We start from the raw sequence: 72,089 nt of genomic DNA, 5'->3' as shown, positions 1-72,089 counted from the left end.
ATTTTGACAGACATTATGTAGAATCTGTATATCAATTTAAGTGGATATTTCAACAATATTCATTCTTCCAATCCATGAACATGGGAGATGTGTGTGTGTATTACTGGAACATGGAATGTTTATTTGCTTCTGTAATTGTATCATCAATATTTTATAATTTTCAACATGAATGTCTTTTACCTTGGCTAAATTGCTTCCAAAGAGGCACCTGGATGGCTCAGTCAGTTAAGCGTCTGCCTTTGTTTGGCTCAGGTCAGGATCCCATGGTCTTAGGATTGAGTCCTGCATTGGGCTCCCTCCTCCACAGGGAGTCTGCTTCTCCCTCTGTCCACTCTCGCATTCATTCTTTCAAATTCTCTCTCTCTCTCTCTCAAATAAATAAAATAAAATGTTAAAATAAATAAATAAATAAAATGTTAAAAAAATAAATTTCTTCCAAAGTATTCTATTATATTAATACTATTGTACATGAAATTATTTCTTAATTTCCTTTTTTGATAGCTCATTATTAGTGTACAGAAATGTAATTGGTTTTTATATATTTGTTTTCTATGCCCAAAATGATATTTTTTAACTTGGTAAAGGTTTTTAATTTTAAACTCAAAAAGAGAAAACATCCACAATAGAAAAGATTAAACTTACCTGCTCTGAAGAAATATATTTAAAAAGATGAAAGGTTAAAAAAAAATCAAAACCCCAAATAATGATAGAAATAGATGCGTACTCTGTAAAAATCTGGACTGACTGTTGAATCATTCATATCCGTTCAGTATTCAGAGCATGGGGTAAAAGCAGAGTATAAAATCATTTAAACCCTAAGATTTTGCCATTTTACTTTACTCAACCAACTTTACTGAATTTGTTGATTATGTTTTAACAGTTTATTTGAGTTTTTAGGGTTTCCCAATGTAAGATCATGTCATCAAAAAACAGACAATGTGACCTCTTTTCCAGCTTTGATGACTTATATTTCTTTTTCCTGCATAATTGCTCTGGCTAAGATTTCCATTACCACATTAAATAGAACTGGTGAGACTGGGCACTTTTGTTCCTGACCTTAGAGAAAAAGTTTTCAGTTTTCCACCATTGATAAGTAAGATGTAAACTACTGGCCTTTATTATGTTGAGGTACATTCCTTCTTTACTTCGGTTGTAGAGCTTTTTTTTTTTTTTTTTTTTTTTTTTTCATGAAAAGGTGTTAAATTTTATCAAATTTTTTTTCTGTATCTATTAAGATGATAAAAGGATTTTTATAGTTCATTTTTTCGTGGCTATATCACATTTTCTGACTTGGGGATGTTGAACCATTCTTATCTTTTTTTTTAAAGATTTATTTATTTATTTATTTGAGAGAGAGAGAGAGAGAGAGCATGTAGGGGGTGGGGAGGGCAGAAGGAGGGAGAGAGAGGGGCACCTGCGTGGCACAGTGGGTTAAAGCTTTGCCTTTGGCTCAGGTCATGATCCCAGGGTTCTGGGATGGAGCCCCACGTTGGGCTCTCTGCTCACCAGGGAGCCTGCTTCCGCCTCTCTTTCTCTGCCTGCCTCTCTGCCTACTTGTGATCTCTGTCTGTCAAATAAATAAATTAAATCTTAAAAAAAAAAAAAGAAGAAGAAGAAGAAAGAAGAGGAGGGAGAGAGAATCTTAAGCAGACTCTCCACTGAGCATGGAGCCTGACGTGGGGCTTGAACTCAGGACTCTGAGATCATGACCTGAGCTGAAATCAAGAGGCAGACACTTAACTGACTGAACCACCCACACCCCAACGCTGAACGATTCTTTCATCCTAGGGATAAATTTTACTTAATCATAGTATATGTTCCTTTTACTGTAAAGTTGAATTTGGTTTGTTAATATTTTGCTGAGGACTTTGCAACTTTGTTCATCAGGAATACTGGCATATAACTTTCTTATAATATTCATGCCTAACTTTAGTATAAAGGTAATGCTGGCCTGGATAAATGAGTTTGGAAGTGTTCCCTCTTCAATTGTGGGGAAGAATCTGAGAAGAACTGGTTGATTCATCTTAAATGTTTGGTGGAATTCATCTGTGAATCCATTCAATCCTGGACTTCTATTTGGTGGGAGATTTTTGATTAATAATTCAATCTCCTTTACTGGTCTGTTCAGATTTTCTTTCTTTCTTTTTTTTTTTTTTATGATTCAGTCATGGTAGGTTGTATGTTTCTAAGAATTTATTCAGTTCTTCTAGGTTATCCAGTTTGTTGGTGTGTAACTGTTTACTCTTACAATGTTTTGTATTTCATGTTGTTAGTTACGATGTCTCCTTTTCCACTTTTTATTTTATTTATTTATTATCTGATTTATCTTCTCCTACTTTTTCTTATTCTAGATTAAGGTTTGTCAATTTGGTGCGGTTTTTTTTTTTTCCCCCAAATAAATCAACTCCATTTCCTTGATCATTTATATTGTTATTCTAGTCCTATTTCACTTATTTCTGGTATGATCTTCGATATTTCCTTCCTTCTGCTAAGTTTTGGCTTAGCTTATGTTTATTTTGCTAGTTCTTGAGGTGTATAGTTAGGTTGTTTGAGAATTTTCTTTTTTCTTAATGAAGGTATTTATCCATATACATTGCCCTCTTAAAACTGCTTTTGCTATATTCCATAAGTTTTGTTATGTTAGGTTTCCATTTCCATTTGCTCCAATAAATTTTTTGATTTTCCTTTCAATTTCTTCTTTGACCCACTGGTTGCTAACATATTGTTTAATATCTTCATATTTGAGAATTTTATATTTCTCCTATTACTGATTTCTACTTTCATACCACTGTGGTCAGAAAAAGTACTTGATATAATTTCAATCTTACTAAATTTATTAAGACTTGTTTTGTTACCTGACATATGTTCAACTTTGGAGGATATTCTATGAGCACTTGAGAATGTACATTCTGCACCTATCAGGTAGAATGTTCTGTATATGTATTAGGTCCATTTAAAGTGTAGTTCAAGTTAATATTTTCTGATTAATTTTCTGTGTGGATGAGCTATCCACTGTTGAAACTGAAGTATTGAAGTCTCCTAATTACTTTTTTCCCTACTATTACTTTGTGTCACTGTTTATCCCTTGTAAGCAGCATTAAATTGTAACTTCTTTTTTTAACTACCCAGCCACTGTATGCCTTTTGATTGGATAACTTAATTCATCTAAATTTAAAGAAATTATTTTTTAAAAATAAGTAATTATTAATGGTAAGGACTTAACATTGTCATTTTGTCAGTTGATTTTTGTCTGTTTTGTAGTTCTTTTCTTCCTCTCTGTCTTTTGGGATTTTATGATTTTCTATAGTGATATGCTCATACCCTGTCTCTTTAACTACTACGCATTAACTATACATTTTCATTTTGTTCTTATTATGAGTTTTATTACATAAAACATCTTGTAACTCTATTTTCATATACAAAACCCCACACTTACACTTCTCCCTTCTACATTTTATGATTTTGTTGTCACAATTTACATCTTTTTGTATGTGTATCCATTGGCAAATTATTGTGGCTATAGTTATTTTTAGTGTTTTAGTTTTAGTACTCTCATCTTTATCCTAGAGTTAAAAGAGGTTTATACAAAGTATTCTGAACTTGACTATATACTAGTGATTTCTATACTGTCATATCTTTTCATGTTACTACTTAGCATTCTTTTATGTCAGTTTGAATAACCCCCTCTTGTATTTCTTATAAAGTAGGTCTAGTTTGATGAACTGCATCAGCTTTTGTTTATCTGGAAAAGTGTTTATCTTGCCTTCATTTCTGAAGTATAACTTTGCTGGGTAATGCATTTATTTTTCTTTCAGCACCTTGAATATATCAACCCAGGTTCTGAGAAATCTGTTAATAGCTTTATGTGTGTTCCCTTATATGAGAAATGTTTTTACCTTTTTTCTCTTACTGCTTTCAAAATTCTTTGATTTTTGAGTTTGATTATAATGTATCTTAGTGAGGTCTTCTTTGGGTTCAACCTGTTTGAGGATTTTTAATAGACAAGTATCTGGACTTCTACATCTCTCCCAGAAACGGAACTGTTCAACCATTATTTCTTTCAATATGTTTTCTGCTCTTTTCTTTCAATCTTTTCCTTTCAGTTCTCCAACAATGCAAACATTAGCTCTTTTTATGGTGTTTAAGAAATCCTGCAAGTTTTCCTCATTCTTGTTCTTTTTCTTCTGTTTCTTCTCTAAATAATTTCAAATAATTTCTCTTTAAGTTTACAGACTCCTTCTTCATGATTGAGTTTGCTATAAAAAGCTCTTTATGGCATTTGTAATTTTATTCAGCTACAAAATTCCTGTTTGGTTCCTTTTTATGATTTTTATTAAGCTTCTTATTTTGTTCATGTATTTTTTCCTGATTTTACTGAGATATATGTTTTCTCCTATAGCTCTCTGAGCTTCCTTAAAATAATTACTTTCAATTCTCTGTCAATCAATTGATAGATTTCTACTTCTTTGAAATTGGTTGCTGTTTATTTGGTGGTGTCATGTCTCCTTGACTTATCATGTTCTTTGAACACTTTGCATTGTTCTCACATTTAAAAAAGGAACAAATCTCCTTCTCTGAGCTTTACTGCTGCTTCAGGAGACAGACTTCTTCACCAGTCAGCTCAGATATGGTTTCTGAAGCTCTCTCAGACCTTTTCTGTAGGCACACCTGCTCCAAACCTCTTGTTCCTATTTAGGAGGGGTTGCAGGAAGGTCGAGGTTAAGGTTGTATGCCATGTCTCCATTCTGCAAAGCCAAGCCTGGTGCTGAGAGCCTCCAGTTTGTTACCCTAGAATGTGCCCTGAAATACTCAAGTTTGTGTTGCATTCTCTTAATCTCAGAGTGGGTCTGGCATTCGGTATATGCTCATGAGCCATTTACAAAGACTCACACTCATTATCCATGAGATTGAATATGGGAAGGCAGCCACAGGTGTGTGGTTGAGGTGTATGCAGAGTTGAGTGTGCCCGTGGCCCAGCCGTAGGGTCCACAGGCACGGCATCCAAAGGCTTACTGATAGTGCCTAAAAAGTAGTTAGTAGGATCTCTGGCCTTTTGTTAAGTTCTGATCCTTGGTTGCTATAACTTCCCGTTTCCTTGCTCCCAGTATCCTCCTGTCTCTCTCAGTTATGCCAATCATCTCCATATTCTGGGTATGGTGAGAAAGATGTAGATTTTGTGAGCATCATTCCATACAGTATGAGAAAACAAGTACTCACTCACTATACTCTTGCTTACCCACATTTGAGAAATTATGGGCAGAGGGGGTTTCTCTTGGCACTGAACTGTGGCTGCCTTGGGGTAAAGATGAAATGCATAAAGTAAAACTGTATTCTCAGGGGCACCTGGGTGGCTCAGTGGGTTGGGCCTCTGCCTTCAGCTCAGGTCATGGTCTCGGGGTCCTGGGATCGAGCCCCGCATCGGGCTCTCTGCTCGGCGGGGAGCCTGCTTCCTCCTCTCTCTCTGCCTGCCTCTCTGCCTACTTGTGGTCTCTCTGTCAAGTAAATGGATAAAATCTTTAAAAAAAAAACAAAAAACCTGTATTCTCAGATTTTTTGTTCCAGTGGTATGCTGGAACTTCTCTGTTGGAATCCTCAACTCCCAAAAAGGTATTCTTGTCTATGAGTAGTTGTCAAAATCAATGTTCTGGGGAGGGACAAAAGCAGAAAATTCCTATTCTCCCATCTTGCTGAAGTCATTACCTTGTTACACTTCATTTTCCCTTTACCCCCCTTTTTCAGTCTTCTCTGCATTTAATTGACCATTTTTGTGTAAAATTAGCATATATCCTATCCTAGTTCATAAATACTTCTTTTTAGCATTTTTTAGTGGATGCCCTATTGTTTACAATACATATTTTTAACCAATCTAATTTTTCAAGTAACATAATACTACTCTAAATACTACAGTGTACTTTTTTTTTTAAAAAGATTTATTTATTCATTTATTTGACAGACAGAGATCACAAGTAGGCAGAGATAGAGGAGGAAGCAGGCTCCCTGTTGAGCAGAGAGTCTGATGCGGGGCTTGATCCCAGGACCCTGAGATCATGACCTGAGCCGAAGGCAGAGGCTTAACCCACTGAGCCACCCAGGCACCCCTGCAGTGTACCTTTTATGCAGAACCTTTTATTATAGTAGTTTTAGTCCCCCTCTTGTTCATATAATATTGCTATTACTCATTTCATATACCCATACGCAAGAATCATTTAATATGCTGTTCTTATTAATGCTAAAATAATTATATTTTAGATCAGTGAAAAATAACACAGAACATAATTATTTTCTTTTAGCTTTACTTCTTCTCTGATGCGTATCCCTCTTTTATTCGATCCAAGTTTCTGACCCATAAAATTTTTGCTCTGCCTGAAAAACTTCTTGTAACATTGTGAGTGAGGTCTGCTAGCAATGGATTCTTTTTGCATTGCATTCCAGTTTGGAATGTTTCTATTAACCCATCTTCAAATTCATTAACTCTTTACTCGCCTATGTGAGGTCTACTGATTGGTGGTATGGTACATCTAAAACATTTTTCTTTTCTGCTACAGAGTTTCTGGTTTATAGCATTTCCTTTAATTCTTCATAAGACTATCTATATTTTTTCTTATATTGACTATGTGTTTTTATATGTTCTCTACTTTTTCCATTAGAGCCCTGAACATATTAATCACAGCTTCTTAAATTCTCTGTCTGATAATTCCAGTATCTATGTCATGGTTCTCACACCTGGTTCTCACAACTGCTTTATATCTTCAGAGTGGTTTTTTTTTCCCCCCTTGGTTTTGTTGGGGGGGGATGTGTTTTGTTTTGTGGCAGGATTTCTTTTTTTGTTGAAAGAGGAACCTGCTATATGGGTAACAGGGACATAAGTAAAAAAGCCATTTTTCTAAAACTGTTTAAAGTGTAGAGTGTGATATTTTATATATATATATATATATATACACACACACACACACACACACACACACATATATGTGTATACACACACACACACACTTGATTGTGGTGATCATTTCAGTGTGTGAATATATATATATTTAATTCTCACACTAAAAGAATTGTAACTATGTGAAGTGATAAATGTGTTATTCACACACTGAAATGATCATCACAATGAAGTTAATAACACATTTATCACTTCACATAGTTACAATTCTTTTAGTGTGAGAATTTACATTAATCCAGGTAGAAGGTGGGCTATGTTTAATGTTTATTTTAGCATTATGTTCCAGAAACTTGAAATTCCTGTTGTGTCCTCATTCTTATCTCTGCTGTTGACATCAGGCTTCCCTTTGTGCTCTCCTCAGGAAAAGTATGCATCTTGCAGCTCTTCCACCGGCAATCCCCCATTATGACATTAGAAGTCTGTTGGTGTGGTAGTAAGTTGTGGGGGAAGAAAAGCATTCTATATTCACCTAATTAAATCTCGGTCTTTCATTGGGCCTCTGTCTTCAGATCTGACCTTCCCAGTGTCCAAACGTACTGCTTTTATTTTTCTCCCAGCCTTCTGTTCCCTTCAATGGCCCCAGCATTCCTGATTTATATTCTTGAAAACCTGACCCCTCTTACTAACTATATTTTTCTTTTTATCTCCCTTAGATGAGACAAGAAGACTGGAGAAAGTTGAATTGGGAAGGAATTTCCTTGTGATTAATAGTCAGAATTGAATTCTGGCAGAGTCTCATTTTCTAGAGAATAGGGACTTTCTTTTTTCTTTTTCTTTTTTTCTTTTTTCTTTTTAATGGAGAAGGTTCCTGATGTATGTTTTAATGGTTATTCTTCCTGACTACCATAACTACTATTTTGGAGACCCCTAAAGATTTCTGTAGATACCTGTCAAATTCTTAAAAAGCAACAGACAAGCTCCTTATCTGCTCAAGCATCAGCATCACAAAAAATTTAACAAATTAATATAAATTTATATAAGACTTTGAGTTCCTCAAGTTCAAAACTTTTACTTTATAATCATATGACAACCACCTAGACCTCGTGCTATATGAGTGTTTCTCTGGGCTATACTAATAAATGAGTTTCCAACTTCTTTTATGATGTTTAACAATCAAATGCCCTATATATGGTCATATACAGTAGAATGCAATAAAAAAAAAGCTAAAATATCAAAAAAGGTTTTAGGTGCTGAATTATGAAAAGGGTTCAATTCATACATTATTAATGTGAGCCATATTCTTTAAATGGAAATGCATGTCTACTAAGACTACAAAAACTATATAATAGTGGATAAAGTTCCAGGTACCTTTAACATTATCTCAAATCTAAATCATGTTGAATTTGATCTTCACTAGCACTGTTGTAGATTATTATTTATTAAACATGCAACCTATAACCTTTTGATTAATAAATACTTCTATGTTCTACTTTATAAAGTTAGATTATCTCTTCAATTTAATTGCCAGATGAAACACATCATTCATTAAAATTATATATTATAACCTTGAGGCAGAACACTTCATACTTTTAATACAGACCTAAAGAAATAATTAATAAACTCAACGTGCAATACAAATAATTGAAGATAATATAGTGGGCTAAACAGAATGTTTAATTCACTCAATATTAAATAATATACTGCTAAAATAACCTTTGGCTTATAGATTTTTTATATGGACTATAAAACAAAGTGCAGTAGTGCCATCTCCTGGAAGGTGTGGAACAGGAGATATAATTTAATATGAGCTCTTTATTTAATAAGTATTTCATATTAATCAAAACAATAAGGAAGGTAAGAAGAGATAAGCCTACAGATTTCTAATAATTATTTTAAGATTAAGTAAATTTGAGATTAAATATTTCATCCTTACAATATTGTGTCTTTATCCTTTAGAAAGTTATATCAACATATATCATTAATTCCTTTAATATTAAGAACATGTGCTGAGCTTACAAGCATGTAAGGTTTATCATCTCAGGTTATGAGACTAACTTCCTTTCTAAAGTTAGTTAGGACTCTCACTTTCTAGAAGCCTATCCCTCCTTTTTTAATCCTGTAGTAATTAAAAACTATTTTAAAATAACATTGGCCACCAAAATAATTAGTCATGTACTGAGAGTCTGTGGGTTTACTGAGAATGTTTCTCTGACCTTCAGATCATTCCCAAACCTGAGATTTCTCTTGTTAATTTATTTAAATAAAAAAAGCCTTTAATAGCTAGCATGGAAATATTTTTTGTATCCTATCAGAAAAGTCATTTATCAGTCCTTGAGCTCTCTGTGCTCAATGTTTAACCCAATTCTTCTTAATTTCTTACCAATGGAGTCATTATTCAGAAATGCATTTTATTTTTTTATTTGTCTTTAATGTCTTCTGTAATTTTTGCTATTCTGTGTTCAACTTTTCAATCTTTCACATTATCTTGAAAAATATATCAAACTACATACACAACAAAATTTTCTTTCACAAGTTAATATTTAGGTTTCACTGTCAGTTTTTTTTTGATGGTAGGTATATTATCCACATTACTCTTATGACATTGTTTTTTGATATTATATAAAGAACGTTAAAAAAAGTGTCATCAAACTTACGAAAAAAATCATGTTAATGATAAGATTTATTAACCCCTTATTATGATTTCATAGTTGACACCAAGGAAAACTACAAATACATAATATACAATTATAATAAACCAGAACAATATATAATCTGTTTTCATTATAAATATCTACCAAACAACCATAAAATATAACAAGTACACTATTATCATTAATTACTTGATATTTACTTGTTTCTGTGTTGAGAAGCTATGGCAATGATGGCTGAATAAGAATAAATGGGATTTACACTCTGCCCCAGGGAAACACAACAAATCAAAACCACAATAAGATGCCATCTCACACCAGTCAGAATGGCTAAAATTAATCTGGAAACAATAGACATTGGTGAGGATGTGGAGTGGTGGAATAGACAGATGGTAAGATGGGAGCATGTTTAATGAAACTCCAAATTCTTACTTAAATAAATCAGCAAAAAGACATTTTCTTTTCCCCCTGAATTCTCATGAACTGTTACATGTATCTAATTTTTGGAAATACTCAAATTCAGCCTTGTGTATTAGTTATGTCTGCACATGCTTTCTTTATTCTACCAAACTCTCCTAAAAACCATATAAAAACCTGGACCTTTTCTCATTTTTTTTTCCATTTCACATCAATTTCATGTCCATCATGGATGTTTAGTAAACATATGTTTCACAAACATATAATACAAATTTTAATACAGAAGTATTTTCATATATCTCAGTTTGGCCTCTCTCCCATCTTAGTGACATGAGGTTCTTACCACTCCACTTCCTCTATTTCTAAAACTTTCTGTCTTGTTTTATAGGAAAATTCAGTTTTGCTTTTAAAAGACATATGAATGCTAAAAAGTGAAGTTGTTCTTTCAGTGGAGAGAAATGAGATCATAACATGTCACCAGACCAGTGGATTACTAAGACAAATAAATTCGATAGTTGGAAAATATTTTAAATGTCAGTTTTGAAGCAACTGGTATATAACAGAATTTATTGTGAAACAGAAATCACACCAAAAGGAAAGTTCTTACCTGATCTAAATCATCCCTGAAACTTCACTATTGGTTGTCCTTACTATCTGCTTTGAAGGTCAAGACTGCATGCTGACCAAGAAGAGACAGTCTGAAAGGCAAGACAAGAACACATTCACCAAAATAAGCTTAAATGTGTTTTCATGATTATAAAACATCTTTGAAAAGGTCCATGTACTAATTGCAAGTATTCTTGAGCATGAAAAAGCCAGATATATATATCAGTGATATTTATAGATATAATTCTTGCATTGCACAAGCCAAATGACATATCCAATACACTAAGAATCTTTCTTTCCTCACCAGATATTATGAATAGGAATTATCAACCCCCTTTGGAAAATGTATTCTTCATGATCAACAATAAGGAACTTTCAGTCTACAAGAGGACTTTAAAAGGTCTTTTGAAGGCAAAGATAATGCCATTAAGACACTATGTTTTGAACTGTTATATTATAGGAACAAAACATGTTTATAATTATTTTACTAATAACTAATTTCTAAAATGGATTTCATTTCTACCATTCAAATAGCTCTCTGTTTAAATCTTTTAATGGAATGATTAAAAATCTGCTGAAAATCATTGAAATTTATTTTTTTATAACACAAGGGGGATTTTAATATCTTTGTTTAAGAACTTTTAAGTAGAATATGAGAAACACATCTATTTTCAATTATATAAAAACATTTTCGATAGGATTGCCATGTAATTTTTTTTTAAAAAAGTGACTGAAGGTTTGCATCAACAAGTACTTAAATTCAGAAGTTAAATAGTTAATTAAATTTTTATTATTAAATGTATATTCCAGATAATGGAATTAATATTAAATATGTATCATCAAAAAAGACACACATGAGGTTAGAGAACATTATTCCTATGAAAGAGATGAGAAAGCAAGATTTCTATAATCCCAACGTTTCAGAGCACTAATTTAGATTAGCCAAGTGAATAATTTTAAAAGACAAATTTCTTTTGGAATATTTTAATCAATCTTAATTTAATACAATAGTCATTTATACCTTATTATAAATAAGTTAAAACACAAATAATCTTGCCCTTTACTTGGTGCTGATGTTTATTACCTATTTATTACCTCTATATTTTTCCATTTATTATCTTTTTTCTTCTTATTTATTCTATCAAAATTTATATTCTTTCAAGGCAATGACTTCTGGTAGTTTTCAAGAATTTGTATTTGTTGGGACACATGGGTGGCTCAGTCAGTTAAGTGTCTGACTTCAGCTCAGTTCATGATCCCCTGGGATCAAGTCCTGGAATTGAGCCCTACATCGGGCTCTCTGCTCAGAGGGCTACTCCTGTCTCTCCCTCTGCCTGCGACTCCCCCTGCTTGTGCTCTCTCTCCCTCTCTCTCTCTCTCTGCCAAATAAATTAATAAAATCTTTTTTAAAAAGATTTAAAAATCTTTTTAAGATTTTTACCAGCAATAGTAAAAATCTATTTTTAGATTTTTACTAAAAATCTAAAAATACTTTTTTACTAAAAATACCAGCACATATATATTATGTGCTGGTATTATGACTAATTTTATGTGTCAACCTGAATGGCCACAGGTATTTCCCATAGAATACCCTGACTAATACACCTGGCTTGAAACGTATACGAACCCATACCTACAAAAAATTTTAAAGCCTTCAAATTCACCTATTGCAAGTGAGCCTCTCTCTTAACAAACAACAACATTACACGGGTCACTATACACTAGCTGTATTCAAGCTTAAAAGCAAATCAAATAGCCTGACATATCAGTTCAAAGCCTGATCTGACAACTTAATTATGTGATCTTAAATGAGTTATATCACCTTTGAGACAGTTTCTGTAATCTATAAAATGAGGATGTTAACCATTGCTTTGCATGGCTTTATTGAAGATTATATATTATTTATTTAAAGAACCTAAGATCAAAGAGTGATTCAATAAATAACATTTTTTCATTATTAGTTTAATGATAGAATCATTACATTGCTAAAAACACAAAGTCCTAATTCAGAAGGATGGCACTGTTTTTATCCACAGAGAGTAAATATTTATCATCAGATTTTTTAAATTTTTAAAATTTTTTATGTTATCATATTTTTACATGACATAACCAGAATTTATGTGCTAAGGAATTCTTTAATAAAGAATTACTGAAACTGATAAAAGACTGTATCAGATATTTGTACTTACTAGATCATATGCATCTCAAGTAAAACAGAACAATGTTTATAATTTGTTGTTGTAAATAACGACAAAATTTACTTTTCCTAATAATGAATCTATTGACCTAAAGGAAAGAGCAACAATCAAGTGGTTCCATTTAAATATGTGATAATACTCCATAGAAAATACTGCAGTTGTTATAATTAAACCTTCTACAGTGTAACTGAGAATCTCTAATGTTTTCCAAAACTGCTGAATGTTCACTGTTCACATCAGAAGAATCTTCATTATTTTTCTACTGTGCTCAGTATCTAATCAGCCTTCCTCCTAAGATTCATGAGATTATTTTGAGACTTAAAAGCGTAAGTAGAGACCACCTACGTGAACTGCTTTATTGCTAAAAGTATGGTGAAACAACAGCACATATTATATACACTTTAGACAGTCTCATCCATTTAGCTCTGTAAATTAATTATATGGTACCCCCTCAGAAACAGTATGTAGAAATATTCTGAAAATCTTAAAGGTTTGTCTAGATTTTCACATATCTAAGTCATGCATGATTTCCTGCATGTTCTAATCATGTCTCATTCCCATCTAACTAAAACACAAGTCGGTGCTATATTTTCATCTATCTTTTCTCCTTAATTCACTTCAGAATAAAGCTTAAACCACTTCTCCATTACTTTCATATGTTAGTTCAGGCAATAAAATAGTGACTCCTAGATAATTAATGATGTTGACCTCTTAGAATATATACAGAGATTTTTTTTTTAAAGATTTTATTTATTTATTCGACAGAGACAGAGATCACAAGTAGGCAGAAAGGCAGTCAGAGAGAGAGGAGGAAGCAGGCTCCCTGCCGAGCAGAGAGCCCGATGTGGGGCTCGATCCCAGGACCCTGGAATCATGACCTGAGCCGAAGGCAGAGGCTTTAACCCACTGAGCCACCCAGGTGCCCCTATACAGAGATTTTTAATAAAAATATATACATACTTATATGTATGCAGATACCTATATATTAAGATATAACTTGTAAACATAAAGACTGGTAAATTCAATTGGTTAATTAATAAGACCAGTCTGGTAACTCTTAATGTTTATATATAACAATTATTGTATAATAAAATTTGTTCATCCATTATGTAAATTTTGCTACGTATGAGACCCTTGAACTTAATAGGCCCTTGAAATGTGTAAAGTTTAATAAAGTTGTTTAATTTCTAGAAGTCCATAATGTGAGGAAATAAACAGAAATCTTAATAAGTAGCAAAGAATCAATAACAATCAAAGAGCAAAAATTAGATTAGCATCATAAACCAGAATGCAAAAGAAAAATTCTCACAGAGTCTAAGTGTCTCAAAGACTAACAATGTACAATAAAATGAGGTAAGAAATCTTAATGGAAATCAAAGACAGGGACCACATTTTGGGGGGACCCTGATTATCCAGTTAAGCTAGGGTCTATGAATTAGGCAATGAAAAAAATTTCAAAGGTTTATAAAAACAAAAATGACATGGCCAGAGCTGAACTTAATAGTATCAATCTTGCATAAGGATGGAGTATCTTGAGTTCACAGAGGAGACAATAGTTGAGATAAAAAACAAGGAAGTCATTTGAGGTTCTTTTAATTATCTAAATGAAAGCAATAAAGGATTAATTATATAGTAGAGCAATACAAATCAAGCAAAAAAGACAGATTTGAGAGATCATGATAAGATAGAATTGAGAGGTTTTGGCAATTGCTTAGCCACTGGCTATCAGGCATATACTAATTCTATAACAAACACATAATTGTGGAAATATTAAATAGCAAAGTTATCTATTAAAATGCCTACTTGGTTGAAGATACATGTTATAACCAAGTGTATTCTGGAAGAAGAAGATTATAAAATAATTTTAGGAATGCATCTACTCTATTAGGCTTTCTCTACTTTTTTATGCAGACGATTCTTAAATTCACTCAGGTGTTCCATACTTTTATCTAGAGTTTCCTGATTGTTTTCCATACATTTAAAGCTGGATACTTTGCTGGTATTTTAAACTCAAGAAACACAAAATTTAGCCTTTCATCTCTCTATAATCTGCTTTGATGACTACATTCTCTAGACCCATTAATGGTTTCATTGTAAATGTGCTTCCCAGACATGAACAAAACCAAGTGACAAAACTTCCAGCCATCAGTGACAGAAACTACAGTACTCTCTTAGATTTGGCCCTCCACATTTAAAAGAACTTTTAAGGAATTGAGATTTCACCCAACTTTTAAGCTAAAAGAAGACATGTTTCACAGTAACTTTCATGGTAACAGAAGACAAGACTTTTTAGTCAGAGGCATGGACTTCATTACTCACATCACTGCAACCAGCATGAGTTTTATGTTCGTATTGGTTGCCTCTGCCCTCCAAATACAACAGAGGTGACATAAGTGACCCTACTGAAAGCTGTACACACAGTAAATCTGTGTCATGGCTAAGAAACTCCAAATTTAGGAAATCCTAATGTTTTAAGGAACTGCTAGGAAATCTTCCTCATCTTTGCATTTGAGGAAGATATTATCTTCATTATCACCATTCTGAATCAAATCTTTCCTCTGTCCTGGATGGAGAATCTCTATTTTCTAAGGTTATTGCTCTACAAACATCTTTGTAAAGAAAGTCCAGAACAAAACCTGATCCAAGATACGCAGAAATGTCATGAAAAATTATTTCCCAATACTACTTATCTGCCATGTCTGGTTTCCAATACTGTCAATTAGACTTTGAAAATATAGTTTCCCAATTAGGAAGGAAAGGATTAAGGGAAATATGGCAAGAGACAATGAAGAGGTTCATAGGGAGTATCAGTTACCAGCTTTTGAATCTAACTTGAGCCTTCAGAATCTGCCTAAATATTATATAACTCAATTTAATGATAAAATACCTCTTTGCTTGCTGAAACCTGTGGCTTGGTATATTAAGTAATGTTTAGTTCACTTATGGGCTAGTCAATGTGCAGGTTTCACTGGTGTTCTATATAAAGGCACTTAGCTTCTACCAGGGCCCAGATAGGAACTTTGCACAGAAGTAAATACTGGTCATCACTTGTAGGAACATACCTATTGTAGTATAGTGTTATTAAACATTGAATCCCAAGACTAATGCTCTTGTTCTGATTCCATTCATTCTAAGAGTATTCAAGCCACTTGATGGAGCATGCTCACTACTAGTGAATGCACTGGTTTGAGCAACACTAATATCTAATCTGCTTTTGCATTTTTTATTATAAATGAACAAATTGAAATCCTTATTTTGTTTTTCTAATTAGGTTTTTCTGAGCTTTTATAAGTTAGCTTCCTTGAATACAATTACTCCTAAGCACACTGATGTTATGGAGTATCTCAATCTTGACACCTAAGAGCTCATAACCAATATAGTGGAGACTTTGCAAGGTGAACACAACCTTATGGACTGAGGGGTTGAAAACCAGGTTTCTCCAGGACACACACCCCTTAGCTTCATCATAGGTGTTCTCTCACTGCATGTTCTCTTCAATGGAACAATCTTCATTATGCTGCCTTTAAGTCTCAGCTTAAGAATAAATTGATTAACTATCCTTCATATTCAAAGTAAGTATTAAGAGGTGACTCTGTAGAGACTTAGTACTTTGTGTTTACATCTATTTCTCAGTTTGTATTATAGCCAGTTTTGGTAAAGAACTATACCATATTCAGATGTATGACCCAAAGAGCATCTTGCAAATAGAAGTAATTTCAAGAACATGCTGGACAATCAGAAATAACTCAAGCTCCATTATTAAACTTTGACTCACATGAAATTGTAGATTAACTTTGTGATTAGGCATGTTCTCAATAGTATGTTTTAGTCTCACCAATCAGGAAAAAATAAAACACATGAAAAATATATAAATACCAGAGAGGCAACCTGTATATGCACAGAAAGATTTATGAAATATGTAAACCTTCATTTAAATTTAATTAAAAATAATAAGGCACTGCTTTTCACCAAAGCATAGGCAAACATGAAAAAAGACTCAATACCTTGACTAGGGAAAACAGACATGTATATGAAAGGATACTCATTCATACTGTTTGGTAAGAGTAAAGTTTACCATAATCTTTCTGGACAGAGATATCAGGCAATATGTATGGAAAGCATTAAAATATGAATATACAATAATTATACTTCCGTGGTTTACCTAACGGAAATGTGTACAAAAATATCTTTACGGATATTCAACACAGCATGCTATATCCTTCTTTTCTCATATAACATTATAGCATGAACATTTTCCATCTCAGTAAGATAGTCTTCATAAATATGTTTAATTAAAAGCTACATATTATTATTTCATATTGGAATACCACACTATAGCCATCACTCAAGTATTGAGTGTTCAAATTATTTCTGTGATTTTATCATTATAAATATTGTTATAATGGATATATTCCTCTGCATATTTCTTTAGGATCAAGACTCAGAAAAGAATCAGTATGTAAAAGAGTGGGTACAATGGACTATTAATCAGCCATCAGAAAGGATAAATACCGAACTTTTGTATCAACATGGATGGGAATGGAGGAGATAATGCTCAAGCAGTGAAATAAGTCAAGCAGAGAGAGTCATTATCATATGGTTTCACTTACTTGTGGAACATAAGGAATAACATGGAGGACATTAGGAGAAGGAAAGGGAAAGTGAAATTGGGATAAATCCGAGAGGGAGACAAAACAGAAAGACTGTGGACTCTGAAAAACAAACAGGGTTTTAGAGGGGAGAGGGTGGGGAATGGGTGAGTCTGGTGGTAGGTATTAAGGAGGGCAGGTATTGCATGGAGCACTGGGTGTGGTACATAAGCAATGAATCTTGGAACACTGAAAAAATAAAATTAAATTTAAAAAAAGAGTGGGTGCACTTAAAATACTGATGCATATTTCCAAATTTCTTTCAAATTAACTTTGTTCTAATTTAAACTTCCATTAGTAGTATATACAAAACTATCTCACCATGACTTCATTAGCATTATTACATTTAAAAAAAATTTTTTTGCATTATTTCATTTTAAACATACTTTTTAATTCAATAGAATTTTAGAATCTTACTTTTGTTTTTATTTTCTGTTGTTTATTTTAATCTTTTACTACATTTGTGGCAAATTTTCATATATTTATTAGTAATATGTATTTCCATTTTTTAATTTCTCTATTCATTGTCTTTACAGTCTCTGTATCGGTCCTTAAGTGGTTTTTGTCTTACTGATTTATATGAACTTTATATATTAAAAAATGTCAACTTTCGAAGCACACAGCTTTATAACTTTATGTAATTGCAACTACATATCTTTTCCCCCTTGAGACTGAAACAAATGATTACATATTTTAAGAACACTTATGATTCACAGATTAAATAAGTATTCATCTATATTACTGTTTGTTGCTTTACATTAATGTTTTTATTTACTTGCAATTTACTTGAAATATACCATTTGCATGAGAGAGGTATGACTCCAAATATTTTTTCAATTTTCTTAATGTCATTTATTTAAAAAAACCCTACTCCTTCCACTTTCAATTAATATATAACTCTTCCTTTATTTTACATTAATTACCTAAACTTAGATCTGTCACAAATTAATATTCTATACATACCAAGTGTCCATCTCAGGACTCTTCCATTCTACTGCCAATCAGTCCTTATACAAGTTCAATAAAATATTTATTTTTTCTTTTTAAATTATTTTTATATATCTAGGAGAATAAATTATTCTTTACTGTACCTCCTTTTCAAAATAGGCACAGCATTCATGTCTCTTTTATCTTTAAATAATCACTTTGGTGACAGTCCATATTATCTCTTGGGAAGCAATATTAACCTAAAACACCATGAAATTCCCAGATGCTATGTTTCTAGATATGAAAACATAATTCTACCCCCAGGATCAGTCTTTAAATCAAAAAGCCATCTGTGGGGGCGCCTGGGTGGCTCAGTGGGTTAAAGCCTCTGCCTTCGGCTCAGGTCATGATCTCAGGGTCCTAGGATCAAGCCGCGCATCGGGCTCTCTGCTCGGCGGGGAGCCTGCTTCCTCCTCTCTCTCTGCCTGTCTCTCTGCCTACTTGTGCTCTCCGTCTGTCAAATAAATAAATAACATCTTTAAAAAAAAAAAAGCCATGTGTCTGGTATGGAGGGCTGTTTAAAGATACTGTATGAATAATGTCTGAGGCTGCAGGAAGGGAAATGGAGTGATTTTAAAAACTTTTTTTATCAGGTATGGAGTTAATGTCTATTGAAGTGCCTCCTATAATAATAAAATAAGAGATGAAAGATAAAGTTCCTAAGACAGCAAAATCCTAAGGACCAATAAAGAAACAGTATGCAAGGTTTAGTATCAACCTTGGATTGATAGGATTCAGTGGAATCCTTTAAGAGCTGACTTTACTAGAGAAAGGAAAGACTGGACTCTTCAAAACCAAAACATATAAAGGGCTTAAACTATCAACCTTACTCATTCACTAAGCAAGGTTCTACTTTCTGAGATAAGACTAACCTTCTTGGAGAAAGCAGAGGAAAGAGTTATAAATTCTGCAGACTTACACAAGTATGACAATTGTTCACCTCCCAAGGTTAAAGGCATTCTAGCCTGAAGCTCAGACGTTGACAACTGGATTGAACGTCAATCACATTTTATTTTTCTTTTTTTAGAAAAATTCTGCTGAGATGAACTATAAAAATAAACACAAATGGGATTTATGATAGTTTTTAGGAGATGCCTTAGGCCAACTTTCAGGATCAATGCATTTGTTTCTGACTTTAATGCTTAGAATTACTCCTTTATATACCTTGAAGTAAACAGCTTTCTAACGTTAGCCTTTTGGAAGATAAAATAGGTGGAATTTTCTTCATTAAAATAAAGTATTCATTATTAGAATCAAGTTAAAGTTATTGATTCTTCTCCACAAAGTTGTTATAAATCCTAAGATAGTACTGAATTGAGTAGGTCACAAAGGACTTATTTTTTGAAATATCATATATCCATTTCTCTACTGGAGCCTAATTTCTAGAAATAATCCTTAAGTTGTCAGGAAGCAATAACCACAACCCAACAAAGCAATGGTAAATGGAAGTGGTTTAGAAGCACCCAAAGGAGAACAAAACACAAATGCCACAATCCATTTTCACTTGATAAAAGATTCCTAAAGTCACCTTCTATTAAATAAAAAGAGCATACTTAAAAAGATACTTTCAGGGGGACTGAATTAAAATTAACATTCCTTCATATATACGATCGCTAATGCACATACATACAACCCACACATACTTTTCAGTTGGTGTATATTAATACCAAATAATAATAATTAATATAATTATTAATAAATAATAATAAAATACCTTATTCTAAGTATCTTGTATACATGTATTTGATGGAGAGTGAATTTGATACTGTTTACTTAATAATGAATCACAGCCAAAACGTATCAGTGATTCATTCATAAATTTATTCACTTATTTAGAGAAAATTACTAATAACTCTTAATAGAAAACTGGGAAGATCCAGAATTTGAAATATACCTATTTATTCACTCTTTCATTTAATAAGCATGCATTATGTACCCACTACGTTCTCAGGAACTGAGCTGGTTCTATGAATAAAAATGTGTATGAAACAGTTTTGGATTTTTTTTTAAAAAAACAGTTGTTTACGGGGCGCCTGGGTGGCTCAGTGGTTTAAGCCTCTGCCTTCGGCTCAGGTCATGATCTCAGGGTCCTGGGATCGAGCCCCGCATCGGGCTCTCTGCTTGGCAGGAGCCTGCTTCCCCCTCTCTCTGTCTGCCTCTCTGCCTATCTCTGATTTCTCTCTGTCAAATAAATTAAAAAAAAAAAAAATTCATAGCCCAGGTTAGTCTCAGTGAAGCTTACACTACTGAGAACTAAGATTCTATTTTTTTTAAACACTGGGAATTTTTTTTTAAATACTGGGAAAATTTATTTTCTTACAAAAGTAAAGTAATTCTTGAAAAACTTCATATTGTGCTATTAAAAACTGGTAGTGACACCAAGGGTCACTTTATAGAGGAAGAAATTGAGTGCTTATTTGATGAACTAAAGGTCACGAAACGAGAATGTAACCAAGTTAGGTCTATGGTTATATCCTTTCAACTATTCTTTGTGCTGGTTCTTATGACCCAGTCAATACAATATGCTCCACTGTTTTCAACCAGTGTTAAGGTACACTCATGAAACTTTTAGAGGTACGGTGCTAAACTTTTATCAACATTTAGAATTTAATTTTACTAATATTGAAGAAATATAATGATACACAGTAAAACAGTAAGAATAATAAACAAATCATTACTTAACATAGAAAAATATGTTAAATGTGGAAGGGGATACAAATTTACATGAATAAAAAAAGTAAATGACGGGTGTAGGGAAATCATTTTCAGTCTCCTGTTAGCGGACTTTATCCTATAAACTAAATAACAAAATTCTGAGTGGAACATTTTATGCCATCACATTATTTCTGCAAAGAACAAAAACTGAGGGCAGAAAGTACAAGGTACCTGCATATTCTAAAGAGAATGACAAGACACTTCCACCAAGATTTTTTTAAAATGACTAAAACAGTCCTGCATCCTGCAACACCATCCATAACCTACCTCCAACTTACATAAAAAGATAATTTAAAATTTACAAAGTAAATGAAGGAATTCACAGTAGCAAGATTACCAACCCAAAAAGAGCATGCTGGTATTTGTCTTCTCCTACATGAAGAGAATTATTCCCCACCAAATGAAAGCTGGGAGACTCCAAGAAAATCACTCAGACATTGGGGCCCCTTAAATATAAATGTGGTACTTTCTTCATACCTCGAAATATAAAAAAGAAGATAGCAGACCAAAACATTCTACAATGGAAAAAAAAGGCATCATTATGGTAGACTGAATTTACACCATCTGCTTGACATTAATTTCCTGTGATATATTAATTTCCTGTGAAGCAAGTTAACAATATGGATAACAGCAATGCTGGATGATCACCTAGAAGGTAACCAACTCAAAATTGTCCTATTAAGGACAGAGAAGTGGTAAGAAACACAAATGTGGAAAGCTAGAAGAATTGTAAATCAGTCCCTAAAATTAAGGATTGTGCACTGTCTATGCTGACACTGTACAGTGCAAAGTTCCCTATGGGGACCCTAGGAAAAAATCACTTATGCTTCACAGAAGGATTCACATTTAGACATCTATTAGGCTGATGATTGCAGCAGATACCAACTTAACAGTGAGATCTTTACCCCTTTCTGCTAATTTCCATTCTCCAAAACTAAAGGGGAAATGGAGAAATACACTGCACTGCACAAGACTGATGTTCTGAAACAGACTGGACTAGAAATTTTAACAGCTAGAAGTATGTCATAATTATTAAAATAATTATAAGTTATTCTTATAATCCAAAGTCACCAAAACCTACAGAATCAAAACCAAATTTATGTCTTATTATATTTAACCAAAATCAAAACTTCCAATTAACTAAATATATGTAAGTAACATCTTTACACAGAAATCAAGATTTTCCTGACATTTTTTTTAAAGATTTTTATTTATTTATTTGACAGAAAGAGATCACAATCAGGAGAGAGGCAGGCAGAGAGAGAGAGAGGAGGAAGCAGGCTCCCTGCCGAGCAGAGAGCCCAATGCGGGGCTTGATCCCAGGATCCTGGGATCATGACCTGAGCCGAAGGCAGAGGCTTTAACCCACTGAGCCACCCAGCTGCCCCTTTCCTGACATTTTTAAACAGGAAATTTTCTATTATTTGTACAATATAAAACATGCATATGAATAAGATTATATAAGCTCTCTGGGAGATTCAGAAAGTTTTCCATTTTCATTTCAAAACAAGCAGATAACTATTTTTTATTTTTTTTAAAGAGGAATTATCTTTTTTTTTTTTAAGATTTTATTTATTTGATAGAGAGAGAGAGATCACAAGTAGGCAGAGAGGCAGGCGGAGACAGAGGGGGAAGCAGGCTCCCTACTGAGCAGAAAGCCCGATGTGGGGCTCGATCCCAGGACCCTGAGATCATGACCTGAGCCGAAGGCAGAGGCTTAACCCACTGAGCCACCCAGGCGCCCCAAGCAGATAACAATTTAAATGAGTGGCTAGAGCCCAATGTATATAGGACAAATGGACAACTACATAGTAACCCCGGCTTCACCAAAATGTCACCTGTAGGCTGCTGAAATTTTCATTGAAATCCAGTTCACATTATTGTTGCATTTAGGTTTTCGTTTCTAAAACTACTCTTGAAAATGTATAAAAAATAATATATTTAGCAAACTCTTTGTATCTTAAGATACAAAAAGACAGGGATGCCTGGGTGTCTTAGTCAGTTAAGCAACTGCCTTCAGCTAAGGTCATGATCCCACGGTCCTGGGATAGAGTCCTGCATTGGGCTCCTTGCTCAGCAGGGAGTCTTGCCTCTCCCACTCCCTGCTGCTCCCCCTGCTTGTGCTCTCTCTCTCTCCTTCTCTCTCTGACAAATAAATAAAATATTTTTTTAAAAAGGTACAAAAAGATAATTGTATTTATAAACACTAGAACAAAAATTTAATTACTTACAAGCTAAGTAATTATTTATCAAGTCTTTAAGTACTTACAAAACATGGGAAAGACCTCTACACCAATAAAGTAGATTTTATTTTCCTAAATGAATGCAACAATATATCTGACACTACAAGTGTTTCTTACAATGTGATTTTGACCACCCCTTCCACTAAGAGATTTGTGCTTCCTTCCTACAGGCAGTGAGTTAGAATTGCTCTAACAGACTTTGATAAAAATGATGCTATATGACTTTCAAAGCTAGGTCATAAAAAGGATTAACCTTTGACCTAGATGTCTCTTGAAACCCAGCCACAAGTTAGTGAAGAATCCCATAGTACATAGACAAGACATGTGCCAGTATTTGGCGGACAGCCACAGATGACATCAAGGTGACCGCCAGTACAACTGCAAGATCTAGAGTGATCAGCCTTCAAATGATTCCACCCTCCTGCCTTTAAGACACTACAACTCATATTGAGTAGAATGTTGATAAACTATCCCCTCTAAGCTTTGCTCAAATGCACATTCATGAACAAAATAAATGCTTCTTTGAAACTTTAAACATTGAAGTGATATGTTATGTAGCATTAGAACAGTGAACAACCTGAAAAACTGAAAACTATAAAACATTGATAAGAAAAATTAAAGAGGTTCTGAATCATTAGAAAGACACAATATTCATGAAATTGTGCAGTTTCAGTTGTGGCTAACATATTAATTCTTCTGAAAATCCATATATTGATTTAATGTAATCCCAACCAAAATTTCAGCATTTTTAAAAGAAATTGACAAGACTCTAAAATTATATGCAAATAAACATTGGCTAAAAAGCCAAAATAATTTTGAAACAGAACAGAGTTGGATTTACAGTACCTAATTTTAACAATTTAAAATTTATAATAGTAAAAACACTTCATGTGAGGGTAAGAATAGACATCCACATAAAAAAGAACATTAATGAGTCCAAAAATAGATGGACACATAAACTTTTTATTCATTTTGGACAAAGATGTCAACATAAGGGAAAAGAAGATTCATTTCAAAAAGTAGCGCTAATCCCTATCAAAATCCCATCCATTTTTTTCAAAGAAATGGAACAAATAACCCTAAAATTTATATGGAACCAGAAAAGACCTCGAATAGCCAAAGGAATATTGAAAAAGAAAACCAAAGTTGGTGGCATCACAATTCCGGACTTAAAGCTCTATTACAAAGCTGTCATCATCAAGACAGTATGGTACTGGCACAAAAACAGACACATAGATCAATGGAACAGAATAGAGAGCCCAGAAATAGACCCTCAACTCTATGGTCAACTAATCTTCGACAAAGCAGGAAAGAATGTCCAATGGAAAAAAGACAGCCTCTTCAAAAAAAGGTTTTGGGAAAATTGAACAGCCACATGCAGAAAAATGAAATTTGGCCATTTCCTCACACCACACACGAAAATAGACTCAAAATGGATGAAGGACCTCAATGTGAGAAAGGAATCCATCAAAATCCTTGAGAAGAACGCAGGCAGCAACCTCTTCTACCTCAGCCGTAGCAACTTCTTCCTAGGAACATCGCCAAAGGCAAGGGAAGCAAGGGCAAAAATGAACTATTGGGACTTCATCAAGATCAAAAGCTTTTGCACAGCATAGGAAACAGTTAACAAAACCAAAAGACAACTGACAGAATGGGAGAAGATATTTGCAAACGACATATCAGATAAAGGGCTAGTATCCAAAATCTATAAAGAGCTTAGCAAACTCAATACCCGAAGAACAAATAATCCAATCAAGAAATGGGCAGAGGACGTGAACAGACATTTCTGCAAAGAAGACATCCAGATGGCCAACAGACACATGAAAAAATGCTCCACATCACTCGGCATCAGGGAAATACAAATCAAAACCACAATGAGATACCACCTCACACCAGTCAGAATGGCTAAAATTAATAAGTAAGGAAATGACAGATGCTGGCGAGGATGCAAAGAAAGGGGAACCTTCCTACACTGCCGGCGGGAAGGCAAGCTGGTGCAGCCACTCTGGAAAACAGTCTGGAGGTTCCTCAAAAAGTTGAAAATAGAGCTACCTTAGGACCCAGCAATCACACTACTGGGTATTTACCCTAAAGGTACAAACGTAGTGATCCAAAGGGGCACGTGCATCCAAACATTTATAGCAGCAATGTTCACAATAGCCAAACTATGGAAAGAACCTAGATGTCCATCAACAGATGAATGGATAAAGAAGATTTGGTATATATATACAATGGAATACTATGCAGCCATCAAAAGAAATGAAATCTTGCCATTTGCGACGATGTGGATGGAACTAGAGGGTATTATGCTTAGCAAAATAAGTCAATCAGAGAAAGACAACTATCATATGATCTCCCTGATATGAGGAAGTGGAGATGCAACATGAGGGGTTTGGAGGGTAGGAAAAGAATAAATGAAACAAGATGGGATCGGGAGGGAGACAAACCATAAGAAACTCTTAATATCACAAAACAAACTGAGGGTGACCGGAGGGAATGGGGTAGGGAGAGGGTGGTGGGGTTATGGACATTGGGGAGGTTATGTGCTATGGTGAGTGCTGTAAAGTGTGTAAACCTGGCGATTCACAGACCTGTACCCTTGGGGCTAATAATATATTATATGTTTATATAAAAAAATTAAAATTTTTTTTTAAAAAGTAGTGCTAAAAGTAGGCTGGGTAAACATAAGAAAACACCAAACTGAAAAATCATAGTTAAACAGAACACAGACCTAAATATAAAAGCTAAATCACCTAAACATCTAGAAGAAAATACAAGAAACCACCTTCACAACCTTACGTTAGAGAAAATGTACTAAGCATAAAAGAAAGAAAAGTTGATAAATTGGATATTCTCAAATTAAAACACTTCTGCTTTTCAAAAGATACCACTGTAAGAATGTAAAAGAAAGTCACAGAGTAAGAGAAATTATCTTATTGTTTGTGAGAAGGTTACAATCAACTCTAAGAATTTCTTTCTTATAAATGTAAACATATACTTACTATGTATGACCCAGTAGTTCTATCCCTACATACTTGTCCAAGAGAAAGAAAAGTATATGTACATACAAAAACTTGTATATGGGGGCACCTGGATGGCTCAGTCACTTAAGTGTCTACCTTCGGCTCAGGTTTTGATTCCAGGGTCCTGGGTTTGAGTTCCTCCTTCTCTCTCTACTCCTTGCTTGTGCTCTCTCTCACTCCCTCTCTCAAATAAATAAACACAATCTTAAAAAAAAAAAAACTTTTAAATTAATATTCTCAGCAGCTTTATTCATAAACAGCTACAAACTGGAAACAACTCAAATCCAAATGGTGAGTGGATAAACTGGTCTATTTATGCACAGAGAGACTATAGAACAACAATAACAACAGAATGGAATATTAATGCACATAAAAACATAGATGAATCTCAGAAACACTGTTGAGTATAAGAAGTCAGACACTATATGAATCTATTTATATGTAATTCCATATATATATATACACACACATATATATATACACACACACACACATACGTGTGTGTGTGTGTGTGTGTCACTATAATAATAGTGACAAAAAACGGATCAGTGGTTGCTTGAGACTGGGGGTAAAGTAAGATGACAAAAAGCAGGGGGGCTTCTAGGGATGATGGAAAGGTATTGTGTAACATCTTGTTTGCAGGGGTCACATAATGTTGTATAATGTGTCAAAATTCATTCATCTTTATCTATAAAATCTATGCATTTCATTCTATGTAAATTGCACCTCAGTAGAGTCTGATGAGGAAAAAAAATACACCTGGTGGTGATATTAAACTATTAACACCTTGAAGTGAGACTTTACAAAATGCCTGGAGAAGTCACATGGTAATACTCTGAGTAGAGCTTTCTATAACAAACAGTGAATGACATTATCTCCTTGTTCTAGAATATCCTACTATCCTTCGGCCTACTTTTAGCTCTATGGATGTGATTAGTTAGTTTCACTACCAATGAAGAGGTTTTAAGCAAGCAAACTGCTACATACTAATTTCTGATTTCTAAATGAGGTTCACCTGCTTGTCCACAGAATGTCTAAAGGAGATGAAAACTGTATAAAGAATTCTACGACTTTTTTTCGTGTGTGCATGTGTCTACAAGTCACATAGCTTGCTTGATGAACTAAGAAACTGAACTTTTTGGGAGGCTTTTACCTAATCAGGATATTTACTTTTTCGTTATAATCAAATTAAGTTGTAGTGTGTTGTAGCTTTGTTGTGTGAATCATTGTTTCTAAAAAATATATAAAATAGTAATACCACCTCACATATACTTCAGAACTATTGATAATTCATTATATAAAGAAATAAGAGCATGCAAAAAAAATAACAACAATAAACATTACTTCTGTGGCTTGCTCTATATCAGGAACAATTTTAAGACTACACTTATTCACTTATTTTATCATCGTAATGACACTATGAAAAAATTATCATTATAATTATTATTTACCAATTGTGTGAATGAGAAAATAAATGCTGATGATGTTCATAAGTCCATGCACAGTTTTTTTAGTGATTAAGAACCACTATAGTTATTAAGTTTTGACTCCTTAAATGTTAAGTATGTATTTTTATTTTTATTTTTTATTATTTTTTTAAGATTTTATTCATTTATCAGATAGAGATCACAAGTAGGCAGAGAGGCAGGCAGAGAGAGGAAGGGAAGCAGGCTCCCCACTGAGCAGAGAGCCCGACGCGGGGCTTGATCGCAGGACCCTGAGATCATGACCTGAGCCAACGGCAGAGGCTTTAATCCACTGAGCCACCCAGGTGCCCCTAAGTATGTATTTTTAAAAATAATCCTCTGAGACTAGAAACTGATAACTGTTAATTCTGCAAGAAGATTAAAAAAAAGATGTTTATGTCATATTTGCCTGGGTTAGTTAGCCATGTAGCTTATCAGATTTAAAAGCGGAACCCTCAACATGGCACTTTTATGATATTTCTCCTAAAATTCCACTCCCTGCAGCTTTATCCCTTAGGAAACGTGGAGTTTATTAGTTCTTTCCTTCTGGTGACATGGGAAACAACACTCACCTGGGGAACTTTCCCAGTAGGGAAAAGAAACTACAGCTAATGCTTTCATTTCTACAATAGTTCAGGGGGACTGAATTCCATATAGTTTTAGTATAACCCCTGCACCAAGAATAAGAAAAGTAGACTAAATATATGCCAAATAAAAATATGTAAATGCCAGATTGAAACATTTCAGACTGCAATGTAGCCTTTAATATTTTGGCATATTTACTATGATTTGGATAGCATCAGTGAAATACTGAGAAACTATTTTGAAAATATTTGGCAACTTTTACTTCAGAATAATATTGAAAAAAAAATCCAAGGTGTTATAACATGTAAAATAAGAATGTTACATCAAATTATGCTGTGGATATATATGGTCTTGCTTATTTTTTTTTTTTTTTACTTTTCCTAATAGCATAATCACTTGTGTCAACAACTGTAATGTAAGCTGATATAATACTGACAGAATAAACTTGAAAGTGATCTTATAAAAAAATTGCTGTTCCCAATTCAGAACAAACTTGTGAGTAATAACTGTGCCAAATATAGTTTTAGGTGATTTGTTCATATGTTCATATATTTATCATCTATTTTTTTTTATTTCTTTTAAGTACTTAAAGCCCCAGTTTATGGTCTATTTCCAAAAGGATCACTAGTCAGCAAGCCCACTCTAAAATAATGGCTAAAGAAAGTTTTTAAGACAGAAGGTAAATGATACCAAAAGAAGTAAACAAACAAAAACAAAAACAAAATAAAAACAGTCTTGGAAAATCAGGAATTAAGAAAGTATAATAGAATTGGTAAAACTATAGATGAATATATCTTCTTGGGCTCTTTAAAATACATTGAATTGTTGAAGGCAAAAATAAGAAAAGTGCACAATGCGGTTTTCAATATACGCATATGTAATATAAAAAAACTAAAGAACTATACGGTCATAAGTATATGTAATACAAAAGACTAAAGAGCCTATATGGTGGTAAGATTTCTGCACACAAATTAAGGTGGTAAAATATTAGTTCAAAATAGACTGTGTGTAGTAAAATATGAATTTTGTTATTACTAGAGAAAATACTAAAAGTTACAGAGATACAGTCACAATCATTGTAGGTAAATTAAAATGAAGCAAAAAAAAAGGAAATAGAAAGAGGGATGGAAAACAGAGGGAATAAATAGAAAACAAGTAATAAAACAACTCTAATTCAAGCATATCTGTAATTATTTTTTTTAAAGATTTTATTTATTTATTTGACAGAGAGAGAGATCACAAGTGGGCAGAGAGGCAGGCAGAGAGAGAGAAGGAAGCAGGCTCCCCACTGAGCAGAGAGCCCAATACGGGGGGCTCAATCCCAGGACCCTGAGATCATGACCTGAGCCAAAGGCAGAGACTTTAACCCACTGAGCCACCCAGGCGCCCCACATATCTGTAATTATAACAAAATGTCTAAAAAAGAAATCAATTAAATAACAGACATTATGCGAACAGATTAGAAATACAACCTATATGCTATCCACAAGAAAGTCACTTAAAGTAAAACCATTCGGGTAAATAAAAGAATGAAAAAAAGATATATCATCCTAACACAAATCAAAAGAAAGGAGTGGTAGTACTACAGTCAGCAATACTATATATGCACTTACGATTTTATTAGGAGGGTAGATCTTGTATTAATGTTCTTACCACAAACATACACACAAAAAGACATAAGGAAACTTTTGAAGGTGATGAATATCTCTATTACCTGGCTTCTGGTGGTGGGTTTTTGAGTGTTTGCATATATACAAACTCTTCAAATTATATACATAAAATATATGAAGTTTTCAAAATATCAATTACACATCAATAAACCTGCTCCTTTAAAAAAGACAGTAGTAGTGGTCATTATGTAAATATATGAGAGCTGAAAAAATGAAAATTGCAAAATAAATCATGTAAAATAATCATAACAAAAGAATGCATAGGTATAAATCTAATAAAATTTGTATAAAATGTATATGCTGAAAACTATAAAACACTGGTGAAATAATTTTTTAAAAAGATACACATAATTTAGGTACATACCATGTTCATGAGTTAGAAGACTTAAAACAGGAATCATAAACTATCCATGAACTGATCCATATGGTTTTTATAATATAAATAAAAAATAAGAGCTTTCTTTGCATAATTTGATTATAAAATCTATCGGGTTAAAAAAACTTCATGGGCAAGGATAATTAAGTCAAAAAAGGGGGGGGAAGTAAAGTAATTAAAGTAGCTAATGCATTTTAATAAAGAAACATTCATTTAAAAAACAGAATATAGAATCCAGAAATAGACACATATAAATATGGCCATTTGATGTTTGACCAATACACAAAAGAAATTCAATAGATAAAGGCAAGTCTTTTCAACAAATAATCTTGGACCAGTTGTACATCATTTGCAAAAAAATGTCCAACTAAACCTTATACTATATATTAAAATTAACTCAAAATGAATCATAGAGCTAACTCTAACAAAGAAAACTAAAACTTTTAGAGAAAATCATTTAAGAAATTCTTCATGATTTAGAATTAGGTGACGAGTTCTTACGTATAACATCATAAAAGTAAAAAGTAAAATGAATATTGATAAAGAAAATTTCATCAAACTTAAAACTTTAGCTCTGTGCAATACCCTGTTTAGAGGAAACATAAGCATCAGACTATGATGAACATATTTGCAAAGAACTAATATCCAGTGTATATAACAAGTGCTCAATATGCAACAATAAGAAAGTAAATAACAATAAGAAAGTAAACAACCAATTAAAAACTGTGAAAAGGGGGCGCCTGGGTGGCTCAGTGGGTTAAGCCTCTGCCTTCGGCTCAGGTCATGATCTCAGGGTCCTAGGATCAAGCCCTGCATCCGGCTCTCTGCTCTGCGGGGAGCCTGCTTCTCCCTCTCTCTCTGCCTGCCTCTCTGCCTACTTGTGATCTCTCTGTCAAATAAATAAATAAAATCTTTCAAAAAAAAAAAAAAAACCTGTGAAAAGGCCATGAATAAAAATTTCACCAAAGAAAATATAAAAATGGTAAATAAGCTGATAAAACTGTTTAACATGATTAGCCATTAGTACCATGCAAATTAAAACCACAATGAGATACTATTATATACCTATCAGAATGGTGTATAAACTGACATAACATATTGACAATATCAAGTGCTGGTGAAAATACAAAGCAAATTGAGATTCCATATATTATTGTTGGGGATGAAAAAAGGCAGTCTAGAAAATAATCTTTTTCTCATTCGGTTAGACATAGCCATAACCCAGAAATCCATCTCTTATATATTTACCCTAGAAAAATGAAATCTTGTTGTATTAGTCTGCTATGATTATCATAAAAACAAAGATTGGGGAGCTTAAACAACAGAAATTTATTTATCACAGTTTTGAAGGCTGGAAGTCTAAAGCAAGGTGTTAGCAGAGTTGGTTTCTTATGACATCTCCCTTCTTGCTTTTGCATACAACCCCCTTCTTGCTCTTTTCTCAAATGCTCTTTTCTCTGCATATGCATTTGGATAGAGTTCTGATGTATCTTCTTCTTCTCATAGAAACATTAGTCCAGTTGGATTAGGACACTAACCTTATAACCTCATTTAATCTTAATCACTTCCTTAAAGGGCCTATCTCCAAATACAGTCATATTGGGGGTTAAGTTTTAACATATAAATTTGGGGGACTCAATTCAGTCCATAACATTCTACCCTCTGACCCCCAAAATTCCTGCATCCAAAACACATTATTCCATACGAACAACTCCAAAAGACATAACCCAACCTAGCATCAATTCCTAGTCCAAAATGTCATCTAAATATCATCTAAATCAGATAAGGGTGAGACTCAGGTTATGATTCATCCTGAGGCAAAATTCTTCTCCACTCACAAATCTGTTGAATCAACAAGTTATGTACTTACAAAATACAATAGTAGGACAGGCATAGTATAGACATTCCCATTCCAAAAGGGAAAAATGGACAAGAAAGAGGTATTGAACACCAAGGAAATCTAAAACATTTATAGGGCTGGTGGGTTTAAAATGTTCACAAATTATTTTTTAAGATTTATTTATTTAGAGAGAGTGGGGAGGGGCAGAGGGAGAGAGAGAGAATCCCAGGCAGGCTCCCCACTGAGCATGGAGGCTTGCACAGGGCTTGATGCCAAGACCCTGTGATCATGACCTGAGCCGAAATCGAGAGTTGGATGCTTAACCAACTGAGCTACCCAGGTGTTCCAAATATTCACAAATTCTTTAATATCCCTCTCCTTTAGGAGTAGCAAGAACTAATTGTCTCCTCTTGAGTGTGGACTAGACTCAGGAACCCCTAATGGATAGAATAAAGTGGAAGTAATAGTGCATGACTTCAGAGATTAGGTGTAAAGGGGCTCTGGTTTTCAGCTCCCTCTTCCTCTCCTTTTCTCTGGCTCTCTCAGATCATTTGTTTTGGAAGAAGCCAGGGTGCCATGTCATATAGTTATTCACTTGGCTTTCCTCTAAGAGTCAACACAGAACTGAATCTTCTTGCCAACAGACACATGTAATTGTAATTATAGCCAATCTCTTGACTGCAACCTAATGAGAAAACTTAGCCACAACTACCCAGCTAAACAGTTCGAGAGTTCTGATCCTCAGATATTTATTGAGATAATAAATATTTGTTGTTGCAGCCATTAAATTTTGTTATGGCTTATTACATAGCAATAGAAAACTATTACAGATATTGGTACATGGAAATGGGGTGCTTTCGAATAAGGTAGTAAGTAGCTTTGAGACTGGGGAGGAGGGGGTGGCTGGAGAACTTTGAGGCAAGTTCTTCTAAAAACAGATCAACAAGAATGCTGGAAATTTTCATTGAAAGGGTCAGAGACAATACAAAATGAAAGGAACCTACAGAACTCTAAAATTCTACTGGTAAGAAGCTGGCTTAGAGTAGCCAAAATATGGAAGCAACCTAAATGTCAATCGATAGATGGAAGTTTAAGGATGATGTCGTATATCCATGCTGCGCTCCACTTGGGGTCCCATGTTCATCTTTACATCACCCTTTTTCTACAGAAATCCTATCAAATACCCATCTTCCACATCTGGTCAAATTGTTCATGCCTAACCTTCCCCAGGTAATACCTTACCACCCTGCCTTGCCTTCACAAAAAATCTTGTTAGAACAGCCCCAGCTCCTTGGTTATAAATCCTCACTTTCTCTTGTTGTATTTGGAGTTAAGCCCAATCTCTTCCCTCCTTCAAACCCTCCAAGATACAGTCCCCTAAATAAAAGTATTTCTAACAGTTTAAAACAAAACAGAACTCCTCTGGGACTTCTCAAAAATCTAGGGAAGGGTTTTGAATTCCACTGGCCAAGGAATGGGGAAGGTGGTATTTTCAGGCAATTTCATCTGTGTTCCAAATGGCAGGAAGGGAGACACCAAGTCAGTTACAGAAATAACCATATTTTCTGTAACATGACAACTGCTATTTAAATTATGGCTCACTTGTAGCACATATGTGGTTCATTAGCTCTATATTTTAAATCCAATTTTTGGTTCCACTTTAATCACCATTATAGATTTTCCTTCTGCTAATGTGCTACTCTTTACTATAACTACTTTTAAACCATGCTCATCCACCTGAAATTGTGATTCCAAGATGACTGGAAGGAAAGAAACAAGAGAAACAGAGAAGAAGGGAGGAAAGGAGGAAGAAAACAGGTTTCAAAAGATTTTGGCTTTATTTTCTCTTAGATCTCTCAGTTATCTTACTGTTCTTCATCAGTTTGCCACCAAGAGCTCTTTCCCATCTCTATACCCCTTTCAACAAGGGGTACAGTATACTTTTTAAAAAAAAGGGTATATCATATTTAAAATTCTTAGAATAAGTGAATTGACATCCATTCATCTTAAAGATTATATAACTGGTCTTCGATGTAAGTAGAATGGATTTTACTGATCTTTGAACACTCTACAGCCTTTCTTACAAACAAAAACACATACTGATGATGATTTTCTATGATCTGGAGTTCACTTTTTAGTTAAGAACCAAAGTGCTTCTGACCAGAATAAGAATAAAGTGTAATCAGTAATAACACAATCTTATCAAGGAAAGTCATTATTCTTACATTGTTCAGAGAAATACAAAGTAAACTTTATTTTTATTGCTTTCTGTCATTTCCTTTTGAAAATCTGTTTAACCTACTGGTGTCCTAATGATTGTTTACACCGTTCTAGGGTTTTTCATCTCCGAATAACTAGTTGTCTAGTGAATCCAGATATGTAGCTCCTTGCCTTGGTCCTTTATTTCAGACCTCATCTCCACTGGACTTACCCTGTCTCCTTTCCCACTGACAATATATGTCTATTTTTCGAAGTTTGAAGACCTCAATTCCATTCTTCTCATTCTGAAAGAGAGGAGTGGAAGGAAAGGAATCTTCACAGAGGGCCAGCATTAGAATTACAGCAGCCTAAGTGCCTCATTTCCTTCATAAAGGAAGAAATTATCTAGCACTCTAAGAAATGCAAGGATAAAAGAGCCTGAAATTCACATCCTTTGACCCTATCAGGACCTAAACCATCAGGCTTTGGCAGCCAGGGTGTAGCTAGTCCTCAGAGTTGTCAAGGGAAATGTAATAGCATTTTATAATCCGAAGGCACCTGACTGCCATGACTTAAAATTCTCTTTATTCAGTAGAATTTACATCATCTTTAACAAAGATTCTTTGCCTTGATTTCTTTTCACTCAGTAATATAACATCTGCATTACTCTCCTCTGACATCCTAAGAAGGTCTCCATAAATATGCATTTTCCATTGAATTTATGATACAACCACACTGAGTGCATTCTTGACATCATGTCACTTCCTTAGTCGTGCACTGACATTATAATGTTATTTACTACAAAGCCACATTGACAGCATCTTGGGAACACTGTGACAGCATTTTCGTTGCCATGAAAATGAATACCAAAAGCACATTTGGACAAAAATCACTTGCAGGGGAAAAGTATATATATATCAAAGAGGACCTAAATATATTTATCACAGATTTTTAAAACAATTTAACCATCTGAACACTCACTAGAAGTTTGTTCTAGTTCAGTGGCATATTAGAGGCTAAATGCTGCTCCTTTTCAAAATACTGAAAGGCATTCTGTCTGAAGAAAAATAGAATCTAGAACTTGGTGACAGTTTTTTATATGCATGATACTTTTATTATCCACCTATTGTTTTTTATCAAATGATTGCATCAGTACAATGTCAATCTACATTAAAATGGACATCTTACAAGTGTATATTTAAAGATATATTTTAGTATAAGCACTATAGACTATCTTTAACCCAGTGGTTCATTTTAGATGAAGTTTTCATGCATCAGCTATAAGTATTAGCTATTCCATGCATTTTTAATTGCCTTGATAGACTATAATAGATGCCTCTAGGTAATTGTAGGAAAGGGAAAGAAGAAAAAATAAAACAATAACTAACATTTAACAGTTCCCACTCAGTGCCAAATACTGCTAACCAAACATTTCTTTGTACCTAGGCTCATTCAGACATGACAAGAACCCCAAAGGATATATATAATTATAATTTTCTACCAATAAGAAATAGCCTCCAAGAGGTGAACCATTTTTTGAGGGCATAGAGCTGCCAAGTAGGCAGTTAGAATTTGAACATGTCTGACTGAGTGACCATGTTACAAGGCTTCCTGAAAGAAAAGAAATGGAAAAAATGTATCCAAAAGTCTGCAAATGGTGGCAGTGTGCCTGAGCATATATATAATGTTTTTAGTTCATTAAGACAGTGTTTCCATTTGTCATTCCTGCAGGGAGGCTGGTAGGAGACAAGTGTTTCTGACATAGAACAATGACTGATAAACCCAGAGCAAGATGTCCAGTAGGATCATGTCTGATAAGAACTGCTGAGGGTTATCACCTCAGAAGTATGAATGGGCTTCTCTAGAACCATACATAGTAGCACCAAATCCTTTGAGTTTTAGGCTGCTGCTACTACTACTCTAGTAATTAATAGTAAATAATTCTATTTTATAAATTATTTAGGTTTAGGAGTCAACATACTGGAATATCTAATCCCAGCTTGGGTGTTAGCTATCATGCATTCAGAAATATTAAAGTCATTTTCATACTGAATTATTACTTTATCTACAGCTATTTATGGCTTAGTCAAAATTTAACTTTATATTTTGATTCCCTTAAACACACTTTTTGCTAAATGTTATTCACTTGCATTAATCATATTATCAAAGTGGCAGACAAAAATTTTAGCAACCCTTAAATATAATGCTTCAAAACATATCATTAGAGCAAGGGAGCATATAACACCTATCAAAAACCTCATGCGTGATTTGAGAGGCAGAAAAATGTGGACATCTGGACAGAGATTCCCCCTGGATAAATACCAGAGACAGCAGCAGCTGGACTTCTCAGTTAGGTAATTTGTGCAAATTCATTTAATGCTCAATACAATTTTAATGTTATTTTATTTTAGTTGATTTTTTTTTAATCATTAGCCAATATATTTGTCAGGATGTACTTCCACAATGAAATCTTATCAAACAAACTTCATGTTCAGTTTAGGACGTCAATGAGTATTTTTCCTAAAATGTCATTCTGTCCCTGCCTAATCCTGCGAGCATGATTAGGGACTAGTGCAAATCCAAAGTGACTCCTGCCTTGGGGAAAGGAAAAGACAACCACACATATACCAGTTTGGCTGCAGCCCCAGCAGCAGAACCCTGTAACTGTCAGCAAGAGAGAGTGCCATCTGCAGCCCCAGCAGATGAACTAGGGGCATACATCTGCTCTGACGACCAGCCCTGCCCACTAAATAAAGCCTCTCAGGGAACAAGGCAGGGATAATACCCTGAAGAACAGTGCTACTACAACCAAACAGAGAAACTAAAGTCTGGCATCTAGTTTCTCTGCAGGCTCCGTCTACCAACAAAAGGCCCTCAAGGGGCAAGGCAGGGAGAATACCCTGTAGTTCAGTGCCACTACAGCCCTGGCAAAAAGGCTGAAGGCTAGCATCTGATCTGACAGTTGACACTGCCCAACTGTAAGCCCATGGCAGTCCCAGACTGGCCCTTAATGGCATAGAAACCAAAGTGGGTGTTACATACAACTGATGAGTCACTGAAATCTACCTCTGAAATTAATAATACTGTATATATTAATTAGGTAAACTTAGGTAAATAAAAATTTTTAAAAAGCAATAAAATTAATTCTATCTATAAAAACCAAAGTATTCACAAAAGGATGTAAAACATGACATCATACACATAAAATGTGGAGGGGGGGAGAGTAAAATTTTAGTGTTATAGAATGAACTCAAACTTAAGCAACCATCAACTTAATATAGACTGTTATATGCATAACATGTTATATATGAACCTAAAGGTAACAATGAATCAAAAGCCTGCAAGAGATATACCAAAAAATAAAGAGAAAGGAATGGACGCCTATTTCAAAAGAAAGTCATTGAACTATGAAGGAAGAGAGCAAGAGTAGAAAATGACAGAGAAAACTACAAAACAACCATAAAACGAGTAACAAAATGGCAGTAAGTACATACCTATCAATAATTACTTCAAATGTAAATGGAGTAAATGCCACACATTCTGTAAATGTTACACAAGGTAATTGAAACCGAAGAGTGTAATAAGAGACAAAGAAGGACACTACAAAATGACAAAGAGAACAAGCCAACAAGGGGATATAACAACTATAAATAAGTACTCAACATGGGAGCACCAAAATACACAAAGTAACTATTAATAGACATAAAGGAAGAAACCATCAATAATACATTAATAGTAGGGGACTTTAACACCCCACTTACATCAATGGATACACCACCCAGACAGAAAATCAACAAGGAAACAGTGGCTTTGAATGACACATTGGACCAGATGGACCTAACAGATACATTCAGAATATCCTATCCAAAGGCAGTGAAATACACATTCTTTCTAACTGCACATGGACCATTCTCCAGAATAGAGGACATTAGGCTACAAAACAAGTCTCAAAAAATTCAAAAAGACTGAAATTATATCATGTATCTTTTCTGACCACAATGGAATAAAACTAGAAATCAATCATAAGAAAAAATCTGGAAAGAACACAAACACATGGAAGCTAAATAACACACTACAAAACAACAAATGTGTCAATCAATAAATCAAAGAGGAAATAAAAATATACATGTAGATAAATGAAAATGAAAACACAATGGTTCAAAATCTTTGGGATGTAGCAAAAGCAGTTCTAAGAGGGAAGATTATAGCAATACAGACTAACCTTAAGAAGCAAAAAAAAAAACCTCAAATAGACAACCTTACACCTAAAAGAGCTAGAAAAAAACAAAAACAAAAACAAAGTCCAAAGCCAGTAGAAGGAAGTAAACAATAAAGATTAGAACAAAAAAGTATAAAAAAGGTCATCGTATAGACAGAGCCACTATGTAACACTGGAATTTTTTTTATATATAACCTCAAGTTTTTCAAGTCAACAATTAAATAAGTTTCTTTCTGACTCCTTTATTTGGCTCTATGATGTGAATCAATTCATTTAACTATTCAAACCATGGAATTAGCTCAGTGATGTCTTCTTTTTTTTTAAGATTTTATTTATTTATTTATTCATTTATTTATTTGAGAGAGAGAGAGAGATTGCACGAACAGTGGGGAGAGTGAGAAATAGGCTCCCTGCTGAGCAGGGAGCCCAATGTGGAGCTCAGTTTCATGACTTAGGATCATGATCTGAGCCAAAGGCAGACGCTCAAATGACTGAGCCACCCAGACACCCCAGTGATGTCTGTTTTTGTTTTTGTTTTTTAAGATGTTATTTATTGAGAGAGAGACAGAGAGCACGAGCAAGGGCAAGAGTAGAGGGAGCCCAATGCGGGGCCTGATCCCAGGACCCTGGGAAGGTAGAGGCTCAATTGACTTGAGCCACCTGGCGCCCCCTAGTGATGTCTTAAAAGTTTAAAGAGAGAATATTTCTATACATACGTATATATAAAATCATATTCTGAGTATGACATAGTTCTGACGTCAAACTGCCCCCAAACATTAAATACCATATAGCTATTCCTGAAAAAAAAATTCAACTAAACTTTTTTTTCAATTAGCACTCAAAGTTTCAATAAAGTGTGTTTCCCAAGAAGTTTTAAATGAATGGATTTGCCTGGTTATGTTCAAATGATTCCTACACACAGAAGCTGGGTGATATTCAACATAATCAAATATACTATCAGTTTTTTGCCTTCAGTTCAGAAAAATATTTTCCTTAAATAATTAGCTTGAAAGTGAGTGCTACCTGAATCCCAAAATCCATTGTTTTTTTCTCATTTAATATATAATGTGAGAAGTTCATAACACTTGATTGTTTTGTTTTTATAGTAGATTCATGCCTCAAACAGGTTACTAACTATACTAGAAGACTTGACCAAAATATAACAAATACACATAGATCCAGACAGACACACACACATTTCTAGCAATTAATTATCCTCTCAAAATGAGCTGCATCATTCATTTCTTTAAAAGTTAAAGTAATATATTCCATAGGTGGTTATGAGATAGTCAAACACAGAAATATTTACAATGAAGGGTGACAAATTCCCATCAAAATCTTCCTCTTTTCACCCCCAACCCAATTCAATTTCCTCTCCCTTTAGAGTTAACTTCTTTCACCTTTTGTTTTTTAGTTAATTTGTTGATTACCTCCACATCTTGAAATAATATCATTATACAACTATGGTTTGTCAACTTCAGGTATTTCCTACTGACTTCCTTATAAACAAGGTAAGGGATCCCTGCCTTATACCATTAATATTTTCTCCCTCTGATAATATTGTTTTATCACTAATTTAACTGCTTAACTCTTTAAATTCAAAAGGCGTATTTAAAACTATATTTCTCTTACTATTACACAGTCAGTATATCTTGACTCACCATTCTGAATAGAAAATTCCTGTCAGGGCAAGATGGAGGTTTATTATATTTTTATACTCTATTCTAAATCATGGATAGGGTGATTTTGAAATTTCAAAATCAATATAGAATATTTATATTACTCTTGTTATATTTTTACAGAATTTAATCTGTAAAGACTTCCTTCTCTAGATTCATAGCAAATCTAAGTGGAAGGTATAATGGTATTAAGAGCTGGTGCTTAACCAAGTGAGCCATTAAGGCATGCCAGAAAGGTTACACTGTTTTTGATAGTAAAAGAAAGGAGGTAAGGAATAGCACAAAAGCCTAGTCAGAAACGGAGAATAATGCATTTGTTGTGTACTTCCTATTTACACAAAACTCTGAAACCACCCAAACGAGTCAGTATTTCTTAGGTAGTATCTTTGGCAGGGAGGAACTAAGATTAGTATAGTCTTTGTCTCAAAAGGAACTGAAAACACACCAGCCACAGAATCTGGAGGAAGACATTCAGGCCACAAACTACCTTGCTTTTGGTAAAGGATAAAAGAATATGGGCAAGCAGATGGTTAGTCCCAAGTTTTTCCTCTGTCTACAACACTCAATAAATATATCCCTTTCCTTTCTTTTTTTTATCCAGACACACATAAATGAGATAAGGTAGGTTAAAATAAGATCTTCCCAGAAACCTAAAAATTTACATCCAATGATTAAGGATTCCTTACAGTCATAACTTCTGGAACACTACTCAAAACCATCCCTAAATTAACTTGCCAAGGTAATTCTCTAGGTAAAAAGCAATACCAGGAGGTATGGAACCCATGGCAGCTTAAATCAAAAGTTCATACCCTAATATTCCCTGATAAACCTCAACAGAACAGAAAAATTATAACAACATTATTTAGATAAGCAGCAAATGCCATCCCACTGAGTATCTCATGAAATGCTCCTTTTCACATTCACTTGATGTTATATCCTGCAGTGCTACACACATCTTCCTTTAAAATATGTATCATGCACTCAAATTATTAACTATGGTTAAATTCTCCAAGGGAGCACTTCCTCTGTATCCATGGCTCCTTTTAAACTCACTGTAAGTCTTAAGCAGAAGAAAGGGCAGAGAGGAATTTCCCTAAGGGACTGAACTGAAATGTCAAGACACATGCATGGAAAAGATACAGAAATGTTAGAATCAAGATAACAAGATGATAAATATCTTTATTTTTTGATAAGTATCTTTTCTAATAACTTCAAAGTACTAAAACTTCTATACATTAGATGTTATTATAGAAGAATGGCAAATCCTTTAAAATTAATCACTCATAGCTTTATGAAAAATGAAATACTGTAGATATGCATCATAAAGTTATGTATTCTACTATTATATGCTGAATGCTCACTGCAAAGAAAATGGAAAACAAAGGAAATATAAAGCTGTACAAAAATGGCTAGAAAAGGCATGGCATTATTAAAAATACCTAATGATATTTTATTCTCCTAGATTCTGGGATAATAGAATTTTATAGTAAATCTTTATCTATATCTAGTATACTTAATTCAGATTTTAAATTTAAATCCTGGCACTGACAAGTCTCATTGCCATTCAGCACCACTTCCATCTTCACTACAAAAACATGGTATTATTAAAGAAAAGATGCAAAAGTAATATTCAAGAAAATTGATTTACTCTGAGCAGCACTGACTTTGGATAAATGAAAAATGCATAAACCTTGAGATCTTTGAATGTGAATTTTTTTTCTAATTGCTTATTTTGCCTTTTGTATAGAATTAAATATTCAAAAGTGATCACAGTCACTTAATTGACTGCTAAAAGTATCGTGGTGCTATTTCTCTTCCAAAACTTACAAATGGCTGAGAGAAGTGGAAGATTACTCATTAGAGATTACCCTAGAAAGTAGTAGGAGAAGCTATCCTTCTATCGTCCCTAAGAAGAAAAGTTCATTATACTGCCATTCTACAGTAGAATGAGCATGATATTAATTTAAAAACATACTAATTATTTTCTTATTATATTTTAAAGCTGATAAATCTGGTAAAATATCTAACATGTGTTGACTTCACATTATGAACCAGAACGGTGCACAGGGCAATCAGAAATAAGCTAAGAGGATCCCTGCCTTATAAGAGAAAGCAATCTAGTAGGAGACAGATACTGTAATAATGATAATAATAATGGTGTTACTATTATATGCTTAAGTTGTGTAATGAATTATGCCAAAGCACTTTTTGGTTTTTTGTTTTTTTTAATTAATTTATTTTTTAGAGGGATACAGAGAGCACGAGCAAGTGGGGAGGGGCAGAGGAAGAGAGACGAAATCTTAAGCAGGCTCCATGCTCAAAGCAAAGCCTGACATGGGGCTTGATCTCAAGACCCTGAGATGATGATCTCAGTCAAAATCAAGAGTCAGAGGCTTAACTGACTGAGAGCACCCCTAAGCCAAAGTACTTTACATGTATTAACTCACTGAATCTTCTATACAATAAGTACTATTATTATTATAAATACCCCCTGTCTACAGATGAAGGAGAAGCTTGTAGAGAGGAAAAGGTTATCCAGATAGTAAAGGGCAGATTGTAAAATCAAACCCAGACCAGTCTGAGGCCAAGACTATCAGTTAGGCCTGTTGCCCAGCCAACCAGAGAAATGCTAAGAGTCCTGTGTAAGCAGAGATTGGGGTTCTTATTCCAACTGGGATTCAGGAAAGGTTTTCTGAAGGTGCGGTGAAAACAAATTAAGCCAGAAGAAGGAAGAACAAAGATTTTTCAAAAGTAAGGAAAGAAAGAGCAAGAGGGTAGAAGTGTGACATAATCCCAGTGGTCTCTCGTTACTGCATCATAAATGATGAGGTTACTAGTGAGCAATGGGGTAGGTGAGGGAGTGTTAGTGTCCTGTGCTAAATAGCTTGACCTATGGTCTGAAAGCTTTCAAAAGATTTCCAGTTTAAAATAAGCAACGGATTCAGATTTTCATTAAGAGATAGATCAACTAGGTAGCCGTGTCAGTAGCAACATGAAGTGAGTGGAACTAAAAAGGTGAGGGATAATCAGCACAAAATTGGGATAGCTATAGAAGACAATGTTAACTTTCATGTTTATAGCCATACACATGGTAAACACTAAAAATGTGTTCAATTACTCCCCTTAAATAGCTCAACACTTAATAATTCATTAATTTAAACATAGAACATTTGAAAGAAGCTAAGTTTTTGCACATATAATTGTTTTCTTTCAATCTATGACAGCAATATTGTTATTAGCTACCTAAAAATGCAAAATATCAACTGAATTCTAATTATTTCATTCTTTTGAGGGTAGGCAATGGGCGAAGGAGGGAGAGAACATTCAGCGGGCTCCAAACCTAGCGTGGAGTCCAAAACGGGGCTTAATCTCACCACCCTAAGATCAAGACCTCAGCCAAAATCAAGAGTCAGACAATGTCTGCACCAACTGAGTCACAAACTGAGTCACCTAGGCACCCCAAATTATTTTATTTTGAAATCACCAGCTCAGCTTGGTTAATATAGGATATCTTCTTTTGGACTCTTTTTTAATATTAGTGAAAATTTAAATTATTATAAACTACTTAATTTAGAAAATATAATTGACTTAAAAGAGGATATGAACAAACTATGAGCTACTTTACTTAAGCTCAAATTCCTTTTAATATAAAAATGAATTTGTGTGGAGCCCAACATAGGGCTTGAACTCACTGCCCTTAGATTAAGACCTAAGTTGAGATCAAGAGTTGGATGATTAACTGGCTGAGCCACCCAGGTGCCCCTAGATAAATAGATGATTTTTAAATGTATATCTTTATGTACATATTGAATTGTTTCTATTACATATATGTGATATATATATAGATATATGATATATAGATCTATACAGATCTATATATCATATAATCTGTCAGGAGTTGGCTGGGCCAGGACAGAAAGAGTTGAGCTGTCAGGTGGAGGAGGAGCCTATTAAAAAAACAAACCATAAGTGAGTGAAGACTTTAATCACTGCAATGAGTAAATAAGAGTCTAACACTATATCCTAAAAACACTGATCACCCTGTCCTATTTCTCCCCACAGATCAGTCACACTGTTCAAGGATCAGGTGGATCAGCATAGATGTGGAGGTCACCTCACTACTGAGGGAGCCCCAAATAAAAAGGAAAGGCAATCAGATGGGCTGGAAGTAGGGTAGGAGGAAGGAAGAGTGGGAAAATACTGGGTACTGAGTCAGAATGGGGAAAGGTGTGTTTAAGGTTCCTCTCCTGCCCCTTCAGGAAACCTCAGGAGGTGCCTGACGTGGATCCCCTCCCCAGGGTCTCAGATAAAAAGACCTATGAATGAGGCATCTGTTCTAGCAACAAAATTATGTGAAAGAGCATGACCAGCCAGCGGGGCCTGAGACATTCACTACAATTCCCTTCAGAGATCGCAATGACTATGCACCAAATGTGATGTCTGGAAGGCAGTTTTTCTCTGAGGCCTGTGAGGTAAAGACTTTACAACTGCTATGGTCAGGCTTAAAAATTATACAAATCTTTCTACTAAAATTTGGTGTGGAAAGTAGCCACATCAAATAAAACATCTGCTAGTTTAATACTTCCACATGGCTAACAAAATGGGTCATTTCTACAACCTGACTTTAAAACACCAGTATTTAGTAACCCCATGGATGTATGGCATATAAGAAAAAAACTGTCTAACTGATGAACTGATTTCTTTTATTCTGAAAATAGGATGCTATCATCTTGTATACAGAAATTACCTCTTCCATGCTCCATTTGCAATATTCTCACTACCCAAATTCAGGCACAGAGTGAATAATCATAATGAAAGAGAGGGACACCTAGCTGTATCAATCAGTGGAGCATAGCGCTCTTGATTTCAGGGTTGTGGATTCAAGCTCCATGTTAGATGCAAATATTACTGAAAAATAAAATCTTAAAAAAGGAAAAGAAAGCGAAGGGAGGGGTGGGGGGATGGGGTAACTGGGTGATGGAAATTAAGGAAGGCACATGATGTAATATGCGCCAGTTATTACATGAGACTGATGAATCAGTGAACTCTACCTCTGAAACTAAATATACACTGCATGTTAATTAATTGAATTTAAATTTAAAAAATGAAAACAAAACAAAAAAAAAACCAGAAAAATGTCGAATTAATAAGAAGGAAAAGATAAGCTTTGTTACTGGTACACTTCAGTGTCATTTGAGTTTAAAATGAGCATGCAGCATTTCATTAAAAAAATTTAAAAAAAAGAGAAAAATGGAAAGAGACTTGGGATATCAGTGAGAATCCACTTATCAGAAATAGATACTCATCTCTTGTGCCCTTTTCTTTCACTACGGGTATATTAATAACATAAATAAATGCAACCATGAAATTCCCAAAGTTGCCATATAAAAAAGCAAGAATCAAGAACTTGGAGAGTCATAAAATCAAAACAATAATTTTTTGAACAAATACCTCATAGAGAGTTCTGTGCATAGAAGTTGGTGGATGGAAACAAATTTCATAGTCCAAAATTCACTAAAGATTAGGAGTAAATCTGCATCAGAAAAAAACAAGCAGATAACATTTTCAACTATTGAAAGGTGAATTGGATTTAGTGACAGAAGCAAAAGGGAGATCAGGGTAAGTAATTAAATATACAAGTAAAATATAATTTTACATATATATACATGAATTTATACAAATATATCTAAAATTACTTTTTGACCCATATATTCATATGTACAATACGAATAAGGGTATGTAAAGAAATCCAAGTAGTAAGGTCAGGAAGAAACAAATGTTTCTGTGACACACCATGAAAGGAAATGCTAATTTCAAGTCATAATTTGTTCAGTGGGTAGTACTTTATACCCTGCCTTCTAAAAGTCACACCATTCCCAGGAAACGCACATTCAGTTTTTCTGTTCCAACCATTTCAGAAATTCTTGCATTTATATTTGTTAAACAAATACAAACCAAAATCCAAATGTCACCTATAACTGTGCCAAAAATGAAAAAATACTCAGTACAGAGCTCTCATTAATTAACACCAAGGAGACAGTACAACCAATTAATTTAGAAAAGTTGTTCATTAAAAATGCTAAAAATAAAAATACCCTGGAAAAGTTATATAAGGTTTGTATAATTATTTGACTTTTCCACAGTTCTAATACAAAGCTTTATTACAGTTAACTGTTTAAAAATTGTGTAAGCAATGGTGATGAAAACCTAATGTTTATTTTTCCCTTACTAAATACCAGAAACTGCAAGGTGTATTACTATGTCAGCATATTTAAGAGTATTTACTTGAAAACTATGAGGAGACTACATTTATCACTCCACTGAAACAGAGAAGATACTGTATGGAATATGATTCAAGAGAAACTTGAGGTCATAACTGCTATAAATAATTTTCTTTGGTGATAAGTGATTATATTTATAACCAGTTTAAATCACAGCTTATTCTCTTCACTGTGTTTACTGAATTACTCCCTATGGTTTTAGCAAGATGATGCAATACTAAGTAATTTAATTATCCTCAATTCATGACCAGTTAGTTCAATCCAAACTAATTTATTGTTTACATATCCTTGACTATTTTCTATTTGGCTGCTAAGAAATTATGTTCTAAATGCATCCAAAATAAGAGTAGAGATTTAGTGAGTAAGAAATGAACAGTTTGCCATACTGGGAGCAATATGTAAATACAGAGTTTTTAATTTGTTTGTTTTGATTCTATTTTATTTTTTCAGTGTTCCAAGATTCATTGTTTATACACCACACCCAATGCTCCATGCAATACCTGTTCTCCTTAATACCTACCATCAGGCTTACCTAACCCTCCACCCCCCTCCCCTCCAAAATCCTCAGTTTGTTTCTGAGTCCACAGTCTCTTATGGTTCTTCTCCCCCTCCAATTTCCTCCAGTTAACTTTTTCTTGCCTTCTCTTAATGTCCTCCATGTTATTCCTTATGCTCCACAAGTAAGTGAAACCATATGATAATTGACTCTCTCTGCTTGACTTATTTCACTCAGCATAATCTCCTCCAGCCCCATCCATGTTGATACAAAAGGTGGGTATTCATCCTTCCTAATGGAGGCATAATACTCCATTGTTTATATAGACCATATCTTCTTTATCCATTTGTCTATTGAAGGGCATTTTGGTTCTTTCCACAGTTTGGCGATTGTGGCCATTGCTGCTATGAACATTGGGGTACAGATGGCCCTTCTTTTCACTACATCTGTGTCTTTGGGGTAAATGCCCAGTAGTGCAATTGCAGGGTCCTAGGGTAGCTCTATTTTTAATTTCTTAAGGAATATCCACACTGTTTTCCAAAGTGGCTGCACCAACTTGCATTCCCACCAACAGTGTAAGAGGGTTCCCCTTTCTCCACATCTTCTCCAACACTTGTTTACTGTCTTGTTAGTTTTGGCCATTCTAACTTGTGTAAGGTGGTATCTCATTGTGGTTTTGATTTGAATCTCCCTGATGGCTAATGATGAACATTTTTTAATGTGCCCATTAGCCATTTGCATGTCTTCTTTGGAGAAGTGTCTATTCATGTCTTTTGCCCCCTTTTTTGACGTGATTATCTGTTTTTCGAGTGCTGAGTTTGAGGGGTTCTTCATGAAAGAAATTGAAGAAGACACAAAAAGATGGAAAAGCATTCCATGCTCATGGATTAGAAGAATAAACATTGTTAAAATGTCTATACTGCCCAGAGCAATCTATACTTTCAGTGCCATCCCGATCAAAATTCCACTGGCATCTTTCAAAGTGCTAGAACAAACAATCCTAAAATTTGTATGGAGCCAGAAGAGCCCTGGAATTGCTAAGGAAGTGTTGAAAAAAGAAAAACAAAACTGGGGGCATCACTTTGCCTGATTTCAAGCTTTACTACAAAGCTGTGATACCAACACAGCATGGTACTAGCACAAAAACAGACACATAGACCAGTGGAACAGAGTAGAGAGCCCAGATATGGACTCTCAACTCTATGGTCAAATAATCTTCAACAAAGCAGGAAAAAATATCCAGGGGAAAAAAGAAAGTCTCTTCAGTAAATGGTGCTGGGAAAATTGGACAGCTATGTATAGAAGAGTGAACCTTGACCATTCTCTTACATCATAACACAAAGATAAACCTGAAATGGATAAAAGACCTCAATGTGAGGCAGTAATCTATGAAAATCCTAGACAGTACATAGGCAGTAACCTCTTCAACATCGGCCACGGCAACTTCTTTTAAGACATGTCTCCAAAGGCAAAGGAAACAAAAATGAAAATGAACTTTTGGGACTTCATCAAGATCAAAAGCTTCTGGACAGCAAAGGAAACAGTCAACAAAACAAAGAGGCAACCCATGGAATGGGAGAAGATATTCACAAATGACACTACCAACAAAGGGCTGATACCCAAGATCCGTAAATAGAGAGGTTTTTTTACCCACCATTTAACCGATGCACAAAACTTGTTTATGAAGTTTAAAGACACTTACCCTGAGCCATTTGAATTTAATTTTTCACTTGTGTATGTTTTAACTGTAGTTTGCAAACCAGATTCATTTTCCCTTATTTCCTCAATTCTTAGTTGGAAAAAAAAAAGTCTGTCATTATTTTATTTGCCTTTTGGAAGAAATAAACCTTACCTGATGATGAGAAAAGTAAATCAGAAACTATAACTTATTAATCTTACTTTCAACTGAGCCACTTACATGATATGTGTATTAAAAGTCAATTTCTCTTTTACCTATTTACTTGAATATGGATAACAGTGCCTTACAATAATGTTGGGTAACATAACTTTCTTTTGTAATTTTACCAAGGATTTTTTTTTCTAAATAAATTCCACCTAAACTGTTTATCAAGCAAGAGAAAAAAAAATATTTCTTGGACCCACATAATAAAAGAAAATGGCTCCCAAGATAGGGAACATGTAAGAACCAAAATTAACTATATGATTCACATTATTCAAGAGACAGGTCATTTCTATCTCCCAGGTTCCACATTATAACATCAAAGGTCTATTTTATACTAATAGTTTATAATGTAAATTTCCTTCCCTCAATTAAAAGGATCAAAAAAGTATAGGATATGTCTCACAACAGCCCCTTAAAGCTAAAGTTTAGAAGAACCCTTTGTCCTCAGTTGCCTAAAATGATTTGTCAGTACAAAGAGGGGTCTGAGGGTTAGTTCAAGGTTCACTGAATGTAGTGCTTTTCCCTTTTAAAATAATTTCAATAGGAATTTGAGGTGGTACCTTCTATTTCTTTTTGTTTCCTTTTGTCTTATTTTTGGGGGTACTTTTGTTTGTTTTTAGAAATTAGTTGATAAACCTCTCTGAGTGTGGTAGGTTACTGCTCCATCAGTACCTTCATTATGGCCCAGGCTGTGGTTTGAAAGAGGGTAAAACAAAGGGAAAGCTGAAATGCTCTGTGGAATTAAAAGGAGAAATTCTGAATTTCTGGAAATAACCCAAGAAGGAGGATATACAGAACCAAGCAGAGCAAAAACAAGTCCCCATGAAAATGGTAAGATGAGAGAAGTATTCAAAGGACATGACAAAAGGACATGGTGGGTAAATAAATTGCTAATAACAGTGGATGAAGATTGACTTTAAAACTGTTTTCTAGCTCCCTTTTATCATTCAAACTTCAATAAAAGGCTGCCAGATATGACATCATTGGGGAATATACTGCGGAAGGCAAAAGTCCATTGGGATACAATTATCCATTGGTGCAGGATACTAATAACCTTTTGTTCTGGACAACTTTTCAAGGGTATTTGTATAATGCACAGCCTTGAAATATGAACTAATAACTCCCTGCATAGGAGAGAGCTGCTTTATTTGCTATCTAATGTAATAAAAATAGTGTTACCCTCTGGGACAAATATTGCACATGTTTTCTTAGAGCCCTCTGGGTAAGACTGGGATTTCCTAAACTCAGGGTTACTTTCTTTTAATGCACCGTACTCATCATGTCACCATGAGAGTAACTGGGGCTTAAGAACTGACATAAGAAAATGGTGTTATTCTGGTCATTGATATTACTGTGAATAATAAACTAGCATGTGTCTCTGATCCAGGAGTCCCGTATATTCTACCAGTACCCATGAAACTGTGGCAAAATGACTTGTTAGCTTACAAGTTGAGTAAAATCTAAGACTCTTCATAACCTTACAAAAAGGGTGATGTCCAGCATGAGTTGAAGTTGGCCAGGCCAATGAAAAATGAGAGCAAGTGGCAAGTGCTCAGAATAGTAGTAAGAGAGGGAGGCAAACATTGGTTGATATCCGTTAAATGTAACCTCTATTCTATGTTACCCCAAAACAAAAGATATTAGGGAAAACACCAAAGAACATTTCCAAGTAAGGTGTATGAATGCTAATACACTGCATCTGGAATTTTTTTTTTTTTTTTAATGAGTGGCCTGAATAAACCGGAGGACTAGGAGATACTGGAAAACAAATTTTGTATCTTTTAACTCATCCTGATGGTTTATTTTTCTAGAAGCAACGACTGTTTCAAAACTACATGGCTGCAAAAATACTTTGGAAGAAAACCTTTTTTGGGGCAGTGTATATTGCCTTAGACAAATTATAGTCATATACTGTTTAGTTGAAGATAACCTTTCTGAATATTGATACACATATTCTATTTGTCATATTCCATTGTTTAGTAGTAGATTATTATTCTCTAAAATAAGTACTGGGACATTATTGTAGATGACATATTAGTGAATACTAAGAACAATTATAGTATAATAACTGATCTTTTTTTGTATTTTAGAAATTTGAAATTTGTGATGAATTTAAAAAGGGAGTGAACTAAAACTTACTTTTGCCACATCAGTCATAAAGAGTAACTAAGAAATTAGCAAAGAAATAGGAAATAACAAATCACCTTCATTACAAAAAAGTACCAAACATTAAGGGAATATTATGGGTGTTGTAAATTCAAAATTGCACATGCTGTGGAAGCTGAAACTTGATTGCATAGGTTGGTGGACAAATATACTGCTTCACGAATCACTACTATCTAGTAATAAATACGGGTATTTTATTTTATTAAGTCAACCTAAGTAATTATATGCCTTTAAAATGAACAAATTGCCTTTTCTTTTTTTTTTTTTTTTTTGCAATTCAGTATATTCATTCATCCAGACCAAAGTTATAACAAATTAGAGGCATTTTTCTTTTTAGTGAAATGATAAATGTCAATTCTTACCTCCTGACTTTAAAATGAACTCCCAGGTAATAGAAGAGCTGGAAGTCAAGAAAATAGCAGACTACCAACTATTTAGCTCTTTCAGAAGATTTCATTTCTAGTTTAGTCAATCAAAAAATTCACCCATTAATACCCTCCTTTGTTACCCAATGAGTCTCAGTATATCAGCTTCTCTCTATGTTGCTCAGGGCATCTACTTATCATATATAACTTCAGGTGATGGAAGCAGAGGAGTTGTCCCTGACAATGTTCAGTCACCTTTTCGAACACAAACCTTTTTCTGTGAACTTCAATAAAACAGAATACAAAAATGTTACTAAGAAGCTCTTTGGCGGGCGGGGGGGGGGGGGAGGGGGGTTGGGTGGCTCAGTGGTTAAGCCTCTGCCTTCAGCTCAGGTCATGATCTCAGGGTCCTGGGATCGAGTCCCGCATCCGGCTCTCTGCTCAGCAGGGGGCTTGTATCCCCCACCCCCCCGCCTGCCTCTCTGCCTACTTGTGATCTCACTCTCTGTGTCAAATAAATAAATAATCTTAAAAAAAAAAAAAAAAGAAAAGAAAAAGAAAGAAACTCTTTTTTTTATGGTTGCTTGGGTGGCTCAGTCGGTCAAGCATTAGACTCTTGATTTCTGCTCAGGTCATGATCTCATGGTCCCGGGATATGTCCAATATCAGGCTCTATACTGGTCATGGAGCCCACTTAAGATTCTCTCTCTCTGTCCCTCTGCCTCTACCCCCTCACTAACTCATTTTCTCAAAAAATAAAATTTTAAAAATTTAAAAACTTTTTTAAAAAGCCGCTCTTTTTCATTCTCTTCAGGAAATCAAAGGGGTAAATGGTTCATGGATCTGTAGTCTTTCAGTGACTTTTCCTAGGAGTTATCAGAATGAAAGAGGTGATCATCTAATCCTTGAAACCTGAAGCAAAATTATTTCTTATCATTAGTGCCAATTAGCCAGTGTCTCCCGTGTCCCTCCCATCATGTCACATATAGAATATAATCATATTCTTAATGTACACTGGGATAACCAAACAAGTTTGTTCTCAGCACAAGAGTGTATACTCAATCACCTCATGGGTGGGAAACTCTGAGGAGGCCATGCTATACAAAGTATTAGGGAACACACTGCTTTTGATATATACATTTACTGGATATTTCCTTAAATCTCTTAAAGAAAATAAAAGAAAAGTGCATACTATTCCTTCTTCAAATTTCAGCATTTACATAATGAGTGGCATGTATTACCTGAAAAATCATAAACTGTATGCAAAAATAATATGAATACTTTTCTATATGTTCTTTACTTAAGTATGCATTTTCTCCACTCTTTTAGCTTGCTTTCTCCTATCACACTAGGTAAATATTGGCTGTACACACACACATAAGCACTATGAAAGTTAATCATACATTATGCATTAATGTATAAGATCTCTTTTTTTAAAGTTTTTTTTTATTAACATAAAATGTATTATTAGCCGCAGGGGTACAGGTCTGTGAATCACCAGGTTTACACACTTCATAGCACTCACCATAGCACATACCTTCCCCAATATCCATAACCCCACCACCCCTCCCCCCAGCAACCCTCAGTTTGTTTTGTGAGATTAAGAGTCTCTTATGGTTTGTCTCCCTCCCGATCCCATCTTGTTTCATTTATTCTTTTCCTACTCCCCAACCCCCCACGTTGCATAAGATCTCTTTTCTCAATGAGGGGTGAACTGTCAAATCCATGGCAGTATTACAAATTTTGCATAATAGTAATAAAAACTCTAAATTAATCTTGCATTAAAATCATGAATCCTGATGAATACATCGCCAATATAGGCATGACCCCAAAAGGGTTATAAAATGTTATTCCAAGCCAATAGCCAGGTAATTTAATTCATTCTGTTCTTATTAAAAGCTTAGTTCCAAACTTCTTTAGATTTTCTTTAGACAACAGAAGAAACAGAAAAAAGCTTCCTTCAACCAGTGTGAGATTCCACAGAAGCTAGCCAATATGTAACTCACCAAATTCACCTGTTTCTTCTAACATTCTAATTATAATATACATATATAATTATAACATGCAAATACCATTCTATATACACATAGAGAACTGTAATATCTTCTCATTTTCTCTTCATTGCAGCTTTTTAAGAAGCAGAACATTGAAAGGAAGGAAGAGGTGGAACTGTGGTTGAGAGAGAGAAATGGAGAAGGACATGCAAGTATTGAGGGACATAACAACAAAATTAGAATGAGCCATATGAAATTTATATTCTAAAATATTCATAAGATAGTATTAATACATGTGAACATACTATTTAGTGACATAAAGTTCTAAATATTTTTACAATGATCTATTCTCTAACAGATCAATTCTGCTTAGTATAAAATAATGCTTTGTTTTAGATAAATATATATGAGGAATATATTAATAAAGAATAAAAATGTATTTAATATATTCACAAAGATGATACTGGTAAGAATTACCTATATCCAAAAATATGCTCCTCTCCCCTTCAATCACCCTCTTTGTTTGTCCCTAGGTTTCCAGCTACTTCCACATGGCTGGGAGGAACACATTAAATATTACTTTAAAAGATTTTATGAAGTCAAAGGAAAACTGGTCAACTGAAACTAATATATTCACAAGCAACAAGTAAAGTGGTCATTGGGCAAACTGGCTTTTGCTTAAGTGACTTAAAAAACAATTCTGTTTAAGATTGGCTCTTCTAAAGGAATACTGACCAAATTTCATTTGGAGAGGTATGAAACTCAGCCATGCTCAGTCTACACAGAAAACAGTACTTCTATCAATTCTCCATTACAGTGTCTTAAACAAAATCCTCCTTGGTGTCAGTTTAATTTTTCAATGTTCTCTTCTGGCATTTCTCATTTATCACCAACACTGCCAAAACTTGCAGGGACACTATGTATCTCTAGCAAGCGAACAGAGCCCACCCATTAGGCATACAGATCCTTATTTAAAGATTCAAAATTTGTTTTGGTTTTATAACAAACTTGCCTCATAATTCACTTCCTAGACCCAGTGCGCTGAATATTTGCTCCTTAAAAGACCACTTATTCAGCAGAAATTCTGCTGAATCTTCATTGCACATAAATTATCGTCATTCCCACCTTGAGATATATCCATCTTCATTCCCTCATCTCTGACATTCATGAGAGATATGCTATACCCCACAGCCCTAAAAGAATTGCTTGTTGGATGCCATAAAGGCAGCTGCGTATAAGCTTACATATACTATATTAATAAAAACCTATTACTTTGATTCTCCAACTAATTTTCATTTGCATAATTATAGTTTCCCCAAGGTTTTCAGTGTCACATATGGAAACCAAAGTTTTAAAGGTATAATAATAGTTCAATATCCATAAAAAAATTAAATTCCAAAATGCAGATAAGGGCTTTTAGCATCACAACCACGACTCTATAATAGTGAAAAAATTAACATTGCCTTTCCATTTAAAATTAACTTTTTCATTTTCACCTAAAATATATTTTACACACTATATACATTAAATTGATATATTGAAATATTTCTAGTATTCTAATAGAGTGAGATTTCAAAGCACTACTTGATATGTAACAATTTTAATACTATGCATTATGAAGTAGTCGAAATGCCCATGTATTACCTAAGTGATATAATAACATCTTCATGAAATCAGAGTAACTAGAGCAAATATTTGCATAAAAACATTACAGAACTTCTCAGAATTATTATCAAACTGGACTGGCATTCTCATGATTCATTTTTAGCAGACTTAAGAGGCAGTGCTTTACAAAATATCCTACATTGATAAAACTGTATGTTCAAGTTAAATAAAATGTTTTATTCATAAGTATTTTATAGTTTCTATATTAAAATAAGGCACTGAATGTCCTTTGAATTGTTCTTTAAGTGCACGACTTCCATCCTCTTTTCAATATGATAAGTTGCCAGCTTGTTTTAGAAACAACATAAGTGGAACAGTACAAGGAGAGAGAAAGCAAGATGCAAACAGTAGACATTTTTATGTTAACTTTATAAAACTTCCGGAATTTTCACAAAGAGATATCTTTATACCTAAGGAACTTTTGTTGGATCATTTCTCCATCAAGGTATGGTAGAAATCTTCCCTCACAATAACAGAAAATCAAGAACAGAAATCAGAACAAGACATGGTCCAAGTGAGGTGTTTACTGAAGGCAGGTTTGAACCTAACAAATGTGAGATTCTGGGCAGGTTTCCCTCCAAACCAATGTTCTTTAAATATTTCATTCAATCTTATTTAAAGTAGAAAACTGATCACCCACTTACTAAAAATCTTTCTTTATATGAAAAATAATGATTATATATGGTCAAATGTAATATTCCATTTTAACTTACTACATATTTGGATTTATGTCTGTATCACTGTTTTTCTACCAATCATGAAATGAAAGCTTAGTCACTCAGGTTCAGGGTTTGGATTAGTAGAAATTCATTTGCTTTCACCCCCTAGAGTTGCCAGATCTATCAACAACAAGAAAAACAGGATGTCCAGTTACATTTAAATTTCTGATAAACAGAAAATAATGTTTAGTACCAACATAACCAAAATACTGTACATTCTATATTTTAGTATAAGTATGCCCCAATATTTTGAGACAAACTAAAAATGTATTCATTGTTTATCTAAATTCCAGATTTAACTGAATGTCCTATATTTTATCTGGTAACCATGTAACCCACAATTAAAATAAAATAGCAAGAAATGCTTCTTCATGGGATACACATTTGTAAAAGGATGAGATGCACGCTAAGTATCTTGGGCAAAGAATTCTCCTGGATAGGAGATGCAGCTGGAGAATTTAGGCTATTCTCTATTCCAGACAGGTGATTAAGGAAGACGTCACTCATAAGAACAGTGGAAGAGCTGAAGATAGAATTACAGGATATGAAAGTGGTAAAATCAACAGGGAAGGCAATTTGTCTAAACTAAAGGAAGCTAAAGCTTTAGGGTGCCAATGTAACAAGGATCTTTTCTGGGGAAACTGGACAGCCTCTAACTAGCCCACCTGCATCATTTCAGCTCCCCTGTAATCTGTCATCACACAGCAGCCAGAGCAAACTTTTCAAAAAAAGCAAACATGAAAAAAAACTTTGCTAGAACTGATACATGAATTCAGCAAAGTCACAGGATAAAAAAATCAACATACAGAAATCTGTGGCACTTCTATACACCAGTAATGTAATAGTAGAAAGAGAAATCAAGGAATTGATTCCATCTACAATTATACCAAAAACTATAAGATACCTAGGAAAAAAATCTAACCAAAGAGGTAAAAGATCTGTGCTCTGAAAACTACAGAACACTTGTGAAAGAAATTGAAGAAGACATAAAGAAATGGAAAAACATTCCATGCTGGATTGGAAGAACAAATATTTTTTAAATGTCTATACCACCCAAAGCAATCAACACATTTAATGCAATCCCTACCAAAATACCACCAGCCTTTTTCACAGAGCTAGAACAGTCCTAAAATTTGTATGGAACCACAGAGGACCTCAAAGAGCCTAACAGTCTTGAAAAACAAAAGCAAAGCTAGAGGCATAACAATTCCAGAATTCAAGCTCTATTGCAAAACTGTAGTAATCAAGACAGTATGGTACTGGCACAAAAACAGATACATAGATTAATGGAACAGAAGAGAAAACCCAGAAATGAACTCACAATTCTATGCTCAACTAATCTTCAACAAAGCAGGAAAGAATATCCAGTGTAAAAAAGACAGTCTCTTCAATAAATAAATGGTGTTAGGAAAACTGGACAGCAATATGCAAAAGAATGAAATTGGATTACTTTCTTACACCATACACAAAAATAAATTCAAAATGGATGAAAGACATCAAGGTGAGACAGGAAACCATCAAAATCCTAGGGGAGAATATAGGCAGCAACCTCTTACTAAACACGTCTCCAATGACAAGGGAAACAAAAGCAAAAATGAAGTATTGGGACTTCATCAAGATAACAAGCTTCCGCATAGCAAAGGAAACAATCAATAAACTAAAAGCGACCTTCAGAACAGGAGAAGAAATCTGCAAATGACACAACAGATAAAGGATTAGTATCCAAATCTATAATGAAAACTCAACACCCCCAAAACAAATAATCCAGTTAAAAAATGGGCAGAAGACATGAACAGACATTTTTCCAAAGAAGACATCCAGATGACTAACAAACACATGAAAAGATGTTCATCACTCAACAGCCGGGAAATACAAATCAAAACTATGAGGGGATATCACCTCACACCTGTCAGAATGGCTAAAATTAACAACACAGGAAAAGCAGATGTCAAGGAGGTGGAGAAAGGGGAACCTTCTTGCACTGTTGGGCAGGAATGCAAACTTGTACAGCCACTCTGGAGAACAGTGTGGCGGTTCCTCAAAAAGTTGAAAATAGAACTACCCTACAATACAGCAGTTGCACTACTAGGTATTTTACCCAAGGATACAAACATTGTGATTCGCATTTAACCTGATGTTTATAGCAGCATTATTAACAATAGCCAAGGGGCACCTGGGTGGCTCAGTGGGTTAAGCCTCTGCCTTCGGCTCAGGTCATGATCCCAGGGTCCTGGGATCGAGCCCCACATCGGGCTCTCTGCTCAGCAGGGAGCCTGCTTCTCCCTTCCTATCTGCCTGCCTCTCTGCCTACTTGTGATTTCTCTCTCTGTCAAATAAAAAATTAAATAATTAAAAAAAAAAAACCAATAGCCAAAATATGGAAAGAGCCCAAATGCCCATCAACTGATAAAGAGGTAAAGATGATGGGGTATGTAATATTCCATTTCATATATATATATATATATATATATACATACATACATACATACACACATACACACACATACATACATATATATACACACACACATATATATATAAATACACACACACATACACACACACATATATATACAAACACACACATACATACATATGTGTATGTGTGTGTGTTTTCCATTTTTATATATGGGTGTTTCATATATATAAATATTTACATATATTTATAATATATCATATATTTGCTTTATATAAATGGATGTATTTATAAAATATATACTTATATGTACTATTCATTTCTTATATATTTATTTATATATTATATATTTATTATATATTTATTAATACATGAGGCTTATATCACACTGTACATAAACTGGAATTTAAACAAAAACTTCAAACTACAAACAAAAAAACACAGTGACCTTGCTGCCTCACCTCCAGTCACATCTTCTGCCATTCCTGTTGGGTTATCAGTGGCATCACCATTTTGGCAACCTCCTTTTGAATATCTGGCTTTATACATCCACTCTAAGTACATTGTTCAGACAAAACCCTACTACAGTTCTGGTCAGGATTAGAGAGCAGACCAGGGCCGTCACCTCTGTTGTTCTATTGCCTGCAATTCTGTTAATGTTGTCCAAGATTTAAATGATTTTTGTAGCAGTTAGAGCTTACAGTTCACTCATTCATTTACTTTTGCATTCGTCTAGTATTTAATGAGTATCTACTGAGTATAAGGGTGTGTTGTAGGCAAATAAACTGAACAGTGAGCTTATACATTTTAGTGAAGTACAATTAATGAAATCCCTTTTTTCTTTTTCATAAGAGCCCTCATTAAACCATGGTCTCCACTTAGAAATTATGAAGTTTTTTTTTTTTTAAACACATATAGGACTTCACAATTTTTCTTGTTAAATTTCATTTTGTTGGATTTTATTTCTTTTTTTTTTAAAGATTTTATTTATTTATTTGACAGAGAGAGAGAGAGACCGAGAGAAAGGGAACACAAGCACAGGGAGTGGGAGAGGGAGAAGCATGCCTCCCATAGAGCAGGGAACCTCATGCAAGGCTTGATCGCAGGACCCTGGAATCATGACCTAAGTCAAAGGCAGAACCTTAACAACTGAGCCACCCAGGCACACCTAGGTTTTATTTCTTTAAAATATCCACTTCACAAATTTTGTATGCTGTATAAGCATTTGCAGAAGCTTTCTGCCTGATTCCACTGCATTTGAGGGCTGTTGTGTTAGGCATTCATCCTTCAAGCTTTCCTTGAGGGAAATCTTTAGGTTCAGTTGAATCAGGATTAGTAAATTCATTTGGCACACTTATTAACCCTCTGAGCTTCTGACTGATGCTATCTTCTGGTAGCAATTCCTGTTCTAGTTATAAAATATAGTAAAATTGAGAACAATATAAATAAAAAATGTAGGCTAAAAAGGGTAACATAAAATGAAAAAATATTTCAATTAACATCTATTTATAGGTCACAGAAACTGCTCTATGCTCAAAATTATATTAGATACTGTGGTATGATGAATGTTGAAAACAGATATAGTTCCTATCCTCTTGAAATTTATAGTCCAGTCCAGTTTATGTTTTCTAAAAAGAGTATCATTTAGAGATACTTATTATTTGAGAGGAACTGGGAATTGTCTGAAAATAATATGACTGCTGTCTGAATGAGGTCACAGTGAAATGAGACTGCCATGAATTGTTGCTTGCTGGATCTGAGTAATGTGAACATGAGGCTTGATTATCTTATTCTTTCTACTTGTGTATATTTTTAATATTTTCTATAATAAAAAATAGTAAACATTAAAAAGTTCAATTCTGACAAGTAGTCTGGAAGAGAGATATTCAGTTTGATGAGAGCTTATAGAAAGGAATCTGATATAGCTAAGGAAGTCTAGAATGGCTTCTGATAGAAAGTGACACTTCAGACTAGAAGGCTGAATAGGAGTTAGGGCATCAAGAATCAAGGACAAAAGATTCAAAGACCTATTGCAGAGGGAGCAATACCAAGTCAGAGATAAAGAGAGTGCTTGTGATGGCCAGGGGGAACGGGGTGTATATGCCTTGGAGAATGAGGCAAGGGCCAGATGCAAAACCACCTTTGCTCTAAGAGCAACAGGAAGACTTTGAAGGATCTTAGCAGGAGAAATACCAAAATCATATGTGTGTGTGTGTGTATATATATATATATATATATATATATATATTCTAACCATGTGTATGTATCAATTTTTATTTAATTGTGGCTAGTTAACATACAGTGTACTATTAGCTTCAGGTTTAAAATTTAGTGATTCATCACCAAATATAACATATAATGCCCAATGCTCATCACAAGGGCACTCCTTAATCCCCAACACCCATTTAGCCCATCCTTGCCCACCTCCCTCCATCAACCTTCAGTTTGTTCTCTATAGTTAAGAGTCTGCTTTGTGGTTTGCCTCTCTCCTTTTCCCCCATGTTCATCTGTTTTCTTAAATTCCACATATGAGTAAAATCATATAATATTTGTCTTTCTATGACTGACTTATTCTACTTAGCATAGTACACTCTAGCTGCATCTAACTCGTTCTTTTTGATGACTATGTAATATTCCATTATACACCCACACCCACCCACCCGGACACACACACACATGCCACATCTTCTTTACCCATTCAACAGCTGATGGACATTTGGGCTCTTTCCATATTTTGGCTATTGTTAATAATGCTGCTATAAACATCAGGGTTTATGTGAATCACAATGTTTGTATCCTAGGGTAAAATACCAATAATGCAACTGCTGTATTGTAGGGTAGTTCTATTTTCCACTCCACACTGTTCTGCAGAGTGGCTGTACAAGTTTGTATTCCTGCCCAACAGTGCAAGAAGGTTCCCCTTTCTCCACCTCGACAACATCTGCTTTTCCTGTGTTGTTAATTTTAGCCATTCTGACAGGTGTGAGGTAATATCCCCTCATAGTTTTGATTTGTATTTCCCTGATGAGTGATGTTGAGTATCTTTTCATATGTATGTTAGCCACTGGATGGCTCCTTTGGAAAAAATGTCTGTTCATGTCTTCTGCCTATTTTTAACTGGATTATTTGTTTTGGGGGTGTTGAGTTTTATAAGTTCAGTATAGATTTTGGATACTAGTTCTTCATTGGATATGTCATTTGCAAATATCTTCTCCCATTCTGAAGGTTGCCTTTTAGTTTTGTTTAAATGTAAAAAGAGCCATTTATTTGGAAAGGGGGTTAGATTTGTTCTAGGTGGCCAGTTAATAAGTTAAACAAAGTGACTAGAAGAAAAAAATTAGCTCAAAATAAAGAAAAGGCATGCTAAAAGACCTATCCCCAAATGCCAGGAAATGTTATAAACTGTTTATTATTTTGAGTGTTTGCATATTTTACCTTTTAGGGTGTTTAAGCATAAGGCAGGCAAGCACTGGTCATAGATATTATAAGATTAAGAACATGAAATAAATTTTCAGACTACAAATTTATAAGATACCTCCAACCCTTAATCTTTTAAAGAGTCCCTTTAAGGTAATACCAAAGGTGGAAAATGTTTTTGTGAACTTCATAAAAAGACAAAGGAAAGAAACATTAATTCTTTTTTCAATAACATAAAAAATATTTCAAGAATATGGAAACTTACAGCTCCAAGCTTTATCTAGGGAAATGGGATAAACTAGAACACTGTAACGATACAAATGTATTAGATTTTCACCTGTACTTTTCTAGAAATAAACTCAGATATTTATGAATAGTTAGCTGAATATTACCATAATTTATTATAAAAATAAATAACCATAAATGTATATAAAAAGATTTTATCATTCAAGAGGTAATCTAGGCTAATCTCTTATAAAAGTTCATCAGTGTCTCTCTAGTCTTTCATTAAACACACCAGCTTGAGGAATCTACTCTCTTAAGAAGTTGCTAGTTCCATTATGACATGCGCTTCAACTGTTGGAAATTATGTATTATATTAACTATGTGTTATATTAAATTTTCCCTCCCCATAATTTCCACCTTTCTTCCTAGGTCTATTCCCCAGAACATCACAAAATCAATCTAAAGGTTCCTATGCAAGTCCCTGGAATAATCGAAAAGAGCAATCTAGATCCTAAGCCTTTCCTTCTTTGAATGAAACATTCTTAGCTCTTCTGTTGCCTCTTTTTGTCATGATTTCCATACAGTGAACCAGAAATGTGCACAATGCTTGCCCCTAAACATTCTTTGATTTGATTAAAAGACCTCCAAAAGTGAGCTTTCCAGAAGAAAACACATACCTTGGTGAGGTCTGGACAGCACAGAGTAAATAAACCCTAGTCCCTCCCACACTTCTGTTAATGCAAGATCACAGAGTATCACGGACTTACACTGAGCTTGATAGCTAGCAACTAAAGCCCAAGTTCTTTCAAAACTTGGAATCAACTGCCATGTTAACTAGCAGTGGCACTGATTAACACATAATCAACATTTTTAAATAGTATCCTAAAGTTCTCATGTATTCTTATTTAGAAATAAATGGGTTTTACTCAGAAAATAATGAGCTGAAAGTGTTATTGTTCCCATTTTATAAATGAGAAAATTAATACAGATTAAATGATACGTTTAGGCCCATAACCAAAAAGCAACAAAAATTATTCCAAGACCTGTGCATTGCACATTTTGCAACACTATGCTACCCTCTCATAAGTGCTTTCCATGAGAGCACTATTTATAACAAGTAAAAGTCCTCATAAAGCAACATGCAGAGTAATGAATAAGGGGAAACATACTCTTCACTGTTTTTTTTTTTATCCTTCTGTGTACTTGTTCTAAATATGTGAACAAAAGCTTTGTGATTTTAAACAAGAGAGGCTTGTTCAAAAATATTTTTAAAAGAAACTACCTTTAATTCAACCTAGCAGGTAATTTTTCTTAAGGGTCTAGAATGATGAAAGTAGCATTTTATGCTAAGACTCTTGAGATGGTAAACAAAATAAGAATTATGTGCTTAAACCAAAACTTATGATCTATGGATTCAAAATTTATTAGCATGGTCATAAAAGCCATTTTAAAAAAGTTGAAAATGACAGTTTTCATCAGCTTTTCAGCTTCTTTCCAGCAGTGAACTGAACAAATCCATTAAAGCTAAAAGCATATTTCAGCAGAGAGAGTTCAGTTAGAATCCTGCTGGACAGACAGTGGTTGATGTCCAGGAAGCAGCAGGGAGGTCTTGAAATGGAACACCTGAAAAAACTTGATATGCGTAATGTATACATCACTCAGTAGTTTTGGGAAAGTCTTACTTTCTTATATCTTCAGAGACATGTAGGGGTAGCTATGTCTTCAATTAATTATTTCTATAAATTACTGTGATATATCACAGGACAATACCATAAGGGCTATGTAACTAAGAACCACATTTTCTCTGAATTCACTAGAAGTTCTGCACATCATTCTGGTGCATGTTGAGGAAACAAGATTAAAGTCTGCCATCTGCAACTACTAATTATCTCCCGTGTGTGGGGATACCCTGGTTGGGCTATATCAGGGCAATAGTCAAGACTTGATAAATGATGCTCATTTTGTATAGTACAGCCAGCTCTAACATCTCAACCTCTCAGCGCCCCCCTCCAAAGATGACAGTCTCCATGGTCATCTAAGGTTTGCCACTTTACCTTGTTATGTTTTACTGCTTTCTCTTCCCCCATGCTTTCAGGAGCCTCATTTGGCCCTATTTGGCTTGATTCACACTTCACAGCCTAAAAAGATTTTCTCTATAAAATATTCATTAGGTCATGGGACAAAATTTTTCCTGATTGTTTAATTCTCTCTTTCAATACAACCAAGAGAAAACTCTCTTCTCCCCCTGGGAAATAAAATCATTTACCCTTCCTCTAAAGATAAGAGGCTCATAATACATGCAGTAATTTTTTCAATTTATTACAGATTATTATAAAATCATTGAAAAAGCCCTGGACTTGAAGATCTGCCAATGAATCCAAACAATGCCATGCATTAGAGTAATAGAGTTACCTCTCTGAGTTTGGATTTCTCCAACAGGAATTAACACAATATTTATCTCCAAAAGATATGCGATGATAAAAATCAGGCAAAACAGGTGACAACAACAGCCCAGTTCCTGACATGTAGTGGTTTTCCTAAATGTTTGTTGAATCATAAGCAAATATTCAATTAGTATGATAACTTGATTATTTTTTCTCAGCTGGATACATGATTCTTTTGACAAAAACTGGTTGTTTTCAAAGCCCCAACCATATTGTAGGAGTTCATCAAACAAATAACAATCATTAACCAGGGTGCAAGACATATTATGGTAACAGAAGGCAGTAAGATCTCTGCAGAGTAAATTAAGTACATACTACTAACTACACTTTATATATTGGCAGCATCATTAAAAAGTAACCCAATAATATTATTAACGCACAGATTTTACTTTGAAAACAGCCCAGAGCCTAATTTCCAAAGTGATTCCTTTGTTTTCTAATTTCATTCCTTGCTTTCTAATTTCGTATCAGAAATAAAGACTGAAAAAGACTTACGTAAAGAGTAACATATGTAGGTCACAGAAATCTGAAATCTGGGTGCACCTGAGTGGCTCCGTGAGCTAAGTAAGCATCTGCATTCAGCTCAGGTCATGATCCCACGGTCCTGGGACAGAGCCCCGCATCAGGCTCCCCACTTAGTGGGAACCCTGCTTCTCCCTCACCTTCTGCCTGCCTCTCCCCCACTTGTACTCTCTCTCTCTGTGTCAAACAAATAAAATCTTTAAAGAAATGTGAAATTTTATTTATAAAAATAACCTTTCTTAGCTCTTTCTCCTACACCCCATCATTTTCTTATTGATAACCCTTGATATAATACATTCTTTTTTTTTTTTTTTTTTTTTTAAAGATATAATACATTCTTGATGGATATAAGGGGCATAATCAGATTCCTTTTTTTTATGATAAACTGGCCACAAATTTCCTATACATTATTATTATATTATATATATTTCTATATTTCTACTGCAACAGAAAAGTGACTACTTACAAGTAATGTGATCACAGAATTTATATTAGTAGATATACAGGTGTATTTTGATATTTCTGCAACATAGGAAAAACTAATTTCCAGAAGTTGATACCAACTTTACTTTTTATGGAAAAATATGGATGGAGATAATTCCTGATTTCAAATCTGTTAAGTTATTAGAAAGGTCTGAAAATTATACCTATTGAGAATATAGTATTTAATGTAAGAACATTTAATGTAAGAATAACACATTTTTTGTGTGTGTTCACTTACATAACAGAAGACTAAACAGTAGGCACATATGGACAAAATTGTAGGGCATTTTTCATTATTTCTATAAACTGTCTTTAAGGTAAATTATCATCTTCTAAAGAAATAAGCAATAAAACCACTGAAAATATTCAATATTCTCTAAAAGGACATACATCAAGTTGAATACCTGCTTGGAGTCCAGGCTGAAGCTCCCAAACACAACTTCTGGCACTGGTAAAGGTGACCCAGAGACAGATGCTAAAGAAACCCAGAATGGGATTAGCTCTGAGGATACTCTCCCAATACAGACCTTGTTACCTCATTACTAGGGTTTTTCCAGCCACAGGCCTGGAAACCAAATTATCACTGATCACCTTCAAATATAAAAGTAATTGTTTATTTTCCTTCCCAAATATCTTGTTACCTTTTTTACTGTATACTATCTGCAGAGACATATAACTTACTTATCAAATAGCACAAAGAAGACTTTACACGCTATTGATATCTGACTTTGACAGCTATTCAAAATACATGGTAACATTACTTTGGCTACAACTCACCATGAACAATTCCCTCCTCCTCTTATTTAATTTTATAATACAGTTATATGTGGATCAACTTTCCTTTCTTTCTTTGTAACCCATACTTTGTATCTCATTCTTATATGTAACTTAATTCAATTATTTGTTGTCTATATTTCCTCACTGTATTATGCTTTTTAAATTTAGCACATATTTTCTTTTTTTCTATCAAACACTAGCAAAATATCCATAGGGAGGAATAAAATCACAGTTCACTTATATTCAAGAGAAATGAGCTGATGGATATGATTTATTGAAACATGCTGGGTTTGGATACAATTTTTATTACTTCTATTCACATAACATTTTAGCTTTATATTTTATTCACTATTACAAGCTTTATCATGAGAATTAATTTGGAACAATTTTCTGTTGCAATGAAAGGATTTGATAGTAAAATTGATGAATTGTGTTCTATGTCTGTTCAAATGTTTCAAAGAGGAATAGGACCCATGTAAGGTCTTTCTTAGAAAAATCAGTATTATTTCTACTGATACCATGATTTTCAGGACATTAGAATTTTTTCTTCACTCCCTATATAGTCTCAGGTTTCAGAAACCTGTTATATCTGCAATCTTCCATTCATACGACAAAATGTAGTCTGTTATAGAAAATCTTGGTCACATGTAACTAGAAAATTTGAAAGAGAGAAATAAAAATCAGCATTTGACAATAACATCATGAAGATATTTTTTCTACTTATTTCTATTTATTTTTTTGAAAGAGAGCACATTTGTGCACATGCCCTTGAGTATGCAAAGTTGGGGGGAGAGGGAGAAAGAGAGAGAGAATCTTTAGCAGTCTCCATGCTAGTGCAGAGCCCAATGTAGGGCTCAATCTCACAACCCTGAAACCATGACCTGAGCCCAAATCAAGAGTCAGACAATTAACCAACTGAGTCATCCAGGCACCCCCAAGATATTTCCTTTTAAATATTTTTGATGTCATCTTTGTGTTTTATATGCATACATTTGCAACCACCAATCTTTTTGAAATAAAAATGATTAGAAAATGAGCTAATTAACAAATACAAATGAGGGCCAACCTGTTGTTTAGAGTAGTAAAAATGACTCCAACTGTCGTCGAGACTTGAGACTCTCAAAATCACCAGATTTCCTGGAGAAAACTGTTCTTTTCTCCCCTCAATGAAAGGCACAGAACGATTAGATAAACTAGGGGTCAGTAAACATTCTCTTTATTATAAAGGCACAGACAGTAAACATTTAAGGATCTGTATGTCACATACATTGTCACATATTCTTGAGGGTTTTTTGTTTTATCTTAAAATATGTGATTTACCATCCCTGCTGACAACTGTTCTAATATAGAACAGGCATTGTGCCTACTTTGTCCAGTAAGCAGTGTGTTGAAAAACACTGAGGACAGTGCTAAGGTAATTTGGGAGGCTGCTTTGTTCTCATTCCAGGCTGCCATACACTGACATGACATCAACTTTCAAGAAGCCAGGTCTTTAAGACTAAGCTTTTCTCTGCAGTTCTAATGGGGGCCTCATCTACAATTCCCAGGACCTCCTTTCTGAAACACTCTGAGCAGCAGTCAGTAAACTATGGTCATAAAATCTACTGAGCTTTGGAGTTGTACAAACCTGTTCCAGATTCAAGCTGTATAAAATCCTGGCACTGCAGCCTTGTTTAAGTTAAAGGGCAAGATGTTATATTTCCTCCCCAGTAAAATGGAAACACAAAATCAGTGCTACACAGATGAGCTTAAATGAGATAACATTTGAGAAAGTGACTTCCTGGAGCCTAGAACGCTATACTGGCTCAGATCTTCCCATGTTCTTTCTCATTCCCCCTGATTGCTGCCCAGGAGCAGATACTGACATCTTACAAAGCCAGTGCCACAGGGCCTAGACTATTCCTTTCTCTCAACAGCAGGCCAGCCTGGCATTACTCTTTTGGAATCCTTTCTTTGCACTTAATTATCAGCAAACATTTATCAAGGCACAACTATTTGTTAAGACACCAAGTCAAAATGCCAGAGCACTGAACTAAGAAAATCTATCTATGAAAGTGTGTTCTAGAAGTTGCACACTCATCTGCCCTGGGACTACCTCTTCCACAGCCTAACTCCAGGAAAGCTTGGTATGACTATATAAATTTAGTAAGATAATATTAAAATTGCACTCAATATTTTACGTAAAGAGCTGACCATTTACATCTTTGCAAGAAACAGTATTATACCATTACATTTATATAAGTCATTGAAGTTGTATTTAATTTCAATATTAAGTCTTTGATAAGGTTTTGTACCTTCTTAGATTACTCTCTTGGAGCATTGTTATCAAATGTTACATGGAAGGGCACACACTGTGCAGATCAGTGGGATAGCTCCTAGATCTAAAAAACAATTAATTCTTTTGAAATTTAACTTCCCTTATTTTGTTATAAAACATCCTTTCCACCACTGACTATTAGTTACCAAGCCTACAAGGGAAACTTTCATGCTGAAACACCCTGTGGCTAGTCCACAATAGTACTAATAACAGGTGCTAATGACTTTAAAAAATATCAGATTCTTCCTTCACAGTCATTATCCAAGACACAATGTGCTGCACAAGTCTATTCAGTTATGTGATATCTCTGTGTGCAAAATTCCTCATCATAGTTCTTTATTCATTACTATATAATCAATTAACTAACAATTCATTTAATGAGCCCTCAGCATTGCTGGGCCAGGAGTATTTAACCCTGACTCTGCAAATAAATCTCCTATGAGAATCTTTCAATATTATATAGATGCCAGGGCCTTGTGCCAGACTGAGTCAGGGTATAACTTTGTTGTAGGCTTTTTATTAAAACAATTGCAAGTAATTCTGGTATGTAGCTAGGATTAAGAACTCCTGTGCTCAGCTTTGTGGGGACAAAGAAGGGCAAATGAAAGAGGCTAATTAGGAATAGCCTAATAAGTGCTATGACAAGTTATTAATTTATATTTTAATTTAATCCTCATCACTATTCTATCAAGGATTTCATTTTCCCTTAGTATCAGAAATTGTACTCCAAAAATGAAAGAGCTTTCAAGATGAAGTCAGACCTCCTACCCAAAAGCCCATGACATTTCTTTTAGATAAAGGAGCCACGGCCTAGTTGTGGCAGTGAAGCAGTCAGTGACCACCAGGATCCATGTGTCCTGACTGTGCCCACATCTTGGAGGGATCTAGTGTCTCAGTTCCTATGTTGGCTCCACTCAGCTACAGGTCCTTATGGCCAAGAAATTGAAGATTTAAGTCCAACAAAGGCTTAAGCAGACTATGCCTGAATAAACCTCAAATGATTCAAGAAAGTCTCATTCTCTAAATGAGGTTTCAAATGTATTCTCCTCCCCCAAACTTGGTATATCTAGAGGAAGGCTCACAGCAACTTTGATTATAAAGGTCAAGTAAGATACGCTATGTAAAATTTCCAGCAAAGGGCTTGATGTGGGATAAGTACCCTAACAGGCATAGTCTTTCCTTTCTTGTCTCACTCTTCTTGGAGTAGGGCAATACTAAACACAAACAAAACAACAAACAACAATAACAACAACAACAAAAAAAAAACCTGGACCCCCTGGTAAATGCTAGCCCACCTGGCTAGAACACCAATGCCTTACTTATTCCTACAGGCTGGCTTTCTTTTCTGTATGTCTGACCATCACCACAACCTCTGTCTTGAAACTCCTACTGCCATATCACAGGCCAGGATCAGCTTCCCCATGGATTAGTAACAACTATAATTGAGTCTCATTTGCCACTCACCCTTTGTATGATGATTAAAATTTCTGGTCACTTATTTGCTAGGCTATCCTGTAGGATTAGCCCTAACCACAACTTTTTATTAATTATCCCTTCTCCTTGCTGAGTTACCACACACTTCAATTTAGGGTAATTTATGAATTATGAAGGGAAAATCCTGATTTGTTTATATTTCCTACCACAGTCTTTCAGTGATCTAGAGAAAATGTCCTTTTCAGAGGACACCGGCATGGACGAGGAAAGGAATTGTTACATAGCACTACTCAATGTCAAACAGTCCTTGTGCTTTATGTACAAGAAGATACACTGTAGGAAAACATTACTGAAATCCCTTTTCCCCTTTAATTTCCTTCTATCCCTAGGTGATTCTCTTAGCAATATAGGCAGAATTCTGATTGTTTGTTTGTTTATTTATTTATTTATTTATTTTGGTGTTGAGTCATGTGAGTGCTTTATACAGGGCAAAACAGATAAAGGAGATTGAGAGGTACGAACTTCCAGTTCGGAAATAAATAAATCACAGGGATTCCAAGTATAGCAACAGAATATTGTCAATAGTATTGTGATAACTTTGTATGATGACAAATAGTAAGCACACCAATCACAGTGAGAATTTTGTAATGTCTATCAATGTGGAATCACTACGTTATGTACTTGAAACTAATGTAATATTGAACATCAATATACTTTGATTAAAAATTAATTAATTTCTAAAATACCCAGAATTCTGGGGAAAAGATGATACAAAAGAAAACAAACATTGGTGTTTGCCTTTTTACAAGCTCTAGTTTCTGATAGAAAAGAAAGGAGTTGTATATGGACAAATCTGTAGTAAAATGTTTGATGAGTAAAAGTGAGTCTTCCCACTCCAGAGAACAGAAAAGACTTCACAAAGCGAGAAACAAAGATCACAGAACTGTCCTGACAAGGGTTTGGAGAGCTAGGATGACAGATTCAGACGTGGAAGCACTGTGCTGTGGCAGGCAGTGGAGAGAGGGTGTGTAGTCCACCTCCCTCCACTCCAGGGAGCACATTCTGTAGCCAGGAGTATACTTGCACTACAAGTGATGTTAAAGGAGGTCCTCTGAAGACAGAAGAAAAATGAAACTAAATGAAAAAACAGATCTGCACAAAGGAATGAAGAACGTGAGAAGTGATGTCTCATAGGTAACTATACAAAATTTTTACTTTGTAAAGAATATTTAAAATATAAAAATAAATAAGTAAATAAAATGTAATTCACTGTTTATAAGCAAAAATGTAGTGCGGACTCCTAACATAAATAAAAGCAAAAGGTCAGGCAGGAAAAATATTAGTGTCTTATTATAAGGTCCTCGGAGTGAGACTGTAGTAAGTTAGATAAACATAAATACAGAAACAACAACTAAAATTTTAAAAAGAAGCAATAATCCAATAAAAGATAAAACTGGACAACAATACATATTTAATAAATCCAAAAAAGGGAGAGAAAGAAAGAAGGGAACAAAGAACACATGGAACAAATAAGGGAAAAAACCCTAAGCATACAAATAAATCACATTAAGTATAAGTAGTGTCTATACACCAATTAAAGTGGAGGGGGTGTCAGATTCAATAAAAACAGCAAGTCCCAACTACAGGTTGCCTACAAGAAATGTATTTCAAATACAAAGAGACAGAATAAAGAGGGCAGAAGTTGTACTAACACTACTCAGAAGAAAGCTTGAGAGGCTGTACTAATATCAAATAGACCCCAAAACAAAGAATATTACCATGGACAAAAACAAAACAAAACTAAACTAAAACTAAAAGAATCAACTTAAAAAGAGAATGTAGCAATCCTCAATGTTTACAAGGACTTCAAAATACATAAAGAAAAACTGATAAAACTTCAAGGAGAAATGGACAAATCTAAAATTATAGTTGGATATTCCAATACCATTGCTCAATAGTTTACAGAATACACAGAAAATCAGGAGATAATGAGGAATATTATCAACCAAGTTGACTTAAATTGACATTTTTTTGGACACTCTACCATAGACAGCAGGATACA

The sequence above is a fragment of the Martes martes genome, assembly GCF_963455335.1.
Source record: "Martes martes genome assembly, chromosome: 11".
Lineage (NCBI taxonomy): Eukaryota > Metazoa > Chordata > Mammalia > Carnivora > Mustelidae > Martes > Martes martes.
This window is presented reverse-complemented; position numbering follows the sequence as displayed.